We start from the raw sequence: 61,974 nt of genomic DNA, 5'->3' as shown, positions 1-61,974 counted from the left end.
TTGAAATTGATCCTTGGAACTTATGGATTTTGGGTTTATGGAAATATAAGCACTGTAATGCTAGTTAGTAGTTAGGTTTCATTAAAATTAGCATTTTTGTTCACTTAAATTTCCTAAGAAATTAAAATGTTAGTTAATTTAAAGCAATCTCTACTGCTGCACTTGAAATCAAAACAATATTTGCACAATTTTTCTTCTATCTTTTAATGCAACTTAATATGCATTATTGCATTACAGTAGCTATAGTTTAGCTATCATGACTTGTGAATTCTAAAAGAACTTAAGTACACATTTGATACTTGACAGTCCACTATCTCCAACTAGCTTTTGGCATCTAGCTCATATGCCTAAGCTAGTACATGATTATGTCTGATGAGATAAGAATCATAGCCTTGTGGTGATTATATCAAGCATGTCATGCATTTTACTTGGTTTATAGTGTCAATGCTGGAACCAAACCTATAAAATGTCGTGGCTGGAATTTCTCATTTAACAATTGTTTAGTTCTGTTAATTCCCAAGAAAATATTTGAATAGGTTTTTGACTCATGCATTTTTAATATATGTTTAACACATAATATGTACAATTTTAATATTTTATTGATATAATTTATAGATGGAATTTGATGATATCAATACTATATTTCAATCAAATTCTCTTATTGCGAATTTGATAAAATATGATGATTGTATGAAGATACTAAAACAAGATAACGTTGAGATAAGAAATAGCAAATGGAAGTGCAAAAAAAAAAAAAAAAGAAACAAACTTCAAATGTCTAGAAAGTCTTTGAAGTATTGCCTAAGAAGACAATCAATGGTATTAAGACAGTAAAGTGCAAGTATTGTAAAGAAGTTAAGAATTACGATTCTAGGTATGAGAATAGTAATCTTAAATGTTATATGAACAATTGTGTTAGGAGAGACACACGTGATGTAGGCCAAACGGTACTTTTTAAAGACCATAGGTGTATGATATTGAGATTTAGCAAATACAATTCTGAAAAATTTCGTGAAAAATTTGTTGTTACAATGGTTATGCATAATTTACCCTTGTCAATTATGAAGTATAGTGGCATTAGAGATTTGTTTTCTTATTTACATAATGATGTGACTTTAATCTCTAAGAACACTACAAAGTCTAATATCATGAAAATGCATAAAAAAGAAAAAAGCAAATTGAACCAACTATTTGAGGAAACACTTGGTAGGATTGTTTGACTTCTGATTTATGAACTTCTATCAATACTGATGAATATTGTCATAACATATAGATTCGAAAATCTATAGCTAGATTTAACAAATGCATGGAGTCGCTACCAATCTTTTATTAGGTGTAATTGGTCACCTAGGGAATTTATCCTTTTAAAGAACTCCTAAGCTTGACTATGGGTCCCTAAAAGAATAGGTTCAGGTCTACAAACCAGAACAAGGTTCGGGAGTTTGGTTACATGTGAGAAGGTTATAGCAACCCCACATGCCCATCCAATGGATGGTACCATATTATTTCAAATTTATCCTAAGGTTCAAAGTCTAATGGTTTCAAATATTGGAAACAATTTTTAAAACTCTCCATCAATCTGGTAGAACTCTTAAAAAATACTTTCTCACCTTAAGAGTATTCAAAAATCTCATTTGATTTCTTGAAAAGGCTTTGTCGTCAAAAAAAGATTTATTTATTATTATTTATTATTGTCAATTTTCGTCAAAAATAAATCTAATTATTCCACAATTTGGGCCAAATTAAAAATATTTTTTCTTTTAAATTTTTAAAATTTCCACCATTTAGGCCTATTTAGAAAATTTTTTTTCTTGGAAAGAAAATAATATGACAATTATTTTTATTGAAATTTCATCTAAATTATTCCACCATTTAGGTCAAATTTAGAGAAAATTTCTCACCTAGAGATTTATTAAAAATTTACCATTTGAAATTTCTAAGAATCTCATCTTTAGATAATTATCAAATATTTTCAATCCAAATTTTTATTTAGAAAAGAATACAATTACTTGTATTAAAATTTCATCTAAATCATTTCATCATTTGGGTCAAATTTAGAGAAAATTTCTTACCTAGAGATTTCTTAAAAATTTATCATTTGAAATTTCTAAGAATCTCATCCTTGGGTAATTTGTATTTAATTCCAAAAATTTTATATTTTTATGTTTTTTATTATTTTTAATTTTTTTATTATTTTTGGTTTGAAAATAAATATTAATTATTGTTATTGAAATTTTATCTAAATTATTCCACCATTTGAGATAAATTTAAATAAAATTTCTCACCTAGAAATTTCATAAAAATTTACCATTTGAAATTTTTATAAATTCCATCATTGGATGATTAATATTTATTCCCAAAATTTTTATTTTTTATTATTTTATTAAATTTAATATCAAATAATGAAAACCATAAAACAGAGTGAATAAATAAACAATTATGCATAAAACAAAACAAATGAATAAACAATCAAATAAAGAGAAAAAAAGTACCAAACAATTAAATAATTTGAAAAAAAAATAAATAAAAGCAAGTAAAAGTACCAAAGTTGACGTGAGCCTTTGGGATGAAATTTTACCAAATCAATGTGCTAGCCTATCACATGACACTAAGGCATCAAATCACACTAAGGCATCAAAGCACACTAAGGCACTTACTCCACACGCATGTGGTTTCCCTCCACTATTGCCTTCCATTATTTTTTGTTCCTGCTAGCTTCTTCTGTTTTTACTGCCCAGTCTTCTTTTTGGTTCTTCTTTTTTTTTTTGTGCCAGCAGCTTCCAACCAGCCTTATCTCCATTCTCCAAAATTATCCTCTTATACGATCAGGTGAAAAATTTTTATTGACATCTTGCCTCTCAATTCATTGTGACTCTCCAGACTCTTTCTGATCAATGTGTTCTTGATTTTCACTCAGAACATTATGATTTGGTAATGGGTTGCCACTAATATTAGGTGTTGTTGCTCTTCCTTGATCAAAACTTACCATTCCATCATTGATTAACCATTGCACCTTATGCTTTAAAGCAGTGCAATTTTTAGTAGAATGGCCAACAATTTCATAGTGGTAGTTGCAATGAGCTGTAGGATCATACCACTTAGGATAGGGTAGCTTGAGTGACTCCACACGGTTGGGGGCAATCAAGTGGTTATTATATAGTTCTCGATATAACTCTGTATAAGTCATGGGGATTGGATCAAATACAGGTTTTTCTTGAATAATTCGTTACTCTCGTGAACCACTTGCTGGGTTAGTAGGGTGAATTTGGGCTCTTGCAGGAGTTTAAATGTTAAAGCTATATGTAAGATCTTAAAGGCTAAAAATTGATCGTTATGTGGATGAATAAGGTGGTTGTGAAGCTAGCTGATATGAGTAGGATGAGGCATTATTCACAGCAAGATAGTATAGAGAGTAACCTTGGGGTGGATAGGGTTGATAACCCCTAAATTGTTGTCTATCAAAGCTCACAGCTTAAGCTTTAATTTCTTTCTTTTCTGATGCCTTCTTGGTTTTTTCTCATTTTAACTTGTCATTCTTGATGACACTTTCAATAATTTCTCCAGAGATTACCATGTCAACGAAATTCTTTGTTACATTTCCTATCATTTTTTTCATAATAGGGAGATTTCAAAGTGCTGACAAAAATACTGTAATTTTTTCTCAGTCATAGAAGGCTGTACTTGAGAAACAATATCCCTCAAGCTCTAGGCATACTCTTTAAAAGTCTCATTGACCTTTTTCTTCAGATTTTGTAAAGATAAACTATCAAGGGCCAAATCCATGATATGTCGATATTGATTGATAAAATCATAAGCCATGTCACTTCAGGAATGGATGCGAGTTCTGTCTAACTTGATATACTACCTAACAACAGAACCAGTAAGATTGTTTTGAAAAACATGCATTAGTAGCTTTTTATCATGAGCATGGGCTACCATCTTTCGATAATACATGGTAATATGAGTTTTTGGGCACTTTGTGTCATCATATTTTTTAAATTCTGATACTTTAAACTTAGAAAAAATGATCACATCAAAAACTAAGCAAAGCCCAACAACATCAACTAAACCATAGAAACAAATTCCTTTCACAACCTATAGCTTTTGTTATAGCATACTAATTTTAAAATTTTTTTGAGCTTCCACTTTTATCTTTCTCTTATATTTTCCTTTCAGATCAAGGATTTGAATTGGTTTAACTACCTTTTCAGTAAAGACATGATTCACATAGCTATGGTAATACCTTGGATTAGAGGCTGATGGCATTCTAGAATATGTAGGATATGTGAAGTGTTGTGGTAGAACCTCTTGTGTAGACTGGGCTTGAAATGGACCAAAATCAAGTGGATATAAAGGGTCAATCACTTCTTGTGATACAGGGCCTTGTTGGCTTGTGTTCTCTTCTACTCATTTCCCCTTATTTAATTTGTTGAGAGTGTCCAAAATTTTACTTAACTCATTCTCAATCTTTTCTTAAGCTTTTTTTAAATTTTCAAATCGATAAAAAATTTTTTGCTCTATTTGTCTGGCCCTGACTCTTGTATTATATTGGTGGATGGGGTTTCTACTAGATGGAGCTATCCTTGAACCTTTAGCATCACAATTACAATTAAAAACTATGTGCGATATGCAAATGTATGCATGAAATGTACTAATGTTTGCCACATCATCGATATTGATAAAAAAAATCTCCATTTGAAACTTTATTAAATAAAATTTTAAAATTACATCCTAATAAAGTCAAAGCAGTATTCTAAAGTCCTAAACATCATTCTTTATTTTTAATGCTTCTTATAAACTTCCTAGCTTGTTGGAAATGATTTTGTGCCTCATCTAGGAAATCAAGTAAATATCACCCATGTACTTCCACTGGTTACACCATAACCTTCAAACTTTTCACTTTGTCTTTCATTTCTAATGCTTTGTTTGCAACAATACATATCTGATCAAATAAAAGCCTTAAATGCCTTTATTTTTTTGTACACATGTCTTTTCATAACTCACTCTGTTAAGTTTGTTTCCTGCATTCATCAGACAAAGCTTCTACTTGTGCTGTGCGTCGATCCACTATCTCTTGTAGCATTTGGCTATGTCTATGTGCCCTAGCAGTAGCTTTTTGTTCTTCCTCCACTCTCGCTTTTAACAATTCATTTTCTTTTAAAGTTGGGCAAGCTCGAGTTTGACTGACGAATATGTCATGTCTAAATCATTAAATAAGGCTTTCCATTGATCTTTTTACTCTGTAAGGCTCTGGATTTTTAGTTTTTGAAGTCGTGAATACTCTCTCATTTCTATCTTTAATCACTTATTTTCTTATTCTAACTCATCTTTCTCAGACTGGAGTTTTCTCTTAGCTGTTTCTATTTTAAGCAAAAGATCTTGAAGAATGGGTTTTGGAGAATGCCCTAACTGTTCACTGGGAATCACAATGTCTTTTTCTCTTATCGCATGCCATACATTATATTCTGGAGTGACGTCATAAGTAAACCTCCCTTGGTTAACCCTGGTGGTTTGCTTCCATACTTTTTTGATCTTTTCAACCATTCCATATGCCCTTTTATCAGTGAATGATAACTCTCATTGGTTAAGTCCATAAGTTTCTGGAATGAATTGCTCACACTCGGATTGTCTTCTCACTAAAGCTGGAGTATAAGTAACAGCACCTCATAGGCCTAATAAAAACACCCATGGTTGATTTCCACAACTGTATAACACAATATCATGATGCATTCAAGGTGCTCTCCAAACTATCCCTTGACTATCAAGGGCTTAAAAATAAAAAACTCATTCCTCTTTTGACTTTGCTTGAGGCCATGTACTATAACATAATTCTTTGATGGGGATACTGAAATAAAAGTATGGCTTGCAAAATTGACTTTCTTTACATTCCATGTGACTTTTGATCCATACATAAAGTAATTGTAAACATCCATTAAATTGACCTTTACCATTTTTGTAATAAAAGTTTAGAGATCGAATGATTTCTTCCAAAATAATTGGTGCTGCATTGACCTGATATGCTAACTAATCAACAAAATCCACCACTGCAACATCAACATATCCGATAACTTTTAAAAAAATCACCAATCTATATAAGGCTATAACCATAGCTACTAATCCCTGATCATCATCTATGTGCCCCTAGATGAAATCTCATAAAAAACTCCATGGAATAGCCTTACTTTCACCATTTATCTTGACACATGAATCGACTTGAGGCAAACTAAGTCCAAGCATTTGCACTAGTTTTTTATGATAGTCCACCTTGTTGGCCCAGTAAATCTTGCCTGGGTTTGCTAGATCGAAGCGAAGTAAGACCATATACTCTTTAATTGTGGGTACCATGTCTGTTTCATTGAAAATAAAACATCTATATGAATGATCCTAAAATTGAATGATAACCCTAATCAAATTATTATCCACTTGCACCTGTAGCAGTGAAACTATGTCTCCATATCTATTTTCAAATTTCTCTTGTCTTATTCTATTCATGCATCCTCATATATTACTTAAGTCAGATAGATCATTTTGCTGTAGCTCTAGATGAACTCTTTCGGGTAATGATGAAATAAAATCCTTAGGCAAGCAATCTCTTTGTTATTTTTGACCTCTTCTGACTTAATTTTCAATTGATGAGCAGACTCATAGTGGACTGATGCAGACTTTGATTACATTTGGCTTTCTATGAATGTAAGTGTGAGATCTGATTTATCAATAACTGATATACGATAAATATTTTTTATATGAAAATGATGTAAACGATAGTGTTAAATATGATCATGATATGATAATGCTATAACATGAGAATGAAATGACATAGAATGAAATGCTAAAACATGAGAATGAAATGACATATAGATGCACAAAATCAAGCAAACAAAATGGTTAGATAATAAATTGTTCCTTCTTGTGCCCTAATTTTGGGTTGTATCTATTGATGGATAAGAAGGGCTTAAGTTGGTTTCTTAGGGGTGAACTATATGCAGGGTTAAAAAATTTTACCATTAAAAGGTTTTCAAATTGTTCCTTACATCATTGTCCATCATAGACTAGTAAGGCAGTCCAATCCTCACCCATCACAGGCTACCAACGAAAAAAATTTAATTTGAGTATGAGTATTTTGCTAGCCATTATGGAGATTATCATCTCATGAGAGTGTAGGTACTTTGCTTTCTCTTAAGAGGAACTGAGCCTGGGTATAGAGCTCATGTAATATAAATGCATGTGATAGTGTGTGTGAAGGAATACAAAATTATCAATCCCATAAATCAAATAAGAAACCAAAAAAAAAAAAATGTTAGTAAACAAAAAACTTAAAGCCATTAGTTCAAAGGATATGATAGATTCAAAAATTATGGCTTGACTTTCTAATGTCCTTAGCAGAGTCGCCAAACTGTCATAACATATAGATTCGAAAATCTATAGCTAGATTTAACAAATGAATGGAGTCGTCACTAATCTTTTGTTAGGTGTGATTGGTCACCTAGGAAATCTATCCTTTTAAGGAATTCCTAAGCTTGACTCTGGGTCCTTAAAAGAATAGGTTCAAATCTATGAACCAGAACAGGGTTCGAGAGTTCGGTTACATATGAAAAATGTTATAGCACCTCCACATGCCCATCCAAGGAATGGTACCATATTATTTTACATTTATCTTAAGGTTCGAAGTTTAATGGTTTCAAATATTGGAAACAATTTTTAAGATTCTCCATTAATCTGGTAGAACTCTTAAAAAATACTTCCTTACCTTAAGAGTATTCAAGAATCCCATTTGATTTCTTAAAGAGGCTTTGTCGTCGAAAAAAGATTTATTTATTATTATTTATTATTATCAATTTTCGTCAAAAATAAATATAATTATTCCACAATTTGGGCCAAATTAGAAATATTTTTTCTTTTAAATTTCTAAAATTTCCACAATTTGGGCCTATGTAGAAATTTTCTTTTTTTCTTGGAAAGAAAATAATATGACAATTATTTTTATTGAAATTTCATCTAAATTATTCCACCATTTGGGTCAAATTTAGAGAAATTTTCTCACCTAGAGATTTATTAAAAATGTACCATTTGAAATTTCTAAGAATCTCATATTTAGATAATTATCAAATATTTTCAATCCAAATTTTTATTTAAAAAAGAATACAATTCTTGTATTGAAATTTCATATAAATCATTCTACCATTTGGGCCAAATTTAAAGAAAATTTCTCACCTAGAGATTTCTTAAAAATTTACCATTTAAAATTTCTAAGAATCTCATCCTTGGGTAATTTGTATTTAATTCCAAAAATTTTATATTTTTATGTATTTTATTATTTTTAATTTTTTTTGTTTGAAAACAAATATTAATTATTGTTATTAAAATTTTATCTAAATTATTCCACTATTTGGAATAAATTTAAACAAAATTTCTCACCTAGGAATTTCATAAAAATTTGCCATTTGAAATTTTTATAAATTTCATCATTAGATGATTAATATTTATTCTCAAAATTTTTATTTTTTATTATTTTATTAAATTTAATATCAAATAATGAAAACTATAAAATAGAGTGAATAAATAAACAATTATGCATAAAACAAAACAAATGAATAAATAATCAAATAAAGAGAAAAAAAGTACCAAACAATTAAAGAGTTTGAAAAAAAATAAATAAAATTAAGTAAAAATACCAAAGTTGACATGAGCCTTTGGGATGAAATTCTACCAAATCAATGTGCTAGCCTATCACATGACACTAAGGCATCAAAGCACACTAAGGCACTTGCTCCATACACATGTGGTTCCCCTTCACTATTGCCTTCCATTGTTTTTTGGTTCCTGCTAGCCTCTTCTGTTCTTGCTGCCCAGTCTTCTTTTTGGTTCCTCTTTTTTTTTCTTTTGGTGCCAGCAGCTTCACGTTCCCTTACCTGCTGTCAATTTTTTTTCTCCCCCCTTCTTGTGTATTCCAACATTTATTTATAAGGATTGATCAGAGGAGTTTCTGATTAATCCAAATTCCTTATTATGATTGAGATTCAATCTTTGAATCTAATCCAAACTTTATCAGCCCAGTTTTATGCAAACTCAAACACCTTTTTTGTTTTTTATTATTTTATTATTTTTTAATTATTAAAGTTGATCTTGTAGACCCCCAGACAGATTGGGGTGTCTACAGGTATATATGTGTTACTGCTCATTTTATTGAATATGATTGAAATTTACAAAAAAAGAATCTTGAATTTTTTTTTTTTGTATACAACCTCTACTCAATAGTGTTGCATTGAGTGAAAAAGTGTATTCATTAATGGCCGAATGGGAAACAAAAAATAAATTATTCTTTGTGACATTGAATAATGCTTTTGTTAATGATATTTTTATTGATTTGTTGAAATTACAATTGAAAACACTTGTAGGAAATGATCAATTTTTTTTATCTAATATGTGCTCATATTCTAAATTTGATAGTCCAAAATGGCTTGGAAGAGGTTGATGAGTCTGTAAAAAAGTGAGAGAAAGTATTAAATATGTGAAAAGATCTCAAGTTGGAAAACAAAATTTTTTTTTGAATGTCTGAACCTACTTAATTTAAATACAAATAGAAGATTAGGACAAGATGTTCTAACTAGGTGGAACTCCACACATCTCATACTTTAAAGTGCCCTTTATTTTCACATGGCTTTCTCTCACTTGGAAATCAATTATTCAAATTATAATAATTGTCCATCTAAATTTGAGTGGGATAAAATTGAGAAATTAAGTTAGTTTTTATGTGTTTTTTATAATATTACTTGTGTGTTTTCAAGAACAAAGTACCATACTACTAACTTTTTCTTCGTTTCAATTTTTTTGGCATACTTGACATTGAATGAATACATGAATAGAAATGATGTGTAGTTAAAAAGATGGTTTTAATGATGTTTGATAAGTTTGAGAAGTAATAGTTTTAATTTAGTTTGGTTTTAGCCATAGCTGTGATATTGGATCATCTTTACAAGCTACAATTTATGTATTGAAGTTATAAGAAGCTTTACGAGAATGATTCAATAAAGTTCAAAATGGTCAAAGATAATCTGTTTTCTCTTTATGATGAATATGTTGATGCTGTAAAGGCTTCTATTTGTAGTTCATCTTTGGTTGTTTCTAATAATTCTAGTAACCAAACTATTGATGAGGGATCTAGTATAGCTACAAGTTCACATAAAAATGATGTCTATAAGGTAATTTGTTTATTTTAAAGTTTAATTTTTTTATTACTTTTTTATTTTTGTAATGTTTTGTTATAAATTCATATACATTTGAATTTTTCAATTAGAAGTTTGACACTTTTGACATTGATAACGGTGTTACTGTATGAAAATCTCAATTAAAGTTATATTTAGAAGAACAAAGGCTTGATAAGACACAAGAATTGAATATTTTGTAATTTTAAAAGCAAAACTAGTTTTGGTATCTTAGGCTTGCTACCATGGTGCGAGATATCTTAAGCATTCCTATTTTTACATTAGCATTTGAATTTGCTTTAATGTTGGTGGTAAGGTTTTAGACCAATATCGTAGCTCACTTAAGTTATAAATTGTGGAGGTTATTATTTGTTATAAAGATTGGTTATTTGGAAAAATTACTGATAAGAGTTTAGATGAGATGGTAAATGGTGTCATCAATTTGGATCTTAACACAAAAGTTTTTCTTTAGTAAATTGCTTTACTTAATCTTAAGTTAATTTAGTTGTGCTAACTTATTGAATAGCTTTTAAATTATTATTATTATATTTTAATACTATGAAGCTAGTAAGTTGGTATATATTTGAATTGTATATGATATTTGAAGTTTGATGATATGTTGTATCTGCTATGTATTTGCATATATTAGTGTTATTCGTGTGTATCATGTTTATTTGTATAAATTAGTGTTATTTGTGTTTATTTATAGTCTATTTAAACGGATTAATTATATATTTGTTATTCGTATTGTGTTACATGTAACACGTTTAATAAACATGTCATATTCATATTTAGAACTTAAACACATTTTATAATTCGTGTTTTAATAATTTGTGTTATTACACGTTTTAAATACAACACGAAACATGATACGAAAATACGAATTATTAGGTTTACATAAAACTTGAATTAATCTAATTATTAAAGATTGTTTAGACTCATAATCAATTAAAATAGTATTAAAATTTTTATTTTTATATTTCAAATATATTAATAAAATAAAATAAATATTTATTTATAAAAAATACTTCAAACATAGAGCGGATTTTAAAAATCATATTTAATACTTAACTCGAATTATATCAAGTCTCATGTATTGCTCAATTTATGAATAGGTCTAATAAAATTTTTGCATGTAAGATTTTCTCATTCATGCATGTACAATCAATTCTAAAATTTAGGAAAAACATGCGAAATTTGAAACCATTATTCAAATTATTTAAATAATTATGTAATTGATATAAAAAGAAAATTGTTCATTTCATGATTTTTTGTCTTTGAGCAAATAACTCTTTGTCCAACGAAAATTAGCTCAATAGCAACAACTAAAAGAATAAATAATAAAGTTAGTAAGTCTTAAATATCAAGATTTGCAAGTTCAATTGAATTGATTTTTATCTTGTATTGTAAAATTGCCCAATAAACCAAAAAAAAAAAAAAAATCATTGAGAAATCAAGTAAAAAAACACAAAAAATTATCCAGGCTTAACCACTTGTCCACATCTACATAGTAAGTAGTTATTCTATTATTAAAAAAATTAAAGTACAATAAAATATATTTTTATGATTATTTAATCCGACTCAAAAAATTTTTATAACCTTTTTAATAATTTCAGAAGAACATTTACTTAGAAAACCACTTTTATATTATAAAATAAAAATATAATAAGATTAGAACTTTTACGTGGGATACAAAATTTAAAATTGTACAACTACAAGATGTTACGCACAAACTAAAATCCTATTCTAATAAGAAATTTTAATCAAGTAAGATATAGTAAAACAAGATTTTAAAATTTAGATAAATCAAGATTTTAAAATTTTTTATACCTATTTATAATATATATAATTATTGATAAATTTATTTTTTATTAACGAAAAGAAATTAATTAATTAAAAATAATGGATTATAAATTAATTAATTCTTTTTAATAGTATTAGTTTTATCATATTCCACGTTCAAAATTGTTTGGATTATAGTTATAATTATAAATGTGATTTCATAAATTTTTAATTATTTTTTTATCATTTTGTCATTATTATTCAAATATAAACCAATAAGTTTTAATAAAAAAATAATGGTGGCTGACATTTGACAACCATCGGTTAAATCAGACGTTAGAAAAAATCAAGAGAAAGGCGGGAAGGGGAAAATTTTAAAAATAGATTTAGTAAAATTTAGTTAATTAGTAATTGGTTTTCCAAGTAAAATTAGATTTTAGTAATATTCACTTCTTTTATATAGATATAATTATTTGTACATATATATATATTGTATTTATTTTATATTAATTTTATATAATATAAAAATTATCATTTTATAATATATCACGTTAAATATTAAATATATATTTTTAAAATTTAAATTATATTATTTTTTGTTTTTTATCGAATATAAAATTATCAGATTTGCAATATAACAACTACGGTAACATTTTGTAACCCACAACACGCGGGAAGAGAACCCTCGTTCCCTCCAACTCTCTCTTAGATCACCTCTGAAAATTAAAAAGCACAAAAAAAAAAAATTTTTAAATCACTCACAAAACCTATTTTCCAAAATTAAGATTGGATAAACCTGAATTCCATGGACGAATCAGCTGGGAAAAAAGAGGCAGAAGTGCTGATGGTCAACGACACCGACCAGAGGGAACGGAGGAGCGTCCGCCGGAGATTGGTCCAGTCAACCTTGTTTCCCAACAAATCTCCTGAAATTGGACCGAAGATTGGCCAGAAGGCTAACGAAGGTGACGATGACAATAACGACGGCGAAGATGAAGAGTTATACTGTAGTCAAGGCAAGAAGAAGGGAAGAAAACAGAAAGGGAAAGTAACTCCCCAGAATCAAGCTTCTAAAAAGGTTTAGTTGAGTTAATTTTTAGTTATTTGAACCGATTAAATAGAATGGAAGAGCTGTTTGGTAGTTTTTGTTTTTACAATTTTGATGTGATTTTCAATAAGCAGCCAAAGGAGAAATTGCCCATGAAAACTACACCGAAGAAGAATGGGATGAATAATTTGATGGAGAGTGGAGATGCATCATCGCCGCCAATCCCTAATTTGAGATTGGAGGCAAAGTTGACAGCTGAGGTTAGTTATTATGCTTTTTCTGCCTTATTTTGTTGTTTTCGTGAGTGCGGTGGGTACAAGATAGAAAACAAAGTACAAGGAAATGGCTTCAAGTCCTGCTGCAAATGTGTTTTTTAGGCTTATTTTGCCCTACCAATTATGGTATGCAACAGTGATTAGGTCAAATAGCCTTAGGCTTCATTTGGATGGGTGGTGAGATTGATTGCAATGAAATTGAAAACAGTAATAAAAATTATTGTAGCTACGATTGAAAAAATAAAATTATTGTGGCTGCGATTGAAAAAATTAAATTATTGTAGCTGCGATTGAAAAAAAAAATTCAATGAGAATTTTATGTTGAATGGATATCATTGGAGTTAGTATTTGGATTCAATTGGTAGTGTGACAAGTTCAATCACATCGCACCGGAGGTGCAGTGAAATCCAAATGGGAACTTAGATACAATCAAACCTTGTTTGATAACACTTTCCACTTGTTTGTACCTTAGATGGGATAATACATTAAAACTTAGGATCAAGGAGAGAGAAAACAATCCTGAGACTGTTCATGGCGACTGGTGTTTGGTGATACTAATTTATTGAAAAGAAAGATGCTAGGGTATTAATAGGTGATGTAGGTTGTGTGCTGTTTGGTTGGAAGCCATTGATAATGTAACATAGCTTATGATGGAGCTCTTGGTGCTTAAATAATGCCCAGCATGATGTCATTGGATAGGATGCACCTACTTATGAGAGTAGGGAGAATGATAAGGAACCCTCACTCTTACAGCCTAGTGAAGAGCTTATTTCTCTCCAAGTTTCCTGGATCCTCTTAATTTGGAGAGGCTACTAGGGTTCTTCTTGCAACAAAGAAGCTGTTATTGTTCTTTCTTCTTTTTTTTTTGCAGAAATTCATCTGCCTTAGCTCCTACTCCCCCCAGTCTTTTTCCTTGTGATGAGTAATGCAATATGGTGTCTATATATTTGGCTGTCCATGCATCAGCTCGTAATTCTAGCAAGCAGTTTCTAAGTCCAAGATATGCTAATAACTAAAATGCAATACAATATTTGACATGTAAGCTGTAACTGAAAGTGTGTGTTTTATGCATGATCAGGAAAATTCCCGGATGTTTGCAGGAAGGCAAATTCATCCGTTTTTTAAATCACGAAAAACAAGAAAGAGGGGCCGAGAGACTGCTGAAGTAGGGAGCTTTGATTGCTTGCTTGACAGAAGTAACAAAGGCATTAATATTGGTCCTATTCATGTGTTTGAAAGAACTCAGGTATGACATTATTGACAAACTTGTCTAAATGTATTTTATTTTCTGATTTTGAATTTGAAATTCTATAAATGTTCTTTCTTATCTGGTATGACACTCAAACTTCGTTATGCAGGATGATGTAGTTCTTGATTGGAAATATTGGACATTTTTTGAGAAAACCTCCATTGACACTGGTTGCAACCTTGAAGGCCTAGTCAAATCAGTTTTTGAAAGTTGTGTTGGGGCATTATGTCTTGACAACTTTCCTGGTGTTTCACATTCCTCTGACCCATCATTTGTTCAAAACAAGTTGTCAGATCAATGCATTATTCAAGATAATGACTTTCTTGGAGCATCAGTGGCAATACCTGCTGTGCTAGTAGATAAGCAACCGGAAAACGATCAGTTCTTAAAGAGATCAGAAGGGGTATGTGTTGTAATTTTATCTTTATTATCTTTCTTTTCTTTCAATTTATTTTCAAGAAATCCTAGACAGCCAACCCCCACAAATTCCTAAACCCCATTTAACTTAGACAAGAACTTAATGTGGAATCTAACGTAGACCTCCTTTACACTGCTTCTAAAGGTGTGCTGGTTGCATGTGAGCCATTGCTTATCAGCTTTTTATGTAACTTTGAACATTCTTTGATTTATTTGTCACTATAAATTTGTTATTGCCAGGACTGCAGAGTAGATGAAGTTGTTGTCCCTTCTAAGCTGGCTGATTATGTGGAAAATTCAGAGCTTGAACAGCGAACTAGACTTCTTCAAGAAAGGTTGGAATTTTGCATATTAAAACTTTTCTTCCCTTTTTTTGAAGTTCCTTTCTGATATGTTAATTTAGGATTGTCTTAATATGTTATTACAAATATTTTGTGCGCATTAAAAGTATTGTTTTCATATTTGTTGTACAATATCTTGCTCAGTATATCTTGTTTGCTACTGTAGTTCCTGAAACTATTCAATTCAAAGTATGCAGGATTGAGACAGTTATGATAGAAATAGGAGTTGCACCTTAATAATGTTGATACTTGCTTACCAAATGGAACTATCCCAGTTGGTATCCACTAACTTGTTAACACCTTGATTTTACTGTCAAGGTCAATGATGCAAACTTCTGCAACCGTTAGCCATACTAATAATAATCTTGTGTATCCAAAAGAAAAGTTACTAATTGCTAGTTAATGGATTTTGCCTCTGTGTATGTAAGTTTGCCATTCTTCTAAGCAAGATCGTTTCCATTATATGACTGATTGCAGAAGTGTGCCATTGTACCATGGTTGCAGTATCCAGCCTGATAATAGCTTATGGACTGATAAGTACCAGCCAAAAAGTGTCACTGAGGTGAATTTTATTAGCTTGTTTGTTCTGAACTGCAATCATCCTAATAGGGAGGGGTTGGGGGATGTGATATTATCGGCTACAGGGTTAAAAAAGCCCCTGAACTATAATTAAAAAAAATTCAAGCGCCTATTTCTTTATTGCAATCAATCAATCCCTCCAACTTCTATTTGCATCCAATTAAACCTTTATTTGGATGAAAATATTAACATCGTTAATTTTTTTGCAAACTAAAATAAAATGACATCAATAAAATAGATTAAAATTTACTACATGGTGCAATTAATATATGTAAATTAAATAAATAAAATTTTCTTTTTTTTTCTTTTCTTCTTTTTGTTTATTTTCTCTCTCCCCCCCCTCTCTCTCTCTCTCTCTATGATCTCTCTAACAGTTTAATTGATTATAGTTCAAGGGCTAATTGATTAAATTTTGCCTTGTGACTTGATTTTGTCCATTAAAGGGTTCAATTGAGTCAAAATAAAAGATTAAGGGCTTGATTAATTGCAATAAAATGTTAAGGGCTTAACTGATTATTGAATTATAATTCAAGGGTATGTTTAACCCTTTAGCCAATATTATATTTCATTTTTTTTTTCTTCGTTAATGCTGCTTTTCAGGTGTGTGGTAATACTGAATCAGTGAAGTTTATGAGTGAATGGTTGCATATTTGGCGCGAGAGAAGTTTTCAAGCCATCAAAGCCATTGATAACTTTGATAAAGGCAACATGCAAGAAGATGATGATGATTATTGTGAAAGTGATTTTGATTCAGAAAACATAGATGAAGAGAATAGCCTGAAGAACGTTCTCTTAGTTACAGGACCAATTGGGGTAAACAAAAAAGTTTTGGCTGAAGTTTAGCTCATATTTGCTTGTTTTAGAGTTAATCCTTGTGTCCGTATGCTTTTGCCAACTCACATAATGAACTGTCATGTTTGGCTTTGAATGAATTTATTATCTCTTTATAATGTGTCGCTGCATGTTGCAGTTGATATTTTCTTTGGTACTGGTTGAATTCTTTGTATATGCACTTCTAACCCTTAATGATATGTTTTTTGGCTACAGGGTTTAGTGGTGATATTCTTATGTCTTTGGTTGATTTTAGATTTTTCCTTTCCTGAAAGTGGAACTATTAAATTGACTTTAAGTTCTCACAACAGTGAATGTAGTTACACCTGCAAAGGTTTCAGTCTTGAGATTGTATAAGGTTTAAGAGAACTCTATTGCTTATATTCAATTGGAACTCCATTCCTATTCTTCTTCTGAAAGCGTTGCTTTGTTGGAGAGCGTTCTGTGTTTGTTTCAAATTATGTTAGGGGCATATGCTTTTGGTTTTTATTGGTAGTTAGGTATTTTTCTTGTGTTACAGAGTGGGAAGTCTGCAGCTATCCAAGCATGTGCAAAGGAACAAGGATTTAAAGTTCTGGAGGTGCTACTAAATTTTTAGATTCTTGTTCAACTGTTTTACAATTTCACTGTCCAACATTAGTTTTGGCCATATCCAAATGGTACTTAACCTGGCATGAAAATGCATATAACCACTAAGTTTCTTTGGCGTAATATTAGAAATCTGTGAATCAAATGGACCCTCACTTTATTATGAATCTAAGGCTCCATGTAGAGTTCTTAAGTTCCCATCAAATGGACTCATTTTATTATGAATCTAAGGCTATCTAAGGCTCATGTAGATTTCTTAAGTTTGCAAGTCTAAATGCTCATAGTTGTTACTTGTTAGACATGTCTTGCAACTGAAAGACAAAGATTCATCTCTCCTTCATTTCTAAATCATTGGATACACAAATGAGTTTGACTTTGAACTTATTTGTACGTTTGGTGTTCTGGAAGATTTTGACTGAAAGTGATAAAGTTGCATGACTATAAATCAGTTTCTTGTCCTGTACATTCAAATTCATGCTGCAATTATCTATTGTGCTTTTGATACCAACTTTTTTTAAAGCTTGTGTTTATGCCATTTCTTTAAAATATACTTGTATAGGACTGAATACTGAAATTTTCTGTAAGTTCGAAAACTATGAAGTTTTCTTCTGGTTCTCTTCCCTAGTATCGTTTTTTCTTGTTAAAAGGTCAATTCATATTTCAAAGTCCCAAATGTTTTAGCATAGTTTCCCATTTGTTAGAAGACTAGTTCTACTTCTACTACTTACTGCATTCCTAAAAATAGAAATAAGAAGCAAGTAATGTCCTTGCAATTCCATATCGCTTAGTTAAATCCCTCTGTGATTACAACGCATCCTTTCATGCAGTCTATTGAGTTATATCATTCCAATAAATTTTTAGTGTTTTATAATTTAATGATAAGAGCATAATCCATTAAGTGAAAGTTGAATGCTTCTAATTTATTATTTTGTTAGTCCAATGCATCAGACTGTCGAAATGGAGCTGTTGTGAAGCAAAAATTTGGTGAGGCGTTAGAATCACGCTGCTTTACAGGGTTGGTGACTTTGTCTTCAGCATCACTCTCACACTTCTTTCCTGCGTTACATTTTATTTTTATGATTATTCTATTGCCCATTGAAGTGTCTGGTAGAGTTCAAGCTTTACTATTGTAATTATCTGTCCTAAATTGTAACATATATTTATTGCAGGTCAGTAGAAAATCCTTTAGATTCACTTAGCAAGCATGTGATGAAATCTGCAGGAACTTTATCTAATGGTAAAGCAGTGCAAGAATTTGATGATGAGGTGATAGAGTTGATACCAATGTCAGATGAGGAAGATTCATTTGGTGCCCATGAAGCATCTGGAAAACGTGTCTGTAATGATAGTGAGAGTGGATTTGGTCAAGCAAAAGTTAAGCCTTTGATTCTCTTTGAGGATGTGGATATCTGTTTCGCTGAAGATCGTGGTTTCATAGCTGCTATACAGCAAATTGCTGAAAAAGCAAAGGGGCCCGTGATATTGACTAGTAATAGTAAGATGGATTTATCGTTGAAACAGTTTTATTTTTTCTTGACACTTGTATGACCTGATATATTTCCTTGTAACTCCATGTTGTGGTGGTAATCAGGTAACAATCTTGTTCTGCCAGACAACTTGGACAGGCTAGAGTTATGTTTCAAGATGCCATCACCAGAAGAGCTGCTTTACCATCTTTATACGGTAAAAGTGTCCGGTGCCTTTAACATGTTACAAAAATCTTTACATTTTCATGTTTATCTTATCTTTGTGCCTCAGGTCTGTGAAGCCGAGAAAGTCACCATTCAACCACATTTACTAAAGCAATTAATTAAATGTTGTCAGAGTGATATTCGGAAAACCATCATGCATCTCCAGTTTTGGTGCCAGAGCAAAAAGTACCCGAAAGGTTAATAACATAAGAAAGGCATACATGTTTGCATCGTACATCTATTCTTGTTTCTGAAATTTACATGTTACAAAAGAGGTTTAGTAAACTGGCTTTCCCTATAGTCAGGTGGGGTACAATGCTTTTAGAAGAGACCATGAAAAATTCTAGAGAAAGAAAATGAAAAGGCTTTAATATTCAATATTTCTCTCCAGATGGTTTAATCTGTCAATATTTTTGCAAATTTTGATAAATCACTCTGTAAGAAAGTAGAAGGGATCAGTTTTAAAATAAAATTCATCTGCACGTATGTGCTTGTGCATAAAGCAAAGTATCATTTCAAGTAAATATTGACCATCTATAAATACATATTCACTTTGATTTGGGTATCTCAATAGGACCATGATACATGTGGGAGTAGAACCCTATTTAACAGTTTTTGTGGTGTATGGTGATGTATGGACTAGATTTAATTCAAGTGTTAATGTTTTTAAAGATAAATGCACTAGAAAACTTCTGATCGGCCTTTGTGGTTATGGACTTATGGTTTAGTGTTATTTCAAGTGAAGGGATTGGTTTGGTCTAGTATGGATATCTGTTCTTGGATATTCTCACACGGTTTTCTAGTGATAGATAGATGCAATGTTCTTTGTGCAACAGGGAAAAAGGGGGTATATTGGTTCCCAAGGCCTCCCTCTGCCCCTGGTTAGAAACATCTTAAAGTTATACCATATTTTATTAGAAAATCACGTTTTGCATATTCTGCATAAGTTTTTCATGAAAGACAGTGGGCAGTGTGCAACTTTTTTTAAGTGAACCTTACCATATTGTTCTTAATTTTATTTGCGTTTTCACTTTGTTATTGATGATTGCGATTTTGCATAAGTTTTCATTGTAGTTACAGCTGTGTATCTCTGGATAAGAAAAGCTAATGGAAGAGAAAGAGCTGCATTACATTAAAGGTTTTGACATGTCATAGTTTTTGTAAAAGGATTTCTGTTATCTTTTTCTCTGACTTTTTGGAAGTTATATGTGACTTCTAGAGCTTTCAGGAACCAATTATATCTTTTTTTGTTTTACCTGGTCCAACTCAAAATACTTATTTTGTGCTTGACAAAGTCACAACAGGTCTTTTTAAAGGGTGTGATTTCCATGTTCAGTATATGTTCTTGAACTCATTGCCAGTTTAATCTCTTGTAAGAGCAATTCTTTCTATTAAATATTTATACTTTATTTTAACACACATTGGTTATCCAGATAGGAAATTGCAGAATACTTATGGCTTGCTGCTGTTTGACATAGAAGCGGGTCAGTTGGTACTACCAACTATAATCCCTTGGGACTTCCCATCTCAGTTATCAGACTTAGTTGAGAAGGAAATTGCCAAGACATTGTCCATTATTGAAGAAAATTCAACTTTAATGGAGGTGATTGAGGAAGGACCTGAAAATAACATGTCAAATGGCTTGGAGATGCATAATAATGAGATAGACAGTTTAGAGGCAAAGAAGGAAGTGATGTTAAGCAGGAACCTTTCTATTCATGATTGCAATGAATTCATAAACCCTTCTTATGCTGCACATGACTTTTATAATTCTTCAGGCACCCCAGTTTCTTTCTCTCGGAGAACACGTAGGAAGAAACTTGATGTTGTAATGTCTTCGGATTCCGAAGATGAGCACTTTAATATACAACCTTCTTTAGTTCCAGACAAGAATGTTAACTGTGAATTGTTCATCAAAGAAGGTTGCGGTGTCCTCTGTGATTGTCCAAACATTCAGAATTGCATAAGCCCATTAACAGATGAGCTACTTTGTTCTAAAGCAGAGAATTGTGAGGACAGGGGTTTCCATTGCTCAGAAACAGCAAATAATTTACAAATGGAAACTTGCAAATCTATGGATGTATCATATGTTCCTGAGTCATCCTTTGTTCCTGAGACTGAAATTATTAATGGAATGGAGCTGTCTTCTCGAACTGTGTCTTACGTTAATATTGCTGAAACAACAGAAGTTTCTGTGAATTGTGAGTTCACAGAGGACCTTTTGCCAGTTGAAACAAATGATTCTGGTAAATTTATACACAAATTAGTTAAAACTTCAGATATGTTAGGTGGTACATGCAGTATTACAGCAGAAGCATCTCATGAAGAGGTGGTGGAGAATTCTCAAAATGAGTATGATGAGGCTGCATCAAGTGGGCATGCAGTGATGGATGAATGCAGCCGCATGAATTTCAACAAAAAATCCTTGCTTATTGGGAAATTTAAGAACCATGTGGCTACTGATTTAGTACAAGAATCATGGAAAAAACTCCGTGACAGTCACGCTGATCTAAAACAGTATGTTGACTCTGAGCCAAAAGATGTTCTTAAAATTTTAAAACTTACTTCTAGAATGAGCGATCTAATTTCACAAGCTGATCAACTGCTTTCCCAGTGCCACACACAAGTAAGTGATGAATATTATTATTATTATTATTTCATTAAGAGACAGTTTCTTATTGTGTTTGTGCCCGTTATCCGCGTTACTAATTAGCTACTTGTGTAGGATTTTTTGGAGCTGTTAAGGATCCCTTCTGAGGGTGCAAATGCATTCAGCTGGTGTGATGAGCAGCTGCAGATGGTTAACACGGTTTCACGACATGGATTTTGTGTCTATGCTAAAGATATTGATGCTATAGGATCAATCATGGGTTTTGAGCATAGGGTAGATTTGAGCCAGGAGTTGCTGGCTTCCTCAACTAGTGCAATGGCAATTGGTAGATTGCTTGGAAATGATGCTAGGGCAAGCAGGACTTCAGTTGGTGGAAAGGGTTTGGACATGGGCCCATCAAAACGTGAGCTAGCAGTGAAAAGGTACAGAGTTTTCATCTCCCTTGAACCCATGCTTGGATGTATTACTTCCATATGCATTGAGCAATTTGACCTTGGCAGATCATAGTTCACTGATCAAATTTCATGTTTATTGTTGATCATTTACAATTTCTGTTGTGGGTTCCTTAGGATGGAATGAAGAATTTCCTTGGATAAGAAGAATCTCTGTGGATGTATTATTTAGGCATTCAACTAATATGCTCTGTCTGAAACAAATTTTGGTTCACTCGACTTGTTAATAGACATGTTTTCTTGCTGCTTGATTCGTGCAATTTAAAATTTCATTATTGGCATTGTGTTTTTACTTACCTAAATCAGTTTTGGCCTTTGCAATACAGGGAAGTGAAGTCACGTCTTTTTGACATCATTAGGTCCTTAGTCCCTTCAAGATTATACTTGGCATTGAAGGGTGCTGCATTTCATGAATATATTTCTTCATTGGGATGGATTTCAAGATCAGAAGCTTCCCGCTTATCAGTAGACATGGGCTTGACAAAAAGGAGGTATGCAAAAGTTTATTTCAAATTATTTTCTTGCAAATATTAGTCCTTAATTATTCACTCTCCATTATTCATGCCCGACACATCCCTTGTAGTAGTTTTGTTTTGTTACACGTTGTTTTTATACAGGACACGAGGTGCTTGCCATTACTTGAGTACTGGTGCACTACTGTTATCTCCCGAAGATATTTCATTGTTGGATCAATATAACTTTTATGGCAAGTTATCATCCAACAGCTGATGCTAGTCAGAAAATCACAATTGAGGGAAACTAACAAGATGGACAGGGTAACAGCTGCTATGGATATTTAAATGGATCAGGGAAGTCGAATATCATTCAGCAGACGTTAAGAGTGTAGGATGTGATACTAGTAATTATTGGAAAAGAAATGTCTGGAACGGCCGTCATTTTTTGGTCCAACCTTAAGTCTGATTAACATGCCTCAACATGTGAATGGAGGTAGATATCTTACTCTTGGATGTGATTCCATCCATTCTCCTCATTGTAAAGCATTTATTTATTTATTATTTTTATTTTTATTTTTATCCCCAGGGAGCTAATCTCTTTGCTTACTGATTATTGCATTGTCATTATGGAGCTTTGATCCTCCCTTTGAGATATTGGCAAGGTATGCCTCCTTTTACAGGCAAATTTGAAAAGAGAATCGAACTTGCTGAACCGTTTCTTGGGTTCCTGTCAATTATTGTTATCCTTAGATTAGGTGTGACAAATTTTTGGATGTTTTTAGCTTCAAAGGCTTAGTTAATTAACCACAGTAGTTGCGATTATATTTTATAATATTAACAAACAATAAGCGTTGAATCATTTAATGCATCAATACCTTATATTTTATAGGTGTAACATATTCAAAATAATAATAATAATAATAATATAGGTGTAATGTACCAAAAAGATAAATAAAAATTCTTGTTATTTAATATATATATATATCTATATACTATATATAAAAATACCAACTCTAAAATTGCAAATAGTTAACTAGATATATATTTTATTAAATTAATTATTTTGTATTTAATTAATGCTTTTATTAAATAAAATATTGACTAATTTTTATTTAAGTAAATTGTTTCTTATAAAATCCTACATGTAATACTTGACACATTTGGGCACATTCTAGCATAGAACATGCCACTAAGTTAAGCATTAAATCCCTCAAGCATCATTGCAGCAGCAAAGAGAAAAAAGGTTTTGATTTGTAACAAAGATATATTAATGTTGTTTTTTCTAATTTCTTGGATGGATATTGGAGAGACAGAAAAAAACAAATAAATTACTCCTGTTCGTTCATTTTGTCAATCGAAGTCAATTTTATTCATTACTTCAAATAAAATCATAAAAATATATATAATCATATATATGATTTTAAATAAAATCATTTAGTGTTTATATATATATATATATATGTCCATCTTTTTTGTCTAAGTTCGAACCCCTAACCTCCAGCACTAAAAGACGTAGTATATGGAAATTTTGTCCACCTATATTTACTCTAATCTTGATTTAAATGATACATGGATTTGCCTAGAAGAGTTTTAAACAATTTTTAGCCTCTAGAAGATGAGAGTATTAGAAGATCATTGGAATTTAATGCAAAGCATGGTGTGGATTAACATCTTTTTGAAATTTGACTTTTCCTCCAATTAAGTATGTACATGTGGGAACTTAAATGCCAACAAAATGTTGAAAAATATTTCCTAGTTAAGTTTTCATATTGTTTAAATTTACACATGCAAAATTTATTGACAGCCACAGGATTGTTTTTTTCATAGTAAAATTTATTGACAGGTTAGAAGGCAAGAAGTTAAGCTTTGCCATGAAATTTCAGGGCAGAAATAATCGCTCCCGTTAGTTCCTTTTCTTTTTATTTCCCTCATTAATATTTACAAGCTTAGTAGCCCTTCTCAAGCTAGCCAATTAAGGCAACCAAGCTTTTAACATGGTTCGGGTGGTGTCGTTCTATCGTTGTTACATTGAGAGTTGAGACCCTTTTTTGATATAAAGGATGACACCACCCAAATAATTATAGCCGATGAGTGATGACCCTACAGCACAGCACTTTAGGGAGAAGTAGAATCAGAACCAACATGATTCATACTCATAATAATACGAGTACCCTTTTCCCTTCTGGTTCATTATTTCATTTGACTTTTTCCAAGCCAACCAGCCAGCCTGTAGCTCTGAATGTTCAAATTCAAAATCAAATCCCCTGCTGCGACATGCATGTCATTGCTGTTGCCATTTCAAAGTCTCATTATATTCTCTCTCAAACCATTCCCCTTCTGTCCGTCAGCCTAATAATCATTCACTAAATCACTGCTCTTTTTTTCCATGTGTCTGATTGGTGAAATAAATTATATGATTCTATTTCTCCCTACGTACTGTAGGGTCATGAACAGAAAGAAGAAAACAAGGCATATGTATACATTTTTTTTACTGTTGGTTCAAAATAGTTAAATGTAAGTATTATGATTTAATTTTGATATTATATATCGAGAAAGAGTAAGATTCATTTATATCAGTATAAATTTTATATTACTTTTTTATTATTGAATTAAAATTAAATCTATGATTAATTTGAATAAAAATAATAGTTTTAGTTTTGACAATTTTGATTCAAGAATCAAAGAGAATAAAATTTACATCGGTGAGCAAACAAATTACATAAAGTTTTTTAAAAGTTTGTAAATTTTTTAAAAATAATTTTAATAAAAAATTTAAATCAATAAATTAATAGAATTCAATATAAAGATAAATATATATATATAAATTATTATAAATATTTTTTATAATTCAAATTTGATCGATACTTATTTATCAATAAATATTTTATTAATATTTCTACAAAAATATATATCTAAATTTATTAATTTTTTAAAAATTTACATACTTGATCTATATAACAAAATTTTTTAATATATCAATTTTAATTTTTTTATTTTTATTTTAATTTAATTATCTTTAATAAAATACTTCACAAATTTCATCTAAATCTTTTTCAATTGATAAGTAGATCCCTACTCTGCAAAAAAGTATCCAAGCATATCTTCCCTTTTACAATCAAACATCCTATATCCGTTAGTTAAAAAAAAAAAAAATCCTACATCCATACATGTATACATGTTTAAATGACATACAAATACTAATATATACGTTTTCCACTTGAACATTGATGTATGCAAATTTTTATTAAAAAATAAGTTTGCATACTCTCTTTGTATTATTGAAAAAAGATGTAATACTATATGCTAAAAAGAATATATACATATATGAAAATAAAGGGTATGGTCAAAGAATATATAATTGTAATTAAAAAAGCACATTTATCTCCCAGGTGATGCATGTTAGATTCATTATACTATGAAATTATATGACTATGATCATTCTTTGAGTCAATATAATATTACATATAATTGGGTAAAAAAAAAAAATGCAGCATATGAAATGGTATGGTCCAATCTTGAAGCCATAGTTTGTTTTTGTTTTTTTTTTTTTTAAATAATAGCATAACATAATTAGCACCGGCCATGAAAGACTGAGAAGAGATTGTATAGTTTCCACAATTCACGATTTCCCATGCAAACACAAATAAAAAAAACAGTAATATTATTTACATGTAATTGTTTAGATTTGGGTTTTCATTTTTTTAATCATCGTTGAGAAATGAGGTCCAAACTTCAAGCTAAGGTTGACATCAGGTTGGGTTCGGGACAGGTTTTGCTCATATCGAATTTGACTCGATTTTATGCATTATTAAATTTAAATTCGATTTTATTTAAAATTTTTTTTATTTTTTCATACTCGAATCCAATTCGATATTATATAAATCGTACTCGATCCGACCTTAAATTAATAAAATATTATTTTTTAAAATATAAATATTAAAAAATATTATTATATAAATATATATAAATAAAAAATTAAAAAATTAATTAAAAAATAATTTTTTATATAATATCGGGTCAAATTTACCTAAAATCTGATCCCAATTGTTTCCTAACTTTATTTAATCTGATTCAAAATTCGAATTAAAAAAAAAATCGATCCTATAAAATCAGGTCAAATCAAAACTCGTAAGAAACGGGTTGGATTGCCGTCTCTACTCCAAGCTCAAGACAAGAACTTAACCATTTTATAATTGTGCTCACTTTCATTAATTATTTTTCTTTAATGACTATTTGGCTACCATTTATAATTTTGAATGAGAGTAGCAGCCTTTATTGTGTTCATTTATGTATTAGAGTTGATGCAGTGAGATTAAAAAATATATATAGTGGTCCAAATGCAACTAAACTTATCGTATCTTAAAAGTGAGAGTAATTTTATAATATAACCTATGACTTTAAAATATTCAAAATTAATCTACACAGCATCATTCGGATAATTTTTTTCCCATTTTTTATAAAGAAATCGCAATTTGAACAGTGATGAATTAAAAAAAAAAATTTGAAATGTTCTTTTATAATAAATAAAGAATTTAAAATAATATTTTGCTTGTTGAATTCTTTTACCTTAAAAAAATCATATATGTATCATTATTAATACAATCAAAAAATATTTTTTTTAATATATGTAACTAATAAATCATTCAACAAAAAATAAAAAATTTTGGAGGTGTGCTAGAAAAAATGAGTCTTCAAATTTTTTTATTTTTCAATTTTAAAGGTGTTCATGAACACCTTATTCTATAACTTGCATCCGCCCTTAAACTTAAAGATATGAGAAAAAATTTTAAATTTTAGAATTTGAATCTTAGATGTATTAGATATTTTTTTTTTTAAGAATTATGGCGTGAATCAAAATTAAAAAATTTTACTTTAAAAAATTAAACTTTTTATCTCTTAAACTAACAAATGTTAATCATCAAAAACACTTTTCATCGTAGACATGGGCAAATTCATTAAATTCTTGTTATTTTTTGCGATAAATTAAAATGTAGGAACATTTATACAAGTATATATACTTATTATTTCTTTTACTTTATCGGAAACAAAGATCATGAGAGGGAAGAAAGAAATTTTAAACACTACTAGCAAGGAATCTGAAACAATGGTTGGAAATTCGAAGCTAATTGGCAATCGGCAGTACACTGAAAATAAAAAAGAATCCTGTCTTTCCCGTGACTTTAACCTGCAAAAAAGATAAAAAAAAATTATCATGGTTTTGCATCATCACAGCTGCATCACTTTAACGCCTCCATTCTGCCATCCATCGCACTTTTTTGTCTACGTCTTTCTTCTTTCGTTTCCCCAGTTTTTTTTGTTTTCATTTCATTTTTGGACCCGTTAGCTGTTACAGTTTCAGTCTTCTTTCGATATTAAAGCCCCACAACTTCCCAGAAACCCCAACCCACACACCAAGACCCAATTTCACTCCCCATTTCTCTCTCTCTCTCTCGCCCTCTGTGTCTGCACAAACTACTGGCCTGCGAGTTGTAGACCTGTAGTCTGGACTCAAAAGTCTTCCTCTTCATTACTAGTTAGTGTACTAATCAGTTTTGCCAGCCAATTTTAGGTAAGTGAAGTGATAGAAAAATGCCTAGTTTTTCGAGGCAGCTAAGTGGAAAAGAAGGTTGGAAATCCACGTAATGGAGATGGGGAGGGAACAACAAGTATAACAACGTTTGTGGGAATAGCTCTAGTGGGTTTGAGACAAGCTTAACTCAAATGGAAGGTCTTAAAATGTATGGCAATGGGGTTGACAATGGCTTGGTATTAAGGAAGAGAGTGATGGTTGTAGTGGACCAAAGCTCACATTCTAAGCATGCAATGATGTGGGCACTCACTCATGTAGCTAACAAGGGTGATTTGCTTACTTTACTTCATGTTGTTTCTCCAAGCCAGAAGACTTCTGACTCTTCTTCTTGTTCTCCTTACCTTGCTGACTCCCTTGGATCACTTTGCAAGGCTTGTAGACCTGAGGTAATACAGACAACTCTAAATTTGTTGTTATTTGTGTTTGTCCAGTTTCTCTCTTCTGGAAAAGACATGCTAAAATTTGTAATTTTTGTGTTTTTTGATGGATGAGTCCAATACGTTCGGAGTTAAAACAGTTAAGAGTAGGAGAAAAAAGTAACCTTGTCTTTGTGATCCTACTTGATATGATCTTCCTTTTTCCCTTTCAGTACCTTTTCGGTGAGAGGCAATTTTCAAGTTATTCTTTGGTCTTTACTATTTTTTCTTTTTCCTTTAACAATTTCACTGTTTCTTCCCTTGTTTTGGTTCATCTCTTATTTCTATTCTTTACAGGGAAGTAAGCTTTTTTCTACTCCAGTTTTGCCTTCCCTCTTTCTTTGCAGAACCCACAGCAGAAAAGTTTTAAGTTTTTTCCTTGGGTTGTGTGAGAGATGCCATTGCCATTTGCCATAGATCATGTTCTTTCATCTAGTCTTTGATCTTTGCTGGTTTTTACTTGCTTTTCATGGGGACCAATATTCAGGTAGAAGTGGAAGCACTGGCTATCCAAGGGCCCAAGCTGGCGACAGTGATGAGCCAAGTGAAGAAGCTAGCGGTTTCAGTGTTGGTACTGGGTCAGAAAAGGCCCTCTCCATTCTTAAACTGGTGGGTCCTTACCCGTTTCCAAGTACAGATTTTCCATGATTCATTCAGATCTTCATCTCACCCTATTCTGATCTTTCTAACCATTTGATCGTTGCTGGGTCTGCAGCCTGAGCGGGAACAGCAGCGCTGAGAACTTTGTTGAGCAATGCATCAATAATGCAGATTGCTTAACCATAGGGGTCAGGAAGCAGAGCAAAGGGGTCGGTGGCTACCTTGTCAGCACCAGATGGCAAAAGAACTTCTGGCTCTTGGCTTAGTTCTAGTTAATTTTTAACTAAATAACATACATGATTCCGAGTTAGACATCCATCCGTGATATATGCAGACATAAATCACTGTAATAATCTTAGCTTCTGATCTAGTATTTACTTGATGTATAATTTTATTACTAACTATAAACTTATAAGAATTCAAATTTTAGAATATGTAATTTATTATTATTATTTTCAAGTTATGGCTTTTTCTATTTTTAAGTTACCATCTTGCGTTCTTTATCTTCAAATTACAAGCTATTAGTAAAAAATTTTAAAGCAGGGGTGATCTTTTAGCCAGGGCACCTGATTTGAAATTCAAGATTATACTTCAAACAGCGAAATAAATATACCAGTTTTTGCGGTTGTGGCTAGTCTTGGGAGGAAGATACAGGTCAAAAATAGAAAATTTCCATTGGTTTCATGTATTCGGTATTTGGGACGCTCATAAATAAAGATATACGTAAGAAACTTGATAATTTTCTGTTTCTGAAAGACGAGAAAATATGTTAAAATTTTCCAACTAAATGAGTAATCTAACGTAAATCCGCCCAAGGTCATCGAGCATCCTGTCCAAACTATGCCATTTTTTCTTTTTTTGTGTCGTACCCTCTCCAAAAAGCCAAGAACCCCATAAACAACAAACTCAATTAGACCTTATCATCTAACTTATCATTATTTACAAGGGGAAGTAGTTCCATCCTGTTCCTAGGCGTCCGGGGTGTTCGAGGGGTTCCAGGAGGCTGTTGGGAAAGCATGTGTCGTACATACCCATAAAATGTACATCCCACAAGGGTAATACCACAGCCAACAGCATTTAGACCCGAAATCGGGTTTCGGAATATCAGCCATGAAATCAACACAGCAACTGCTACCTGTAAAAGAAAGCAAAAACATAAGAATAATGAATACTGTAATCAAAATCAAGAAATTTTTGAAGAGTTTAAGCAGTGGAAGTCTGCAACTATATACTACAAAATTTCCAAGAGGTTTGCAGAGATGGAAAAATACTTGCAACATTCAGATGATGAATTTTGCAAGTTCGTTATAGGACAAATAGACTCTAAATAATCATATCTAGGGTAAATTAGAAAACTTAAGCCCTAGCACACCACAATTAATGACAGCAATAATGATAGTAATGAATAGTATAACCGAGTCAGAACACGTTATCTATCCATTTTTTCTATACAAAACTCACCTTAAGGTTCCCAGCAACATTAAATGTGACAGCAGTAGTCGAGTGAATCACGTAAAAAATGGAGAAGTTAAGACAGAAAGCCAGCACTCCTGAGCTGAAAATAATGATGAGAGCTGCCCAAGGAGAGGGGTGGGTGTGAAGCCAATGTATAACCCCATTGCCTTCAAGTAATAGTGCTGGTACTCCCAGGATCATGGTTGCAGAAGGTGCCATGTAGTAGACAGTATTTATGCTATAAAAGTACGCACCAAAAAATAAAGTGGAACAAGATCAGAAAACTTGTGAATTAATGCGTTGGATAAAAAACTGCACAAATATAGAACCTAGCAGCACATCATAATTCTTAAAGATACAAATGAATTAAAAAAAAAAAAAAAAAAAAGAAAGACTTTGCTCATTTAGTATCAGTTACTCAAGAAAAAAGAATAAGCAAACTAAAGGTCTCTACGTATTATTGAAATCACATATACTACATCGGCTAGGAATGCGATGAACTCTTAGAGGCAATAATCAAAGCCACCAAGGAAAAAAAACAACATATTCATTCTCAGCTTTTATTCTCAGAAAGGAAGGAAGCTCTTGTATCTCATGTTGAAACTTGGCTCTGTTTAATAACTAGAACTAGTCTGTGATGAAGAATGTCTACATAATTACATAATTTTAAGTTGCTGGGAATTGCATGTTCAATACTTGGATTAAATAGCAGTTTGCGAAGTTTTACTAGAGACTTATAAAGTAGTGGCAATAAATCAAGTATTACATGCAATCTAGCGAGACAGAGGATTGTGTCAATAAGAAGTCTGCCAGTCAAAAGAAAACTTCCCCAAAATGTAAAAGTCCAGGCCATTGGAGGATGTGATCACCAAGGCAATGCCAGGTATTCTATTTGCTTGCCAAACAGTACAACTAAATGAGAAAATAGGCATGTGAAAGGCCAACTGACAATTATAGTAAAATTATGTGCTGGCTGCAGAAATTGACACATTACACTCAGTTAAATGCAGAACTAACTAAATTTTGCGTTCAATTTCAAGATTTTCTATGTCTGTCATAAACTAATTTACACATTAAACATGTGCTTAGCTTCAACCGAGTTGTCTTATATTTTAACCTTTACTAAAATATCAAAGATGGCCAAAAGGACATAAAACAATCACAAGAAAACATCACTACCTGTCAAATTTGTATCCATGCAGCAGAGATTCTGCAAGGATAGTCTTTGTAGAAGTAGCTAAACATCCAAATAAGGCAGCAGAAAACCCTAACATATTAAAACTAAGTTCTGTAATAGATGTGAGCAGAATTCCTCCAACAATAGGAATCAATGAGGCCCAAATTCGCCAGTCAAAGTACTTTCTCCAAACTAGCCACTGCAAAACAACTGTCAGAATGTATAGAGATCAGATGTGATGATGATACAAAGTCATGAGTTTTATCAAGATAATGCGCACAAAAATGATGATTAGGCTTGTAATTTCTAAATCCCACCTGTAGTTGCAGGAGTGAATGACTTAATAGTCTGCATAAAAGAAACTGGGATGTAGCGTAAGCTAACATTTCCCAACACTATGTTGATACAGAACACAAAAGACATGGGAAATATCCTTTTCCAGCGGTCTTCAGGATCAACCACTATTAGAGGTTTAAGCTTTAGCACTTTGATTACCAGATATGCTCCAATTGATGAGCATATAAAGTGAATGCATGATACTGAGAGGGGAAATTCGAAATCCAATTTCTGAAAAAAAAAAAAAAAAAAGACAGTGTCATATACTCAGACCTTTGACTGTAAGTGTCAAAATCAACCGATTCCAATCTAAGATACCAATATCCCAATCTAACAATTGTTTGATCACTGAATGTTATACTTTGTTATGTCCCCTAGAGAAAAAAGAATGAAAAATATAGAAAGAAAACATTTAGAGAGAAATAAATTCATATCAGGCTGTTCATTGGACTGAAGAGAAACCAAAGGATTAGGCTCCCAGCTGTGCCCATATTAAGTTACAAAAACATTCCGGTAGTTAGCATCAATCAGGATAGAAGCAGAGTTAGAAGTATTTTTACGCATCTGAAATTTTAGAGACATAAGTGAATCATTTGGAATGAATTGAAAGAGCAGCACAAAATCACTAGCATATTTCCCAAGATTGCATTAAACCATTCAAAATTTTGGCTAATTCTTTAAGCAGGAAAATTTACTTGTCAAGCCACAAATTGAAGGTTCACGTTTAATCCCACCACGTGCAAGACAGCCATCACTACCGTTCCCCCCTCTCAACATGGTCCACGTAAACAAAATGAACGTTATAATACCAATATATGAGGAATCATATATTTATATTCCTAGATCTGTTACTTATGTACCTAGACAAAACTGAAAACTGCAGACACTCTCCTCTAAAACGAAACTGACAGCCTGGCCATGACTCCAATTCTTCTAGGATGAATAATTTAAGTCCATAATCAGGCCGTTACTCTAGATTACAAAACAAAATTAAATAATAAAAAATATAAAGACGACAAGAACCTAGATTGTTGATATTATATAATTGACCAGCTAAATTGTACCAGTTGGCAGCCTCTTTAAATTTAAAACTTTCATATAATATGTATTGTTTAGTAAATTATTGAGTTAAAAATAGCCAACACAAGAACTCAAATTTTTAATTTAAAAAAAAAATCTAAAAACATAAAATTTTAGTCTTGCAAGCATTACCATGAATCAATCAACAACTCCAGCAAAATTTTAACTGCTACTGAATCGAAGCAGAAAACAGAAGGCATCAAAATAAAAGCTTATAACACAACAAACAGAATTCTATACTAATCAAATAACTAGATCCAAATAAAAAGAAAATTAAGTTAAACCCGAGTGCCAACATTAGAAACAAACCTGAAAGATCCATTTGTTAATGATAATCACGGTAACATTAAAACCCCACCACTGGAGAATTGCAAGAAGAGATCTGAAAACACCCCACTGCCACAATTTCCCCTCCTCCATTTCTCTCCCCCACCCCCTCTCTCTATCAACAAAACCCCACAATTCCCCCAAAACCCAGATCACCAAAAACCAATAAAACCAAACGAAAAAAAATGACAACAAAAACAAAAGCCACCTCAAATTTTCGTTTTTGGAGTATTGAAGAGGTAGCTAAGTTATATAAATAGAGAGAAAGAGAATTAAAATTTAAAAAGAGTAACCTAAAGAAAATGTGAGGGAGGGCGTAACGGTGGAGGCAGACCTTCCATATGATTTTCTCTCTTTCTCTCTCTAATATGAAGGGGGTTGAATTTTAAGTGTCTCTTAAATTTTGTCATAGAATTATTTTTTTTATGTAAAATATATTATTGGTCAGTCAATTATAAAATATTATTAGTAATTTTTTAATTTTATTAAAATTCAAATAAATACTATTTTTAATTCATTATTAGTTTTTGATAATATGCCGACGTAATAATATTACATCAATTGTTAAGTCTTACATCAATATAATAGTAATAATTTTCCCTTTGCATTTGCAGTGGGGTCCCCCTCATTAGAAAGTTCCTAGGAAATAGGGTGATCAGAGCCATTCAATGAATATACTTTCTTTCAATTTTTGACGTTGACTATAATTTTTACCATCGGATTTTGTCTAATTATAGAACTGGTTTCACTTTGGAGAAACCTCATATGAGAAACCAAACCAGTTTTTTTTTTTTTTTTTTTTTTTTTTTTTTTTTGGGTTCTAGTTTAAGGAGTTCGTAATAAAGTTGGAGATAATTGCGGGAGGAATAATAATAGTCGTAATAAGTAAAGTTTTTTTTTTTTCCTTCTTTAATGTGCTTTGAAAATTCTTGATATAACTGTCCTGTCTTTATGAAAAAAAGTCACGGCTGACTGTTAGCATCTAACGTAGGTTTTTATTTCCTGCTTTATTCTCTTTGTTATTTGTTTCTTTTTCTTTTTAAATTACTAGCCATTTTTCTTTTCATTTAATGGACTGAAAAGGAGTCGGATCTCAATGAACAAAGCCATTAGAGAAAATTTCCATTAAGAAATTGACAAAAAATAATTGAAAATTACATTGTTCATTTCTGCCATGATTAGTGCAACAAGAATTGAATTATTATCTTATACAAAGATGATGAAGTTTGTAAACTTTAAAATTTGTATTAAAATATTATAGTAACATGTTATTTATTTATTATATTAATTTATTAATTTTAAATATATTGTAATGAATACGTGATAATATTATTCTAATATTGTTGTTGGAATTTAAAAATTTTAATGTACTAAATAACTTTCCATGACAATTATTTTTGTTTTAAAATGTTTATTGAATCAGAAATTATCAATTATTGTAATATTTTTATAAAATTGATGGAATTTGTAATTTGATCCAATTTAATATTGGAAGTACTTGATGATAAATAAGTCCTTTATTTTTTTTTATGATAATGAAGTTAGTTAGCTGAAATTTAATGGACACAAAATGTGGTTCCATAAAACCATAAGAAAGTAAGTTTTTGGCATTTAATATCAACTTTGGGTGTTGAAATAACACTATTGCTTTTGTATTAATTCATGATGACAAAAGGATGCCGTGTGTTCTTATAACTTTGAGCCTTGGTCTAGACGTGTACATGGTTTTATGGTGGTTTTGATGGTGATGATATGAAGTTATTGGACAAGTCCATTGTCCAAAATTAACCAAATAAATGAAACTAAAAGTAACTTTTATTAATTGGCCATGTTTAACAAATTTCAAACAAAATGGTTTTTCTATTAATGTACCAACAAGCAAAAAGCATATGGATTTGTAGGATTGCCACCTAATATGGTTTCAATGAAGAAGTGGAGACATGACACTGATTAAAAGTCGTGCATTGAGCAGACCGACCACCAACGTTTTGTTTTGGCTTCCTTTATCTGCCCAATAAGATAGGCTTACAAAACGTTTGATCATGGCAACTATAAATGCAAAATGTGAGTGAGTGGTGGAGAAGTTACTCAATCTTTGCCTTTCTTGGGGCCAATTGGAGCACATGGATCAATTGACAAAGTGAATTATATATTATTGTAGCTGAAGGGTCTCTTAAACATTGTCTCAAAACAAATTTAAAGTATTTTTTTTTATCTTTTAGATTATGCATAAAAATAAATAAATTATAATGCCTCGAATATAGAATTAAATGTTGAATTTTAAAATAAATTATCGATAAAACTCGAATTTAATGTTGTTTAAGTTGAAATAGATGATTTTATTAATTAAATTAATGCCTACAAGTGGATAAAATAAAATAAAATAAAAGTCTTATGAGAGTATTAACCATTTGAAAGTACAAGTTTAGATATGTAAATTTGATTTAGTAAGTAAGAAATGTAAAGAAAATTAAGGATGTTAGGCCACCGGCATTTCAAATTTCTGCAGTGCTGCCACAGCTAACAAATCTGCAATTTGTGGCAAAAAGTATTTTACAAGAAGGGAAGCATTAATAATCCCTATGCCTAGTTTTGCAGGCTGATTATAGCTTATTAAAAACTTGCCCACTTTTCCGTATACCGTTGAATTAAGCTGCATATTTCTCCTATAAGTCTTGAAGTTGAAAATGGGGTTCCTAGTTATTATTGATCAAGACTCCAAAAATTCAAAGAACTTTGGCACTCCGTCCTGTCAATGATGAAATCCTTTCGTTCCTCTGTTAATTTACAGCTTACTCAACACTGTGAGCAGCAAATTAAACAATTTTTTATAAAAAAAATTACAGTTAAAAAATTAAAAATAAAAAAAATTCGCAAGTGTTGAATTTTCATTTTTATTGAAATTCACTTTTTAAGATAAGCGAATGAATTATTTAAATTAAGCCTTCAACTAAAATAAACGTGTATTTTCACTTTAATAAAAAAATAAATAATAAAATTTAAAATTTAATTCAATTAATTTATATAATTATATTTTAAAAATATCATTCAAAAAACTTAAATTTAAATTTTAATATCTATAATTCTTCTCTTTACTTTATAAAATTAGTCATCAAATGATTATTTATTTAATAATGAATATATGAGTTTGATTTCAAATTTTAAAAACATCTTGAAGCAGTAAATGAAATTCACTAATGCAAATTTGAGGCTTTGTTATTTGGGTTGCTAACTTATTTTTCAAAAAAATAGAAATTTGGTCGGCTGGAACCGAAAAAGCTAGTCAAAGGGGAAAGAATGAAGAGAAAATTGACTGCACCGGAAAAGTTGACGATTACCAAACATTCAACCACCATTTAGATTGACCCACTCCCCCACCCCCCCAAAAAAAAAAAAAAAAAAACTGATTTAAAAAGTAACGAAAGCCGCCGCGTGGCTTATTACATATTTGCTGCGTCACAAATTGTTCGAATTTTTATGACCAATTCAGCATTTTGATTACTAAACAACCAAACCACCCGGTTGAGACTTGAGAGAGATACTTTTATGGTTTATCCTCTAATAATGGATTTTATTCTGAATTAATTTCAAAGTCCCACACCTCTCTTTATTTTATATATATTTATATTCTAGATAATGTATAAAAAAAGGAGTTGCTTCGAGCCCTCAAGTTAGTAAAGTTGACGAGAAAATAAATGTATGGATAAGAAATTTATTATTTTAAGTTGTTGAATGTTTGTTTAAGAAGGAAAAAATGTTAAATATTATTTGAATTATTCTCGAAATAAAACAAAGGAATTATACTAATCCAATGTGAATGTCAATGTAAGGACATGAGATCCACATAACAAGTTCATTGATAAAATCAAATGTAAAAATATCCATCATAGCAATACGAAAATTTTCATTATATTAATATAAATTTTTTATTATATAGAGAATGTCGTAGTTTGAGAATAAAAAAAATTATAAATATTAAAATTAAAATTATATATTATATTAAATATCATTTTTTAAGAATAATTTATATTAATAATAATGATAACTATAACTTCATTATATAGCAAGTGCTATATGCTTTTGATTAGCAGAACATAACATCATATATAGTTTATCCACTAATAAACTTGAATGGAAAATTTCCTCTGAACTATAAGGATGAGGTTGATCTATGAAAGGAAATCACCAAATATATATCAAAGTCTGGCGGATTGAAGTCTTGAATTCTATTCTCTAAAATAAAAAATGAAAACAACTTATTCATCTGCACCAACAACATTGTATGATTCCTTCAATGACTAGTTGTTAGTATTTATGGAGATTGCAACTACCATTTTTTTTTTTTTAATTGCAAGGTAAGATATCAAAATCGTAGGCCATTACTCGATCTTTTCTTTCCAGCTTGAATTTCAAGGTTAGTAGGGGTGAGCAAAAGTCGGTTTAAATCGATTAGATTGATCGAAACCGAGTGAATTCGGTTGAATCGATTCAATTTATTCGATTTTAGTTATAATCGATTTTTTAAATCAATTAAATTAATTAATTCGATCGATTTTTGATTTTTAAAATTGATAATCGCACTGACTGAATTAATAAACTTTCTAATAATTAAAAATAAAAAAATTGAGATAATTATTTTTAATTTTTTTATAAATTATTATTGAAATTATTAAATTCTTTAGTAATTTAATTTGAATGATACTAAAATTTGAATTTTATTGAATTGAATTTGTGGTTAAATAATTATTCATTTTGTGGGGGATTTATTACATTTATTAACATTATGTTTGGTTTAAGGGGAGCAGAACGAAAGGAAAATAAAGGAAAGTTATAGAAATAGAAAAAATTTTCATTTGTTTGAATTAATTTTTAATTTAAAGAAAAGAAAAAGGTAAAAATTTAATATTTTTTATTTTTTATTGTAATTTTCACTTTTTAAATATCCCAATTAAGGAGAAAAGCTAAGGAAAGAAAAGTTGAAAAAAAATTTATTTTTATAAAAAGATTATTATATTCATATTTTTATTATAACATTAGATTTAATTATATAACTAACACTTTTTACAAAAATAATTATTTATATGAGTATTTTATATAACATTTCAATTTATAAATATTTTATAAATTTTCAAATCTTAACAATAAAACAAACCAAATTATTGTCAAAATAGATTAAAAGACTAAATTAAACATAAAATTAAGAGTAAATCAATAATTAACTAATGCATTTTACCGCATCAATCATGTTTAATTTTATTAAAAAAAATTTGTTTATACAAATAATATAAAGATATATTTGTATATTGTATGTTACTTTATAAAAAAAAAATTATAATTGAAAAAATATAATAAATTATTTTCTTTCATTTTTATTATTTATTCAAATAATGATTGTTAGAATTTGTTTTGTTTTTTTTATTAATTTTAATTATCCAAACAATGTAGTATCATTTTCTTTTCTTTCCTTTCTTTTATTTATATGTATCCAAATATAGCGTAATAGACAGCCCAGAATCAAGATGTTTATGGGGACGGTGGCTACATGGCGCGCACTTTGATCACTTTTGCCCTTTGTCTATGGTTTGAATTTGTCCAGGAAGAATGCTTTTGTTGAATGGGCTTTCAGTGGCCTCTAGCAATCTCATTGTCAACAGTTTGTGTAACTATATGAAACACAAAGCTGTTGCACCTGAGAGACATGTAAGACAACAGAGATTGATATAGACAAGAGTCCGTCTTAAGTACCAGGAAAATATTTTGCGCCTGTTTCAAATGGAATGTGGATCAACAGAATGAAAATTTTAGTTGGACTGAAAATGATCCTTCCAGAATTTCTTACTCTTTTAAACAAAGCTTGACAGGTAAGACATAGATGGTGGCTGAGGCCTCAAAATGGCTGAGTTGAACAACCATCATCAACCAAAAATTCAGAATTGGCTTAAACACCTCCCACTTTATTCCTAATGCACTTCAATTCGACAAGCCAAGAAACAACATAGCTGCAAATGCAGCTGCATATATTGCATTCTTGTGCTATAATCAAAACATTACCTCTGTGAATCTTACACCAGACATGTTTAGGATATTCTCTGAGTCTCTGTCCAATAAATTTGATGAGTGGTTCTACAAAATTACTCTAGCGGATTACAGAATTATGATTTGTCTAATAAGCAACTTTGATGACCAAAAATTACTGCTTCCTCAAAAGTTAGCTAATCCAATTCAGAGTTTAGACTACGAATTTGGCTGCAGGAGATTTTGCACCTTCTTTTGCAGTATCTCCTGACATAACTACAAAGCAACACCAATTAGATATGAAATGGGGTTTAAAATAAAAAAAAAGAGTTCCACATTCATGCAACAGGCTATTTTTGTATCATGGTAGAAAGATTTTCAATTGAAACATGTCTCAAATAAGAAGTCCACACATTTATGAAAGAATATAGGAAAACAAAATAAAACCCATATTTTCATCTTTAAGAAAAAGGAAAGAAAGTTACCGATTGGAGGAGATGGGGATTCGCCATAGATGATTTTGAGGTTAGCCAGAGGAACAAGAGGGGTGTTAGAGGTTGCTTCAGCAAAGAGCTGTTGCTTCCAATCCCACATAGTATTTTTCATAGCCTTGTTGGTTTTGGTCAAGGATTCCTTCTCGGCTTCCAAAGCTTCTATAACCTTTTGCTGGTTCAGAGATCGAATGCCTAACACTGCGAATGATGTGACCAAGCACACGTTGATCACCACGTTATTGTTGGCCGCTCTGGTTGCTAGCGCCACCAGCTTGTTAGCGAACTCCATTTCTCTTTGGTTGGTCGAGATCTTGGGATTTCAGGGTTTCTATGAAAAATTACCAAGGGCAAATTTCGAAAACGGGCCTGGGCCTGGGTTAACACCAGCATCGTAATTTAACGGTAAGTCGATCATTCATTCTAACGGCTGAAAAAATAAAAAGGATTAAATACATATTTTGACTTAGAATTTTAAAATTTTTGTCATATTAATATTTAAATTTTTTTTATCACATTATTATATAAATTTTCAAATCGTTTTCACGTTAATAACTTAGATTAATGTCATGTTTCAATTTTATTAATGTGATATTAGCATCCAATAAAATATTAATATATATTAAAAAATATAGATAACGATGCATTATTATTACCATATTAGCATAAAAAAATTAAAAAAAATCATAAAAATTAAAATAAAATTCTTAAAAAATATTAAAAATTTTAATTTTTTTTTTAAAATTCTAAAAATTTTAAAATTTTCTAAAAATTTTAAAAACTTCAAAAAAATTGTAAACACTTAAAAAAATCCTAAAATTTTTAAAAATTCTAGAAAAAATTCAAAACATTCCAAAAATTCTAAAAATTTTTGAAAAATTATAAATTTTTTTAAAATCAATAAAAAATTAGAAACATGAAATATTTTTATAAAATTTAAAAATTATCATAATTTAAAAAGTTTTAAAAATTCTAAAAAAATAAAAACTTTTTAAAGTTTCTCAAAAAATTTAAAAAATTCTAAAAAATTCAAAACATTCTAAAAAATTCTAAAATTTTTGAAAAATTATAATTTTTTTTAAATTTTAAAAAATTAAAAGATGAAATATTTTTGTATATTATAAAAAATATCATAATTTAAAATTTTTTAAAAATGCCACAAAAAATTAAAACTTTTTAAAAATATTCTAAAATTTTAATTTTTTTAAATATTCAATTTTTTTTTTAAAATTAATCAAAATATTTAAAAAATTCTAAAAAATTAAAACCTTCTAAAAAGTTCTAAAAATTTTTAAAAAATTAGAAAAATAATAAAATTTTTTAAATTTATAAAAAATGAAAAATATGAAATACTTTTATAAATTATAAAAAAAATCATAATTTGAAAATTTTTTTAAAATTAAAAAAATAAAAAGTTTATAAAAATTAATTTTATAAAAAATTATAAAAATTTGTTGAAAATTTTCAAGTTTCCTTAATTATTTTTTAATTTTTTAGAAATTTTAAAATTTTTAAAAAGTTTTTAGAATTTTTAAAATTTTTTGGATTTTACAAAAAAATTTAAAATTCTTTTAAAATTTTTTGAATGTTTGAAAAATTTTTTGGAAATTTTTTAGAATTTTAGAATTGTTTATAATTTAAAATTTTTTTTTGGCTTTGTTAAAAAATTTTTAGATTTTTTATTTGAATTTTTTAAAATTTTTTATTAACTTTTTAGATTTTTAATATTTTTGAACGGTTTTTAAAGATTTTTCTACGTGACAATGATATTGTGTCATTGTTTAAATTTTTTGATATGAATTAATATCTTATTAAATATTTATATTCAATAAAATTAACTAATGATATTAATATAAGATATCAATATAATAAAAATTTTAAAATTCACGAGTCAAATATATATTTAATCCAAAATAAAACCATTCGCACCGTCGGATCTTATAGAGCATGATTGTCACGCGATTCTCCTCTCTTAAACTGGGCCGTACCCTTCTCCTTTCTTCAATTCTCCCACCCTCCAAAGTATATGTTTTTTTAAAAAATCAAAACCCTCACTCCTCAATGGCAGTACTAGCCTTTTTCTTTATTTATTTCTAATCAAACCTCTCTCATTAGATCCATCGATCAATGGACGAGCCCACATTGCAACTCATCTCTGGAATCGGCACCAAACTCGGCCAACTCGCTCGCCCTAACAAGGATGTCCTCGTCAAATCTCTTCGTGTAAGCAAAAATTTCAACTTCTTCTCTTCTCTCTTCTTTCTTTTTTTTTGGAAAAAGAAAAGTAAATTTTCTCAAACAAATCGCTAGGACTGTCGAATGCCACTGATTATGGAATGTTCCACCTCGAATAATTTGATACTAATATTCTCATAAAATCATGTTTATCAATTTATGCAGTTGATTAAGTTGTTACTTGCTTATGAACATGGATTCGAAATTTGAATTTGAGTCAAATGTCAACTTACTGAAAAAAATCGAATAATTAGTGTATATTATGCAAATATTGAAATGTGTTTTGACATTCTATCGAATATATTTTGTGTGTTTGGCGGTACAGGTACAACGTCTTAGATTTTGCTCTATTAGGTTAAATTTAACAAAAATTATGTTTTTTTTTTTTTTAATTTCGTAATTAAATAGTTTTCTGAGAGCTTCTCTGATAGAATTTGATTTTGGAGGAAAAAACTTATGTTGTGATCCTCCATGTGGTTGTAATTCTCTTTGCAGCAAGTTGTGAGTGCCTTGTCACAAATAGAACAGCCTTTGGTTGTTGAAGTTGCCACAAAGGCGCAAGTGTTGGGAAAAATAGAAACAGCCACGAAGTCATTGAGGAAATCTATTGTTAAGCACGGTCTATCTAACCACACTGATAAAGATGTTAGACTTTTGGTGGCCATTTGTGTCAGTGAATTTTTTCGGATCCTGGCGCCTCAACCACCTTTTGCAGATAAATATCTTAGGGTAACTTTTTTTTTGGGTCTGAAGTTACATGGTTACTGTTGTACATCATTGTTGTTTCGCTCCATCTATCATCAAGTTTATGAACTCTTTCATTTCAGGACCTTTTTAAACTCATTCTCAGTATGTTCATGGAGCTTGCTGATACTACAAGTGCATTATTCTCAAGAAGGGTTAAAATATTGGAGACTGTTGCTCGATGTAAATGTTGTGTGATAATGCTCGATATTGACTGCAATGATTTGATTCTTGAAATGTTTAATATTTTTTTCTCAGTTGTGAGGTCAGGTTCCTTTCCCTCTTTATTTCTTGTATATATATATATATATATATATATATACTTATTTGGTAGTTTTATATTATTTTCTTTTTAATCAACAAATTGTTATGATGTTGTGCCTTAAAATAACTTAATCCTTCTTTCTGTAGGATCTTTTTCATGTATCAGGTTGTATGTGTCTCTGAATTGAAACTTACTTTAACTGAAGTAAACTGTTAACTTTTTCCTGTAATACTCACTACTCAGATTTTAGTAACTTATTCTGAACTGAGAACCTCCATTAAATTTATTATAGATTTGAATTTTGAGTCTTTATCTTCTCCTTGTTGAATGGCAGTGAAATGTTTTATCTGTGAACTTCTATTACTTTTAATGCAATCATTGTGTTTTGTGGAGCCTTTATTGCCTCAACAGTATGTTTGGCTTTTCATTCAATGATCACTATACATATTTGTCATAATTTTCTTCCAACCCCTTTTGTTTATTGCTTCATTACTCATTGTTTTCATTTTCCATTTTGTATATGCTGTGATAGTAAAACGTTATTTTTCTTTCTTCCCAGAGATCATCATCAACAGAGTTTAATCAATGATATTTTGTCTATAATGACTCATATTCTAAATGAGGAAGTGTCTCATGAGCTTATGGATTTAATTTTGCGAAATCTTATACAGGAGAGTAAGGTGAGTGTTGGCAGAAATTTTTTTCTTTTGTTCAAGTGAGACTGTTTTTAACTTGTGTTTTCCAGAATTTTTAGCCAAAAAGGGGTTTGTGCATTGTTGGAGGAGACAAAATGAGCTAATGTTGATTTAATTTGTCAATATATATGATTCATGCATTTGATGTGTTCTGGAAGCCTTCTCATTTTAGTAGGAGTTATGTCATCTGTTGGCCAGGGAATGTGTGAAAATATTGTTGAACGTAGGATTTCTGGGTGGCAGATGCCTTTTATGTACTTTTTAGGTCAGACTCTTATCTCTCACCAGATATCACGAAATTTGGCTGTTGCTTATGTTTGCCGTCTCTTCCTGCATCTCCTTCCAAATTGGGATTTTAATTTCATTTAAGATTTTGATGATTCAAGGTATCCCTACTATTGAGTTATTGTTTGTAAGATGAAATTACTTTCTCTTTGTGTCCTGCAGTGCTACATAGGATTTATTGGTAATAGCTGGTGCATTCTGATACTGATCTTTCTTATTCAGAATGTGGTGCCTTTTCAAGTTTAAAGTATTACTTATACAGTTACTTAAGAAGAGTACCACAATTATTTGCTTCATAATTCAAATAGAGCACTGAAACTTTTTGTTTAACAGTGCTTACTTGATTAGCAAGATTATGGACCGTCTTTCATTATATTGTACTAGTACCATATTGTAGATTTTCAGCATCTCATAGTAGATCAATTCCTTTCATTGTTATATATATATGCATATATGTAAAATAGGAAAATTTTGAATATTTATTTACATTAATGTATGTTGTACAGGATGCAAATTCTGCGGCTTCTCAGCTTGCTGCCTCTGTTATCCAAAGTTGTGCAGAAAAGCTTCAGCCCTTTGTTTGTGGATTTTTAACATCTTGCTCCTTGGATAGAGATTCTGTAGGGAGTGAGCTCAAAGAATTCTATCATGAAATTGTGTTAAAAATCTTTCAGTGTGCTCCTGAGATGCTTAATGCTATCATCCCTAATTTGACCCAAGAATTAATGGTACAGCATCCTTATTATGTTCTTGCTCTAATTATTATTCATATAGCTTAAATAGTTTGGATTTAGTATTATGGATCTCTTGTTTCTTGTTTCCCTAGAAAGTGTCTCTTATGCTCTAATTTATTTAACTTTGAATTTGTTCTTAATTGTTGTTGAAGTAACTTTGTGTGTTTATCTACAGACTGATCAGGTTGATGTGCGAATAAAAGCTGTTAATTTAATTGGAAAACTTCTTTTACTACCTGAATACCGTGTTGCACAAAGATATCGTACTCTTTTTGTAGAGTTTTTGAAAAGATTTTCTGATAAATCTTCAGAAGTTAGAGTTACTTCTCTACAATGTGCTAAAGCTTGTTGCTTGGCCAATCCATCGGGGATAGAATCCCTTGAACTTCTCAGTAAGCCATTCCATAATAAAGTTCTTTTGTTATTGTGCATGTATCTTTGTGCTGTCTTCAAAATCTAAAATGTGTTTTCTATCGTTGACTCGTAAACTCAACAGCTGCCATTAAAGATAGACTGCTGGACTTCGATGATAAAGTGAGAATGCAGGCAGTGGTTGTTGCCTGTGATATTTCTAGGTCTAACCTTAAATATACTTCACCTGAACTCATATCTGAGGTTTTAGAGAGACTTAGGGATAAGAAGGTAATCTTGCTTTAGGATATTTGTGCGATTAGTATGTGTTTAAAGTTGTTTACCACTCAATTTTTTATTCTTCTTATGCAGATTTCTGTTAGAAAGAAAGCCTTGCAGAAAGTGATGGAAGTATATCGAGATTATTGTAAAAAGTGTGCTGAAGGGCATATCACAATATGTGATCACTTTGAGCAGATTCCATGCAAACTCTTGATGCTTTGCTATGATAAAGATTGCAAAGAATTTAGGTATGTATATTTGCACTTTATTGGGGCTAAGAAAATCAAAACAGGTCTCTTATAATGTCAAATTTGATGTTCAGGTCCCAAAACATAGAACTTGTTATTGCGGAGGATTTATTTCCGGTTTTTCTTCCAGTTGAAGAGAGGACAAGACACTGGATCCGTTTGTTTTCTCTTTTCAGCCCTTTGCATGTGAAGGCTCTCAATGCTATTTTATCTCAGAAACGAAGGTATTTATATTAAATTACTGCTTGAATGAGGGTGGTATATCTGTTATTACCATCTCTTTATGTTTTCAGGTTGCAAACTGAAATGCGGAATTATTTTGCCTTACGAAGGAAAGAGAAGGTAGACTGCTTGTACTGCTTTCTGGAAAGTCATATAATGTTTATTTGAGGACCTAATGGATCAGCTCTCTTACTACTCTTGCATGCTAATTGACAAAGTCCTACATATTACTTGATGTTTGCATTTATAATGCATCCATTACCTATTCAAATATTTACTATGGTGTGCATTGTTCTTGGTATGATTAATGTTGCATCAAGCATGGTTAGGCTTTCTTTCCTTGAAATTTGTGCACACCATTCCACGGTCAAAACATATGCATGCACACTTACAGAATATTTTCTTATGGGTGAGGTGATTTTGTTTTTAAGTTTCCCTGTACATAACATCACTACAATTGGTATATATTATGAAAACTTGTGGTTTTTGGTGTGTGGTGTGTGTGTCAAATCTTTGTTCCTTTAAGTGTCCTATTTGCTGGGTTTGATTAATCTGGACTGATCAATGTTTATTGCAGGAGAATAGTTCAGAGGATGTGCAGAAGAGATTGAAGAGTTCTTTTGTGAAAATGTCAGCTTCATTCCCAGATCCATCCAAAGCTGAAGAGTGCTTTGATAAGTTGAGTCAAATCAAGGACAACAAAATTTTCGCTTCACTGGGTCTGTTGCTGGATGAAGTGACACTTAAAAATGCCCTGGCCATAAGAGTGCGTTGTTTACTTGTTCTTTTTGGTTTAATTTGATTGCAAGATACCACGTACTACCACATGTTTTCTTTAAGTACGTTTGCAGTTTTTGCATGGTGCACTAAGGTTTTCTGGTTCAGTATCCATATCCTTAAATGTTTCTATAATATTTCCTACTTAACCTTATGCTTTATAAGAAAAAAAAGTCATAATTTTCTGGTAAAATTTGTTTTGCTTCTATGATTGCATTTCTCATTAGCATAGGCCATGTAATGTATTAAGTACGACTTCTCACGTACAATGACAAACACAGCTTTTCAAGTTTAACCAAAAGGCAGTATTTGTTTTAGAAAGGTTATAAAACAAAGTAATTGACTGCTGCTTTGACTTTAACAGATTGCCTATGCAGTTTGAGTCAAAGAAGATTCCAAATTCATAATAGGAAACCTTGTTTTGAGAATTTGACTGGATGTGTTGGTAATATCTGCTAACCATTCTGGGATTTGTTGTTGATAAGTGATTCATTTGTCATTTATAATGGAGAAAGCTTCTAAAACTTTCCTATTTTATGTACAAAGTCTAATTGACCTGATACCTATTGAATCTCTGATCTGAATGGCAATGTTCTGATGTTGTGTCTCATTGATGAATGATTCTGCAATCACTGCCTACCCTTTATGTGACAAAATTTATGTTTATGCTTTTAGTAGCATGGGAACTGTTTTATTTTCTGCCTGCTGTGCGGTTGGATAAGACAAGTAATGGTTCTCTACTGGGATGGGAACTTTTAGGAATTTCAGTATCCCACTTTCTATGGGCCAATTGTGCTAGTGGAGATGATGCTAGTGGAGATGATCTGTCTTTTTAGTGAGTATTGTTTACTGTGTTGCCAATCCTTACAGCTGGGAAAGGTCCTTTTTTCCTTAGGTTGAACTGCAAAAGTGCTTGTGATAGTAAAAAAGTACCTGATTAAATATAGAAAACTCAACATCCAAAGATATGAAAATTTTGAAGCTTTGTGTTTCTTCACCTAATTTTCTGATCGGGATAGAGCTGAGTTGGATTCTGTTTGGTATCTTCCTTTGTGTGTCGAGGTCTATTCTCTGCAGTTGAAGAAACCCACGTTGATGGTTTGTATAAAATACTTAAAACAGAAATTGGCACTTGTTTTTACTCACTATTTAGTCATAATTTCATTTGCAGTGCTAGAATTTGAATAAAAGATACTATCAGGGTAGAAGCCTGTGATTTAAATACTATTTTGAGTCATATGCTGTTCGGTGCCTCATCTATTTGATTACTTATGTTGTGGTTAATAGGAAGGATTGACTTTTCTTTGTTGATGAACATATTGTCAAACTTGCTTAAACTTTTAACAGGAGGTATAACATGTCATTCCCTTGTTTTCCCTTTTTGTATTTCTGATTTTTAAAAATTTTTCTGTATAAGTTACCAAAAGTAAACAACTTTTCCTTTTCAGGATAAATTCCTTAAAGTGATAGGGAATAAGCATCCACACTTTGAGTTTTTGCGGTTGCTCTGCTCGAAATTCTTGTTTAATATATTTGACTCTGAGCACGTCTGTTGCATTCTCAATCTTATTTCCAGTGGTGGGTTGGAAAGCAATCATTTAGAAGCTTTTTCTGTTGAACTACTTCTGGTAAGAACAATTGTTTCTCATTGAATCTCAATGGTGCTCTTTTTTCCCTTTAAAAATGAGATCTGCACTCAGAAGATTTGCAGGCATCATCATGTTCGTGCAGAACTTTATTATTTAATTGGAATATGTGATGCACCTAATGGTTAATTGTAATTTTATTTTGTGTAAAGAAAAGCTTTATTTGCAAAAAATAGTTCATTTGTTGCACAGAAATGCCCAAATGGTTTCAGGAGCCTCTTTATTTGTTGTAAATCTTCAATAGACACTGACTAGCTGCATAAAAATAAAAATTGCTTTGATTTATTGGTATGTATAAAAAGGCAAGTATCTTGGGAAAAAGATGATCCTCAAGGTGTAAAGGGTATACTTTATGAGTGCTTCACACCATCTGTTTATAGAGATCGAAATGAGTCAAGCTGCATGTATGTGATCTCATGCTCAGCTGCTTAAGAATATCGGCTCTGCTTGCTTGGTTAAGAAATGAACTGAGCTTGAGCTTGATGGCCAGCTCATTTAGTTAAATGGCCTGGCTGGTTACAACAAATGTTCTTGCTTAATTATATCATATCTCAAAATTTGAGCTTGAGCTTGAGTTGACTTTTATTATACAATAATAATTGAAGTGAGTTTTTGGGAACTCTTTTTGAATCAAGCTGGAGTTTAGCACTTGAGCTTGAGTTTCAAACACTTAAATTGAGTCAAGTACGAGCTTTTTACTATTTGGCTTTCTTGGCTCTGCTGTACATGTACATTTACAGGAGATATGAGCCTTTTGGTAATTGCAGGACTGCTACTTTGAACATAAACATGACAATTGCCTTGTAATGCTATTGTTATAAAATTTTCTGATGTGTCCTGTTTTGACTCTACCACTCCACTTTCATTCCTGTACATTTGATGCTCATAATCAAAGATTTTGTATCCAACAAGAGCATGAGCTATATCAGTCAGAAAAACACCTAGACTTTTTCCTAAACTTAATCTTTAAAGTGCATCTTAAGTAGAAATGTAGAAGAGAGACAGTGAAATTTGGACAGAGAAGCAGTGTCATGACAGAAAGTTAACTTTTGAATTGCCTTTTATTGTAGTGGTATTTGATAATTAAAAAACTACGTCCTACAGGAAAATAAATTTGATTCATCTTTTAGAGAGACTTCAATTTTACTTTAGCCACATTTAAAATGATACAGGTTATCATCAGCAATTTCCCATCACTAATGAGGGGTACAGAACTTCAGTTTTGCCTGCTGTTTGAAGAGAAGTATCTGATTCACGATAAGATCATTCAAGTTTTAGCAAAAGCAGGACCCCATATCTCTGTCAAATTCAGGTATTTTTTTCATTCTTTTTCGGCATTTAGCACTTGATATTTGAGCAACAACTGCTAGAAAGATGTGTTTTGAACCTCACACTCTTAAAACTTAAGCATTTTTGAGTCTTAGACAATATTAAATACAATGTCAGTAATCTGAAATAGGAATTTAGCATATATAAAATATTTGTTGTCTGTTAAATGTTCAAAACAGTGAGGTTGATGTCAAACTAGTTTGGGAGGTCACAAGTTTCTTGAGTTATTGTTGTGCCGGCACGCTAATCACCCTTAAAATTTTTTTTTTAGGTTCTATGTAACCTTTGTTTTAATTATTATCAATGTCCTTCACATGCAGTGAACTTTGCCCTATTTTGAAGAAGATCTGTCTTGAGGGGACTCGCACTCAGTCGAAATATGCTGTTTCTGCAATTGCTTCATTAGTAGATGTATCTAAGCCATGTGTTTTCTCAGAATTATGTGAGGTGTGCTTATCTCAATTTTTCTTTGCTTACTGTGTCTTGATAAATGGACAAAACCTAAAAGTTGTGAAAGAGGATGTATGCTTTGCACAGCAGGTGAGCAAGATGTTGCAAAAAAGGAGAACAAGAAATAGACACAACATCTTGATTTTAAATTAAGGAATCTTGATAAACTCCCAGCAATAACCTGAAGGATTAGGCTTTAAACCGTTTCTGTTAATTGCTAGTTTAATAAATCGTATTAGTAAACTTCACTGAATTTGAAGTTACATGCTATTGTCTTTCAATGCTCTAAAAGATGAAGGGGAAGGTGAACTTTTAAATTTTAAATGCACAAAAAGTCAAAAGGGAAGGTGAAATTTTATTTCAAATTTACATTTGATTATTGGCCACTGTCCCTTGTTTACTTCAATTTTCAATGTCATGTACGACCTTTTTAATTAATTCACATGGTCATTTTAGTCAAATTAGCAATATACCTTAAGATGTGGTCTTCAATTGGGCTGGTATCCGTCCTTAACTAAAGCATTCAACAGTGGTGCCAACTTAGAATTGAAGCCTGATTGTAAATTTGGTCTGAAGCAGTTATGTAATTTGTATGTTTTTCAAGGCTCAAGAGAATTGCCTGTGGTGATAATTGAAAAAAAGAAATGCAAACTGTGTTTTCCAAATTTAAAAATGGAAGGGAAAAATGTTACATTTTTAAGGCATTGATTGATGCTAGCTTGAGAACCCTTTAGATGACCATGCCAATGTTTTTATCTTTTCATCTTCAGGAACTTGTGGATTCGCTACATAGTGGGCGGAATATTGCAACTGTTCTGCAGTCTTTGGGCTGTATTGCCCAATATTCTGTTTCAACTTTTGAAAATCATGATAGAGAAATCACACAACATGTTTATAAAAAGATTTTTCAGGTAATTGATTTCTGCTTGTCTAGTGTCTTCCTAGAATGTAGTGGCTGGAGGATCTGATCTGCTTTTGGTAATTGTTATGTAATGACTAATTTGAATTTAATCTCTGAGGCGAAGCCATTGGATAATCTTTCTGTCATTGAGGATACCTCTGGGTGTACTACTTGCAAATTAAAGGTTAGTGTTGGAAGAGGGAACTTTCCTATGCATGTCTTAATTAATGATATTTATGTTGATTTCCTTTACAGTGGAGTTTGATGTTTTAATAATTAAGACCAGGATTTTATCTTTCCAGCGCAGCATTGGTTAAACTGATTAAAAATGCAAAATTGAAGGAAAATTCAGTTAAATGATGATCAAGTAACTGAGAACAAGTTAAATTCAGCTTGGGAACCAAACAATTTATTCTTATTATATTTCGTCATGAAACAAGAAAATTATTACTGGGAAGAATTCTTAGTGAGTTTTGTTAAGGCAAGAATGGATAGCAGTGGTTGCTTTCGTCAGTCTAATGTTTGTATTCAAGGGATTTTGCTCAATTTATAAACTATTAGCAAGCTGAGATCCTTAAAGAATCTATTCAGTTTTCTTTTATTCGTCATCATTTTTCTGAAACAGCAATGATGGATTCCTGAACCTATATTAATCATACTTCTAATATTGCAAAGCTGGAAAAGAAAAAAATTTCCTGCGTGCTAATGGATATTGTGTCATGCTAGTACTTTTCTTGAAATGGTTAATTAACTTTTTAAGGATAGTCGTTTTGAGTCCTGGCTCTATTTCATGTGGTTGGAATTGATGCTAGTGCCATGTTGAGGCATGTATAGAGTTGCATAGAGCATAACAAGATCCCGTTTGATCTTCAAATTGGACTTGAATTGGTCAATGGACTAGATTTGAATTGATGCTGATTTTAGATGCAAGATGATTTTATTCTTAAGAAATCTCTAGAATAAAACTATTTTATTCTTCTATATTTTTTCTTATTACAATGCTAGAATTGCATGAAAATATATAGGCTAAAGACTGAATATTCTCAGTCTTAAAACCCAAGATTTTCATGCATTAAAAGCAGCTAATCAAAAGAGTAATTTACTCTCTACATATAATGGGAAAATATCTAACGGATTTGGTGTAATTACCCAAATCACTCCTTATTCTAAAATTAAGAGACTTAACTAAAATAGACAAAGTCAATTAATCAAGTAATAATGGAGATTAGATTTTCACATATTCTCACTAAAACTCTTCTGGATTTATGATGAGTGAAAGTCTGGCATGCTAACTTTAACTTTTAACTAGCAGCAGATTCGTTGATATGCCATTATGTATCTTGGTCAGTGGTTGCTTTAAGTAAATTGCTACTCGTGCTTAGCTGCTTAAACCTTTAAATTGTTAATCACTGTGATTTTGAGATGTGATGGCCTTGTCAATAACTTTTCTAAGCCCATCCTACCCAGTTTGTTTCTAGAGAAAGCTGACATTTAGATTGCTTTTATTGGGAAATAACCAACAAACTGAAGAAATAAACAATTTCTGATTCAATGGTTTATATTTTAAGCTTTAGGTGCTCTGATCGAATTTATTAGATTTTGAGAAGAAAGCTAATTTGTATTACCTACCCTCAATCTAAATATAAACAATTGTATTACCTATCCTCAACCTGAATTCAACCTAATGACAAGAAAATATAGGGTTTTCATTCTATGGACAGAGTCCTAAAATGTGCAGTACCACAATTTTTATGATAAAAAGAGATAACCTTCTTATGTGGCGTCTACATTTTGCATGATAGGAGGAGATGACATTTTTGTTATTCTTTATGTTGTGTGGACTGGAGTGGAGTTTTGACCTGGATGTTTGGTCTACAGTTGAAGCTCTTGCAAATAATAATTCTTATATTAAGGAATGATAAGCTATTGCTAACGAGTATTACTAATTCAACACCATACTGGAAGAACATGAAATCATAAATTGTTGGGTTCAAGAAGCATGATATAATCCAACAATGATATGATGAACTTAGGATACTGCATTAATTGTTAGAAACTCTCTTTTCACTGGCTGGTAGGTTTCTTTATGTCTAATTTAGTTAAATGACTATCCTTTGCAGATTTATGGGCTTAAGATGCTTGTCAAGAGTTTTTTGCCCCATCGAGGATATCAGGTCAATAGGCAAATTAATTCATTGTTGGGCATTTTGTTGAAGATGCTCCAGAAGGGGAACGTGTTTGATGATATAATTTCATGGTATGCTTCCCAAAAGATGTAGATTTTCTATTTCCTTACCTCCATCTTGAATATACTTTACTTCACCGCTTCATACTTCTTGAGCCAAGATATTGGTAAAAGATTGGAATTCTTGTGATTAGAAAGTCTTTAGATGTGATTTTTTGTCACTGTAAGTGATTTTCCATCGTTATCAATAATAGATTGGAAAAAGAAAATGAGAAGAAGCAGATCTACAATGAGTAGTTTGATTATTCTACCCTGATAGAAAGAAGACTACTGCCCTCATGGAATACCAAATACGGACTTAGTGGAGAGATAGAAAATGTGTGTATGCTGTAAGATGGAGTTAGATCCTGTCAATTATGTGGTAGAGATAAGAGTTTTTTTTCGGGTCTTTAATGTTTGCTGGAGAATAAGGATGAATATCATTTGAGTTAGATCCCATCTGAATACATGCATGTAAAGCCAAGTAGCATAGCGTTAAAAAGTGTTTGTTCTATTAGAGTTTGACTTAGTCAATGAGCTTTAAATGGGATTTTCACATGGGGTGTATAAATGAATATAAAATAACCTATACATGATTTATAAAGCTAGCCTGTTCACAAACCTAAATGTGCCAGAGCTCACCTATGTTCAATCTTGGCTTTTTTATTAAAAAACCTTGAAATACTGTTCTAATTTGTTCATTTATCTCAATAAACAAACATAAAGTAGCCTAAACCAAGGTCGCTGACTAGCTATTGAGTAAATGCATTAATTTACTTGCACCTCTTCTTGGCTTTTTGAATTTGAAGGCGGGGGGATGCATTTTTGGTATGTTTCGGCAATGAAGAAGCTAATTGCATTTATCTACTGCTTCTAAAAAAAGGAGGTTTTTGTATTTATAACTTCTTTCTTTCATGATAGTATATGTACAGATCCATTGGGCCTAAGGCTATGCAAAAGGAGGTAACCTTCTTCCATTCCATAAGCCCACACCTTTTCCCCAGATTAGAACTTGATACCTCCAAGATGGAGTTTTTAAGTTCTAAACACTGGGATGTTTGCTTTGGGACATCTTCTAAGATGTTTGTTTCTCTTTTCTTTTCAAAAAGTTTAGACATATTAGTTTTGATTTTGTAAACGAATGTTTCTGACATGTTTCAACATTCTATATTAAAGCAAATATTTGACAAAGGTTATTTGGAGTACTAATATTTGACCTAGATTCAGAAGATGCTGCAATGACCACTGTCAATGTAAGCATGTTTTCTTTTGAAATTGGTCTTACTGCTCGATCACTATGCATAAGATACCTTTTCTTTTGAAAGAATAACATAATTTTGTAGAAGCTAAGATAGACCAGCTATCTATACTGAATAAAGCAAGGTAAAAATTCAGAGTAGGAAACTGTTACTGCAGATCTAGATTTTATGTGGCTCTTAGTTTTTAGAGAATGTTGGCAACCTTTCCTCTTTGCTCATGCATTGACTTTATGTTCTAATGCAGTGCAAGTGACAAGGATTATATAAGATTGGCAGCTGCAAAATCTGTTCTCCAGCTTTCTAGAAGATGGGACCTACATATTTCTCCTGATATTTTTCGCTTCACGATTTTGATGGCTAAGGTAAGTAGGTTTGATCTAGCATTAGGTGGAGTAGTAGTAATTATGTTAACAGATTCACCAAAAGCCAAAATTTGAACTTGTTGATATTGATTTGTAACGAAGCAATTTGAATTGTAAGCACTTCTCACAAATGCCTGTACCCAACCAAATAAAATGTGCCTCTTGCTTTAAAATTTTCTAAATAATGCTAAAAGATAAGAATGTACTTTGCAATTTTTCCATATTTGTAGTACATATTCCCACAGCTTACATATTTTATTATTTTGCCATTTTGTTATCGTACTAAATTTGATGGTTACACAAATCTTTGATACATAAGCTTTGGGAAGATTTTCAACGGACAATTTGTTTCTTTTGATGGCAATGAAGAAAGTATCAAGCTTTAATTTTTTTATTTAACATTTTAATTGTAAGATAAAGGTTATGGTGCACTTGAATGTTTGGAGGTGATTGTCTTGCTGCTAAAGGTATTAAACCTGCAGCATTTCTCCTGACCAGGTCATTTGCCGATGTTACTTAAATCCATAGATGAAAAATCATTGTAGATTATGCCCTCTGCTTGTAGAGGTTGCATCCACACTACTGTATTTCATTTCCTGGAAAGTTTGTGTCCTTCACTTTCATATTTCTTCCTTCATGGCTCAGCTTTCAAGTTTTTGAAATTGTTAATAATTGTTGCTCTTCAGTTATATCTTTGTATTTCTAGTAAATTAGGTTTATTCCTTTCATTTTCCAGGATTCTTCTTCCTCAGTCCGGAGATCATTTCTTGATAAAACGCACAAGCTGTTGAAGGAACGTGTTATACCTATAAGATATGCTTGTGCTTTTACTCTGGCCACTTCTGATTGCCCTGAGGATCTACAGCATGTATGCTTTTCTTTTTCCTGATATATCTTGTAAATATAATCTATATTCTTTGCTTTTCACTAATTCATTCCAGCTGATTTGCCCTTCTAGTCATTCAAATATATGGTGGAGTTTATCAAGGAATACAGTAGAGAAGCTCGAATACGCCAAACATCCATGGTGCAGAGAGGGTCAATTGTGGATTACCCAGCATACTTAGTGGTATTCTTGATCCATCTTCTTGTGCATGATGAAGGCTTCCCACCTGAAGGTTGTCAGGATGAAGCAATATATGCTCAATTTTGCAGGTAAATGCGATTCAGAAGTTAACCTTTTGAATTTCAGTTTACCACGAACTTAACATGGATGTATCCGTCAATTTTGGTTATGTTTGTTTTTTTCCTTTTTGCAGTCCACTTCTTTTGTTCTTACATGCATCAATCAACCCTAATCTCGTTGATGGTGATATGGATCTTGTTAATGATGCTACTTTCTATTTGAATTATATATTTCGTGCTATTAAAAGAGCTAAGGATGCTGTTGATGCTCAGAGAACTCCTGTGAGTTTTTTTAAATCTTTTAGAGATCTTTGTTGGGTTAATAATGCATTTCATGTCGACACAAGTAGAGGCTTTGTGAATAAGGCGATTTCTTACAATGCAGAGGCTGCACTTTCTAGCAGATGTTGGAGTTTCTGGTGTAAATTCATTACACCAGAAAGGCATCTCCTCTTTACGCAGACCAGGAACGATTTTGCTTCCATCATCATTATATAAAATAACTCCTATGGAAAATGAAGAGGCAAGTTCCCAATGACATGTTTTCTTGTCTGCATGTAAAATATTTTACCAAAATTCTAATTTAGTTGTTGTTTGCAGGCTAATTTGAAATTTCTTACTCAAAGTTTTGTTGAGAGGGTTGTTCACATTTTCAAGTCTCAAGTCTCTCTGGTGTGTATGAAGTTGTTGAACATATGATTGCATGATTAATATATTGATGAATTTTATATTCGAATGTCATCCATGTGCCTATGTGTACACACACACACACACAAAACACATGCACACAATTCAATTGGAGATTGTTAATGGCATCTATGTTTCAGTCAGTTGGCTCTTTTCATAAACGAGGTCGAAAGTGTCATGAGGATGATACTTTTAACATGGAATCGCCTAAGCAAGAAGATTTCTCAACTTGTGGGGCCCTTGAAATGCGTAAGAAATCTACAAGGCAAGACATCAGTATGGGAAATAAGCGAAGACGTGCTGTTTCTCCAAATGCATCGGGATCTGTTGGATCACACAATACGGTTTTTAATGAGGAGCAGGAATATGGTGCAACTACCAGTTCTGAAGCAGCTTTAGGAAAAGGGCAACCCTTTTCTTCTTTCGGTTCTGTCACTCAGAAACCTTCTCAGATGGAATCACAAGTTTCAACTCAGAAAGTTGAAAGAAGTAATGTATTGGATGGAAATATCGGGGCAGGTAAAAGCCATCCTGCTGAAGCTTCCAATTGTTGCAAAGTGAAGTTCAATATTCCTTTTAGTTCAAAAGTGAGAATTTTCTCTTAGACCAATTGTAACTTTAGCTTTTCTGCCTTTTGCTATTCTACCTAAACTAACAATATTTTTGGATTAAGCAGGAATTGGCTAATGCAAATGAGGTATTAATTGGACAACGAATCAAAGTATGGTCTACCTCTGATAGCTGGTAAGGATATTTTGTTCAAAGGAGATTCATACTTCTGCAAATTTTGAAGTATGTGCAGATTTTAATTGTTTTTTTTTATTGTTCAGTTTCTATTCAGGCATCGTGGATGATTTTAACCCTGAAAACAATACTCACAAGGTAAATGTTTGCAATTATTGTTACTGGGTGCTGTATTTATACTCTAATAGAAATTTCAGGTACAGTTTTACAACTATGTGAGACATTTAACTCGATCTGTTGTTTTTATTTATTTGGTTGTCTTTAATGTCTCAAAGAAATGAGAGATTTCTATGATTTATAATTCAAATGTTCATACTCATCATTTTCTTCTTCAGTTTAAGTTATACACTTTAAGACAGGACAAATTTATAAGCATATATTTTCTCTCTTGAAGAACTTGTTTGATCTTGTTGGCTTTCTTAATTAGCTATATAATGTGATATACTTGCATTAGCAAACTTCCTGCCACCCTCCACACACACCAAAAAAAAAAAAGAAAAACAAAGGAAAAAAGGAAAAGAAAAAGGAAAGAAACTCAAAAGAACAAAAGAAAAGATTTGCTGGGCCAACGGTAACTTAACCCAATTGTTTGTATTGCATTTGTGTTTTCTTGCAATTGACAGATCACATGTGATAGTGGGGATGTCAAAATATTATGCTTGGAAAACGAGAGCTGGGAGACAGTAAGTGAACGTTCCTTGATGGAGAGGGTAAGTAAGTGAAAGATAGTCTTTCTTTTCAGCTTTGAACTGTTGACTCAAGCATATGTTTGTGTTTGAAAGCTGTAGAGGAATTGGATTCTGTGTCCAGTTCCATAAAAATTCAGTTTAGTTAGATTAGATGTGCTCTGGCCTTGGAGTAGAGAAGTGAAAATAATCTTATTCTTCTGTTTTAATTATTGTTATTTTGACGGAGAATTAGCTAATTAGGAAGGAGGGCAGGGGGTTTTTGCTTTAGAACCATGATATGGTGCCATGCCTTAAATGGCTGATTACCATCAAACTGAGAGATTATTGACAAAATAATCCTGCAACATCAAAAATTAGAAATAGCAACAAAAATAAAGAATGTTCATAAAATTCAATGACTTTATTGTTGTTAAATCCTGCATTGTTTTCCATCTATTAAAGCATATGAGTTCTGCAGCATCACTTTGTGATCCTTCATTGTTGATCTCTCTTGTGATTGGATCCTATTAATCTTATTCTGTCCATTTTTTTGCATGCAAGAAGGTTGTACTGTCTGATAAGTCGAACACCTTGCATTTGCGGCAATGGTGAGTTATCTCTTAACACTTTGGCTACAATGATCTGCATCCTGCTTTTCCCTCCAGCTGCTTAATTGCTTCTCCCTGAAATCAGTATTGGACATTTTTGCTCATATAATTTTTTTTTGTTAAGTTCATATTTTTCATCATGCAAATTAACCAAGTGATGGTTGTATGATTTTTTCTCCCTCATCTCTTGTTAGGGCTATTTGGGACTCAGGTTGTGAACTTTGCAGTTGTTTAGCAATGTCTAAACTTTGTTACTTTTCTCCTTTCCTTATATTTTGTTTCTGATTTGCCAGAGGCAAACCAGATAAATTAGCACTTTTCTTCTGTGTATTCTTTGTCGGTAATCTTGTTTCCATTTTAAACAATTCACAATTACCATATTTTATGCAAAAGTTTGACATGGTGCCTGCATCTGTTTTGATATTCTTCTAGTCGTGAAGGAATTTGTCCACTTTGACCATGCTAATAGTTTTTTTTTTTTTTCCTGAATATATGATGAATGGCTATTAAAGACGGAGGATATACAAATCAAGACATGCTTTCAGTATATCCTTTCTTTTGATCTGCTTTATGTAACTTATTGCTGCTTAATGCTATCCTTTTGTGCATTCTGCTCTCAATAGTGTTAAAGACACACTTGATAAGTTCAAAGATGATGGCAGTCAGCAGTCCAAGACAAAATTAAAAATGGTTCCTAGCAGAGGTAATTTATCTTTGCATTTATTATCTATTTTAATATATATATTTTTCTTTTGTAACTCTTGCATGTTTTTTATATATACGGCAACTAAAGGCTTTTGTCATTTGAATTTATGGAAATTCCATTAATTTCTGGTTCAGAAAAGAAAAAGAAGGAAGAGAGGTTATCCAGAAATTTGTCATCAGTATCAGAAATGATCAATATGGAAGAAGATGATGCTGTAAGCACCATTTATGCATTTCTTCTTTTCACTTGTATATCTCCTTCTTGCTTAGGAAAATCCTCAAAGACCATTTATTTTCATTTTATATTGTTTTATGAGACATAAATTGAAAGTAAATATCAAGAATGAAAGTTTTACAATTGCAAATGAATCCCAAAATATTGCCTGCACAGACTAGTTATTTTCAAATATTGGTCAAATTTTGCAAGAATCTTCAAAGGGGAAACAACAATTGGCCCAGAGATCAGGGAATGTTTGTGTTTTCTGATATATTTTCTTTGGGATTGTTTCAGATAGCAAGAAGAACTCGGAGAAGGAAAGTATAAGTCGCAGCTGTAGTTAATTGAGAAAGAGCAAATGCACCGGCCTGGCTGCTGTCAGATTTTCTTTATCATGCAAACTGAATCTTAATTTGCATAATCTTAATACTCAAGGTCTTAGAACAAAATTGTTTTCATAATTTTTTAATTAAAGAGAAATCATATCTTGATCCATTATAACTTCCTTTAATTAAATGTTTTATAATTTATTTTTTTGTTTCTCCCTTGATCTTTTAATCTTATTTTCTTGATAGACAGAAAGTATTATTTTAAAAACAGAGAAATGAGCGCTGCTTTAATTTTTAATTATTTTTATTTATAAGTTTCATCCATGTATGCATTTACAACGAAGGAATTTTTTTATTTGTTTTGATTAAAAAGGGCATTAATATGAAGCCATAATTACTTAACTTGTTAACTTAAGTTATTAAATCATAAATAAAAAGTTAATTTACTTAAGTTAGATAGGAACATATAAGTCATAATATCTAACACTTTTTCACTTAATTTAGGTGATATTATTAAACTTTATGGTTTAAGGATAAATATAATGTGCAGAATATAAGTTAAATTATTTTTTAAATTGATCAAATCATAAATTATCATTAGCAAAAATTAATAAGAACCATAACGGTTGTATGTAATTAATTCAACATAATTCTTTCTTTCTATGTAAAACATTTGTACTCTATATGATCTTTAGGAGAGATCATAATGTTTTAGTAATAATTTCTTCGTTAGAAATAAATTCTGTTTGTATTTCATAATTTAATCATATATATATATATATACACACACTAATATAATGAAAAAAGATGTATTAATATATTAGAAACAATACTTAAAAAAGCTTAGAGTGTCAAATTCATAAAAAACATAAAACTTTACTATAATATCAATAAAGGTTTTCAATAATGCTCATTCTTTCTACATGTTCATTAAATGTCTTTAGTGACAAATGTTTTGTTAATGGATTCGGAACTATAAGATTGGTGCTAATGTGTTCAATTGGCATTTTTTTGTTTTTAGACTTCTTTTTTAAGGACAAAGTATTTTAATTTCACGCGTTTAGTACCTTTTAAATATTTGTCGTTTTTAGAAAATAAGACTGTTGCGATATTATCACAATAAATTTTTAACAGTTTGGCAATATTGTTGATAATTTCAAGTTTTGAAATAATGTTTCGTAACCATAAATCATGAACAGTAGCTTCAAAGCATGCCACAAACTTAGCTTTCATAGTGGATGCAGCAATGATAGATTGTTTCACATTTTTTCATGAGATCGCTCTATCAGCTTAAAGAAACAACTAGCCAAATGTGGATTTTTTGGTATCCACACACATGGCAAAATTTGAATTTGAATATCCTATTATTTTAAGATGATCGAACTTCTTGTAAGTAAGCATGTGATATTTTGTTCCTCGCAAGTATCTTAATACTTTTTTTATAGCCCTCTAATGATATGAATCCTGGATTACTTTGATACCTGCCTAGCATTTCGATACTAAAATTAATATTTGGTTTTGTACAAATTTGGGCATACATCGTGCTTCCAAAAATAGATGCATAAGGAATTTATTCAAATTGTTTGCATTCTAATTCATTCTTTGGGTATTACATAAGGCTTAATTTATCTTCTTTTTGAATTGAAACAATACTTGCAAAACATTTTTTCATTTTAAATCTTTTTAGAATTTTATTAATATATTTTTTTTGAGACAATCCTAACAATCTTTTTATCTATTAAGGAATATTTTAATTCCAATTACATAAGATGCCTTACCTATATTTTTAATTTCAAAATTCTTAGAGAGAAATTTTTTTGTCTTATATAATAAACCAAGATCATTAGTAGCAAGTAAAATATTATCAACATACA

The 61,974-nt window shown here is 31.2% G+C and overlaps 5 protein-coding genes across 12 annotated transcripts; 3 read left to right on the top strand and 2 right to left on the bottom strand.

Moving 5' to 3' along the window:
* The first annotated feature begins 12,647 nt into the window (after positions 1-12,647).
* On the top strand, positions 12,648-23,255 carry LOC111312307 (uncharacterized). Its single transcript, XM_022912464.2, has 17 exons — positions 12,648-13,062; positions 13,167-13,292; positions 14,386-14,553; positions 14,666-14,959; positions 15,214-15,308; positions 15,792-15,876; positions 16,494-16,706; positions 17,245-17,304; positions 18,248-18,327; positions 18,482-18,807; positions 18,904-18,995; positions 19,071-19,200; positions 20,437-21,629; positions 21,729-22,036; positions 22,393-22,557; positions 22,684-23,014; positions 23,108-23,255. Exons 1-16 carry the CDS (start codon positions 12,790-12,792, stop codon positions 22,793-22,795), a joined length of 3,720 nt encoding a protein of 1,239 aa, XP_022768199.2. The 5' UTR covers positions 12,648-12,789; the 3' UTR covers positions 22,796-23,014; positions 23,108-23,255.
* Positions 23,256-27,538: 4,283 nt separating this feature from the next.
* On the top strand, positions 27,539-29,564 carry LOC111312306 (uncharacterized). Its single transcript, XM_022912463.2, has 3 exons — positions 27,539-28,497; positions 29,015-29,136; positions 29,243-29,564. The coding sequence occupies exons 1-3, from the start codon at positions 28,243-28,245 to the stop codon at positions 29,391-29,393; spliced, it is 528 nt and encodes a 175-aa protein (XP_022768198.2). The 5' UTR covers positions 27,539-28,242; the 3' UTR covers positions 29,394-29,564.
* A 212-nt stretch (positions 29,565-29,776) lies between these two features.
* Positions 29,777-33,867, bottom strand: LOC111312305 (UDP-galactose transporter 1-like). Its single transcript, XM_022912462.2, has 5 exons — positions 33,485-33,867; positions 32,077-32,326; positions 31,762-31,969; positions 30,589-30,820; positions 29,777-30,262 (listed from the first exon to the last, which is right to left on the bottom strand). The coding sequence occupies exons 1-5, from the start codon at positions 33,593-33,595 to the stop codon at positions 30,038-30,040; spliced, it is 1,026 nt and encodes a 341-aa protein (XP_022768197.2). The 5' UTR covers positions 33,596-33,867; the 3' UTR covers positions 29,777-30,037.
* A 5,568-nt stretch (positions 33,868-39,435) lies between these two features.
* LOC111311236 (uncharacterized) lies at positions 39,436-40,358 on the bottom strand. The gene is made up of 2 exons (XM_022910610.2): positions 40,003-40,358; positions 39,436-39,793 (listed from the first exon to the last, which is right to left on the bottom strand). Exons 1-2 carry the CDS (start codon positions 40,298-40,300, stop codon positions 39,732-39,734), a joined length of 360 nt encoding a protein of 119 aa, XP_022766345.1. The 5' UTR covers positions 40,301-40,358; the 3' UTR covers positions 39,436-39,731.
* Positions 40,359-41,935: 1,577 nt separating this feature from the next.
* Positions 41,936-60,266, top strand: LOC111312303 (sister chromatid cohesion protein PDS5 homolog B-like). 8 transcript variants are annotated; one of them, XM_089764949.1, is made up of 31 exons: positions 41,936-42,231; positions 42,739-42,972; positions 43,071-43,252; positions 43,812-43,932; positions 44,739-44,960; positions 45,142-45,358; positions 45,463-45,608; positions 45,690-45,847; positions 45,922-46,071; positions 46,141-46,189; positions 46,647-46,835; positions 48,295-48,474; positions 49,665-49,804; positions 50,142-50,268; positions 51,042-51,182; positions 51,297-51,356; positions 53,293-53,429; positions 54,900-55,017; positions 55,754-55,885; positions 55,976-56,172; positions 56,277-56,424; positions 56,528-56,665; positions 56,743-56,814; positions 56,970-57,416; positions 57,506-57,573; positions 57,660-57,711; positions 58,197-58,283; positions 58,806-58,849; positions 59,473-59,552; positions 59,690-59,769; positions 60,066-60,266. In XM_089764949.1, exons 1-31 carry the CDS (start codon positions 42,136-42,138, stop codon positions 60,096-60,098), a joined length of 4,245 nt encoding a protein of 1,414 aa, XP_089621075.1. In that variant the 5' UTR covers positions 41,936-42,135; the 3' UTR covers positions 60,099-60,266. The 8 variants fall into 8 exon arrangements, with proteins under 8 accessions (XP_089621075.1, XP_089621090.1, XP_022768187.2 ...); XM_022912452.2 differs by having other exon boundaries at positions 41,939-42,231; positions 58,803-58,849; XM_022912451.2 differs by having other exon boundaries at positions 41,951-42,231; positions 51,291-51,356.
* The last annotated feature ends 1,708 nt before the right edge of the window (positions 60,267-61,974 follow it).

The sequence above is a fragment of the Durio zibethinus genome, chromosome 1, assembly GCF_047325235.1.
Source record: "Durio zibethinus cultivar Kanyao isolate XHJ-2024 chromosome 1, ASM4732523v1, whole genome shotgun sequence".
Classification (NCBI taxonomy): Eukaryota; Viridiplantae; Streptophyta; class Magnoliopsida; order Malvales; family Malvaceae; genus Durio; species Durio zibethinus.
This window is presented reverse-complemented; position numbering and strand designations above follow the sequence as displayed.

Excerpts from the sequence above, each read along its gene's own strand:
- LOC111312307 (XM_022912464.2), top strand. The coding sequence starts at position 12,790 with ATGGACGAATCAGCTGGGAAAAAAGAGGCAGAAGTGCTGATGGTCAAC. Across the intron at positions 13,293-14,385 it reads AGGCAAAGTTGACAGCTGAG|GAAAATTCCCGGATGTTTGC; the intron begins GTTAGTTATTAT and ends ATGCATGATCAG. Across the intron at positions 14,554-14,665 it reads ATGTGTTTGAAAGAACTCAG|GATGATGTAGTTCTTGATTG; the intron begins GTATGACATTAT and ends TTCGTTATGCAG.
- LOC111312306 (XM_022912463.2), top strand. The coding sequence starts at position 28,243 with ATGGAAGGTCTTAAAATGTATGGCAATGGGGTTGACAATGGCTTGGTA. Across the intron at positions 28,498-29,014 it reads GCAAGGCTTGTAGACCTGAG|GTAGAAGTGGAAGCACTGGC; the intron begins GTAATACAGACA and ends ACCAATATTCAG. Across the intron at positions 29,137-29,242 it reads CCCTCTCCATTCTTAAACTG|CCTGAGCGGGAACAGCAGCG; the intron begins GTGGGTCCTTAC and ends CTGGGTCTGCAG.
- LOC111312305 (XM_022912462.2), bottom strand. The coding sequence starts at position 33,595 with ATGGAGGAGGGGAAATTGTGGCAGTGGGGTGTTTTCAGATCTCTTCTT. Across the intron at positions 31,970-32,076 it reads ATTCACTCCTGCAACTACAG|TTGTTTTGCAGTGGCTAGTT; the intron begins GTGGGATTTAGA and ends ACATTCTGACAG. Across the intron at positions 30,263-30,588 it reads ATGTTGCTGGGAACCTTAAG|GTAGCAGTTGCTGTGTTGAT; the intron begins GTGAGTTTTGTA and ends TTTCTTTTACAG.
- LOC111311236 (XM_022910610.2), bottom strand. The coding sequence starts at position 40,300 with ATGGAGTTCGCTAACAAGCTGGTGGCGCTAGCAACCAGAGCGGCCAAC. Across the intron at positions 39,794-40,002 it reads ATCCCCATCTCCTCCAATCG|TTATGTCAGGAGATACTGCA; the intron begins GTAACTTTCTTT and ends GTTGCTTTGTAG.
- LOC111312303 (XM_022912450.2), top strand. The coding sequence starts at position 42,136 with ATGGACGAGCCCACATTGCAACTCATCTCTGGAATCGGCACCAAACTC. Across the intron at positions 43,933-44,738 it reads ATCTTATACAGGAGAGTAAG|GATGCAAATTCTGCGGCTTC; the intron begins GTGAGTGTTGGC and ends TATGTTGTACAG. Across the intron at positions 57,574-57,659 it reads TGGTCTACCTCTGATAGCTG|TTTCTATTCAGGCATCGTGG; the intron begins GTAAGGATATTT and ends TTTATTGTTCAG.